The sequence below is a fragment of the Plecotus auritus genome (assembly GCF_963455305.1).
Source record: "Plecotus auritus genome assembly, chromosome: 3".
Lineage (NCBI taxonomy): Eukaryota > Metazoa > Chordata > Mammalia > Chiroptera > Vespertilionidae > Plecotus > Plecotus auritus.
In genome coordinates this window covers 162,831,949-162,902,921 of record NC_137772.1, presented here as the reverse complement: position 1 = coordinate 162,902,921, position 70,973 = coordinate 162,831,949, and the positions used below count along the sequence as shown (strand labels likewise).

The 70,973-nt window shown below is 42.6% G+C and overlaps 1 pseudogene across 1 annotated transcript; it reads right to left on the bottom strand.

Annotated features, from left to right (window-relative positions):
• Positions 1 to 48,923: 48,923 nt before the first annotated feature.
• LOC308244391 (small ribosomal subunit protein uS2-like) lies at positions 48,924 to 49,790 on the bottom strand (annotated as a pseudogene). The gene has a single exon. The product of its transcript is annotated as a small ribosomal subunit protein uS2-like (transcript).
• Between the last annotated feature and the right edge of the window lie 21,183 nt (positions 49,791 to 70,973).

Sequence of the window (70,973 nt, the reverse complement as noted above, 5' to 3'; positions counted from 1 at the left end):
AAAAGGACTAAGGGAATTTATTACCACCAAACCAGCAATGCAAGAAATGCTAAAGGGTCTGCTGTAAAAAAAAAAAAAGAAATAGGAAGTGAAGAAGGAACACAGGTGTAAAGAATAGGAATGGCGACAAGTACCTATCAATAATAACTTTAAATGTAAATGGATTAAATGCCCCAATCAAAAGACATAGGGTAACGGATTGGATAAGAAAACACGACCCATATATCTGCTGTCTACAAGAAACCCACCTCAGAAAAAAAGACGCAAACAGACTGAGGGTAAAGGGATGGAAAAAGGTTTTCCAGACAAATGGAACTGAAAAAAAAGCTGGGGTAGCAATACTTATATCTGACAAATTAGATCTCAAAGTGAAGGACATAACAAGAGATAAGGAAGGCTACTTCATAATACTAAAGGGAGCAATCCAACAAGAAGAAATAACTCTGGTAAACATATACGCACCCAATACAGGAGCACCCAAATACATAAAAAAACTCCTGGAGGATATCAAGGGAGAGATTGACAGCAATACAATCATAGTGGGAGACTTTAATACCCCACTATCACCACTGGACAAATCCTCTAAACAAAAAATCAGCAAAGAAACATCAATCCCAAATGACTCACTAGACCAGATGGAATTAATTGACATCTTCAGAACATTTCATCCCAAAACCACAGAATATACATTCTTCTCAAGTGCACATGGGTCATTTTCAAAGATAGACCATATGCTGGGACATAGGCAAAGTCTCTTCAAATTCAAGAAGATAGGAATCACACCAAGTATCTTCTCAGATCACAGTGGCATAAAACTGGAAATTAACTACAATAAAAACAATCCAAAAAAAATCTAACACATGGAGACTAAACAGCATGCTATTAAACAATGACTGGGTTACCAGAGAGATCAAGGAAGAAATAAAAAATATCATGGCAACAAATTACAATGAAAACACAGCAATCCAAAATCTATGGGACACAGCGAAAGCAGTCTTGAGAGGGAAGTTCATAGCTCTACAAGCCTACTGCAAAAAACAAGAAACAATGGTAATAAATTACCTAACCCTACAACTCAAAGAGTTAGAAAGAGAGCAACAAGAAAAGCCCAGTGTAAGCAGAAGGAAGGAAATAATAAAGATCAGAGCGGAGATAAACGACATAGAGACCAAAGGAACAATACAAAAGATCAACAAAACCAAGAGCTGGTTCTTTGAAAGGATAAACAAGATTGATGAACCTCTAGCCAGGCTCACCAAGAAGCAAAGAGAGAGGACCCAAATAAACAAAATCAGAAATGAAAGAGGTGAAATAACAACAGACCACACAGAAATACAAAGGATTGTTAAAAAATACTACGAACAACTTTATTCCAACAAACTGGACAACCTGGAGGAAATGGACATATTCCTAGAAAAATATAACCTTCCAAAACTCAATCAGGAAGAATCTAAACAGCTCAATATGCCAGTAACTATGGAAGAAATTGAAGCAGTCAACAAAAAGCTTCCGGCAAACAAAAGCCCGGGGCCAGATGGCTTCACAGGGGAGTTTTACCAAACATTCAAGGAAGAACTAAAACCTATCCTCCTCAGACTATTCCAAAAAATTCAAGAGGAAGGAACACTTCCAAGCTCCTTCTATGAAGCCAGCATCACCCTAATACCAAAACCAGATAAAGACAACACAATGAAAGAGAATTAAAGGCCAATATCCCTCATAAACATAGATGCCAAAATCCTCAACAAAATTCTAGCAAATCGGATCCAGCAGTACATCAGAAAGATCATACACCATGACCAAGTAGGATTTATCCCAGGGATGCAAGGATGATACAATATTCACAAATCAACATACGTGATACATCACATAAACAAATTGAGAGATAAAAATCACATAGTCATATCAATTGATGCAGAAAAAGCATTTGACAAGATCCAACACCCCTTTTTTTTTAATTGTTTGAAGTATTTACAAATAGTATTACATATGTCTCCTTTTTTTTTTCCCCATTGACCTCCCCCTGGCCTCCTCTTCCCCCCAGTACATGCCTTTACCTGCCTCCCCTCCCCCCAGTGTCTTTTATCCATTGGTTATGCTTATATGCATGCGTACAAGTCCTCCGGTTGATCTCTCACAGCCCCCCCTCCCCCAACCTCCTCTGCCTTCCCGCTGTAGTTTGACAGTCTGTTCAATGCTTCTTTGCCTCTGTATCTATTCCCCCCCCCCCACTTCTTTCCTTTAAAAAATCTTGCCTCTGCAGACTATAAATCCTATCTAATAAAAGAGTAATATGCAGATTAACCATCACTCCAACACACAAGATGGCTGCCCCCATGTTGGCAAAGATCCTGCCCCCATGTGGACACAAGATGGCCACCACAAGATGGCCAGCAGGGGAGGGTAGTTGGGAGGGTCCAGGCCTGCAAGGGAGGGCAGTTGTGGGTGATCAGGCCAGCGGGGGAGGGCAGTTGGGAGGGAACAGGCCTGCAAGGGAGGGCAGTTAGGGGTGACCAAGCTGGCAGAGGAGGGAAGTTGGGGGCAACCAGGCCTGCAGGGAAAGGCAGTTGGGAGGGACCCAGGCCTGCAGGGGAGAGCAGTTGGGGGTGACCAGGCCTGCAGGGGAGGGCAGTTAGGGGAAAACAGGCTGGCAGGGGAGCAGTTAGGCATCAATAAAGCTGACAGGGGAGTGGTTAGAGGGTGATCAGGCTGGCAGGCAGGCGAGCAGTTGGGATCCAGCAGTCCTGGATTGTAAGAGGGATCCCAGATTGGAGAGGGTGCAGGCTTGGCTGAGGGACACCCCCGCCCCCCCCCCCCCCCCCCCCCGTGCATGAATTTCGTGCACCGGGCCTCTAGTAAACATATAATAACAAAAAATGTTTGAGTCCCAATTTCAATGTCCAACAGTTCTGAGTCCCCGTTACAATGTCAAACAGTTCCTTAAGTGTACATGTCAGCAATGATATCTGGATGGTGGACACATGGTGGCAATGCAGGTCCGACCCTCTCTGGTTTGGTCCTAGGCAACCTGCTGCGTCACACAGCTGCTGACTGCTAGCGTGACAAGGCGTCGTCAGCGTCTTCCATCTCTGGACTGTTTCTCCTCTTGTCTTCGTGGTTGGAGCAGACCTGTCAATTCCTCTCTGTTGCAGGAATCCACATGGTCTTGGAGTTTTTTTCTGAAAATATACAAACATATTCTTGACCAAAAGTTAATAAAGGAATCTTTTCTATATAATTGATTTGGGGTCCTTTTTATTTTTGTCCAAACGATTTTCCTTTGTCTTATTTAGACACCACGTGTGTTTTTCATGGGTGTCTTGCTGTTAGCATTACAAATGAAAACTAATTTTGTAAAGTAAAAGTTTTCTAGATGTAATTTACTTATAGGATATTTTTCCTTACATTATATTACCCTACTATCCCCCATTTTTTGATTAATGGAGGCTTTTGTAAATTTTATAATGCAGTCTTGATAACTTCATATTTTAATTTTTTGCACAAAAATATGACTGCTTTAGTTTCATTGCATGTTCAGGAATTTTACCATGAGATGAACTACCAATAGAAATTTTAGTTACCACATTAGGAACAGCTTTTTGTCCAGTACAATTAAATTTTCTTGAATATTCACTTATTTCAATTAGCCTATTTAAATTAATCTGAAAACTTGATTATTATTTTACTGTCAAATTTAATACTCTACCAACAATCTTAATTTACCCTGTAAATATTAGTGGAAAGGATTATTTGCATTTTTGAGTAGGCCCTGAGCATTCCTGGTGCTAGGCTGGATTTAGATATAGGGCAGCTGCTGTCGGCCAAGTCTCTGTCTGTTAACCTGGGTCCCAATCTGAGCTGGGCCAAGTCACTGTCTGTCACCTGTGTCCCAATCTGAGCTTGGCGTGGGAAGCAAAGCAGCCATGGGGGCAGGAGACCTCCCTCAGACGGGGTGAGGGTTCAGGCCACTGCAAGGTTGGGGGGGTGAGGGTTTGTGCCCCACCTCTGTTGATCCTGATGGCCCCTCTGCGACTGTGCCTGTCTTAGGTTGTTCCTTCCCTGAGGAATCATACCCGTCTCTGGCTAACCAGTCATCCTCCGGGGCCAAGCAGGGTGATGTGAGGTTCAGTTCTGTCTCCTCGGTAGCCTATGCCCCCGTGGCCTCCACGCCCAGCACCTGCCTTGGGATCCCCTGGCCTGCTGGCGGGGCCCCAGCACTGATCACATATCTCGGGGAACTCAGGTTTCTTCTCCAGGGAGGGCCCGGCTCACACGATTGGGCGAGAGACAGATCTATGGTACCAGCCACCATGAACGAGGCTTCAAGCTCAGCATGAACAGAAAGCTCAGGCAACAGCTGAGGGCAATTGGATTGTGAGAAGAGAGTCCCTCTTCGCACAAAAGGCAAGAGGGGCCAATATAGAATGCTCAAGTGCCTTCCCAGCGCCTTAATTCCTTCTGAAAGGGATTATATCCTTTCATGTCCTTTTTTTTTTTTTTAAATTGCTGCCCAACATTCCAAGAATTAGTTTGTAAGTTTGTTTGGGATAATTGTACAACATGCTGTTCTAAAATATCTAAAATTATAATGACATTGTAGAATAATATCATGTAAGGATACTCTTTGCTCTAGGCCATGGCAATTCAATTTCAAACTGGCTGTCAATTTCTTTTTGTAAGTTTATATAAACTTTGTCAGGGAGGCAAAAACACAAATTATTCCCCCATAACCCCCCACCCCCCACTTATGCCTTACCCCCTTGTTGTCTAAATCCAACACCCTTTCTTGATAAAAACTCTCAACAAGGTGGGAATAGAAGGATCATACCTCAACATAATAAAAGCTATATATGATAAACCCACAGCTAACATCATACTCAATGGGCAAAAACAAACCATTTCCCCTAAGAACAGGAATAAGACAGGGATGCCCACTCTCACCACTCCTGTTTGACATAGTACTGGAAGTATTAGCCATTGTGATCAGACAAGAAGAAGAAATAAAAGGCATCCAAATTGGAAAAGAAGAAGTAAAGCTGTCCTTATTTGCAGATGACATGATATTGTACATAAAAAACCCGAAAGACTCCATCAAAAAACTAACAGACTTAATAAATGAATTCGGCAGTGTAGCAGGATACAAAATTAACGCCAAGAAATCTATGGCATTTCTATACACCAATAGTGAACTTAACAGAAATAGAGACTAAAAAAGCAATCCCATTTACCATCACACCAAAAAAATTAAGATACCTAGGAATAAACTTAACCAAGGAAGTAAAAGACCTATATGCAAAAAAACTACAGGACACTGAAAAAAGAGATAGAGGAAGATGTAAACAGATGGAAGAACATACCATGTTCATGGATTGGTGGAATCAACATCATTAAAATGTCCATACTACCCAAAGCAATCTATAGATTCAGTGCACTCCCCATTAAAATACCAACGGCATATTTCACAGACCTAGAAAGAACTCTCCAAAAATTCATCTGGAATAAAAAAAGACCCCGAATAGCCACAGGAATCCTGAGAAAGAAGAATAAAGTAGGAGGGATCTCAATACCAGATTTCAAGCTGTATTACAAAGCAACTGTTCTCAAAACAGCCTGGTACTGGCACAAGAACAGACATATAGACCAATGGAATAGAATAGAGAATCCAGGTATCGACCCAAACCACTATGCTCAATTAATATTTGACAAAGGAGGCATGAATGTACAATGGAGTCAAGACAGTCTCTTCAATAAATGGTGTTGGGAAAATTGGACAGATACATGCAAAAAAAATGAAACTAGATCTCCAACTTACACCATACACAGAAATAAACTCAAAATGGATACAGGACTTAAACATAAGATGGGAAACCATAAAAATACTAGAGGAATCCACAGGCAGAGAAATCTCAGACATATGCTGAAAGAACTTCTTCACTGATACTGCTCCTAGGGCAATGGAAGCTAAAGAGAAAATAAACAAATGGGACTACATCAAAATAAAAAGCTTTTTCACAGCAAAAGAAACCATCAACAAAACAACAACAAAGCCCACTGTATGGGAGAACATATTTGCAAATGTTATCACTGATAAAGGTTTAATCTTCAACATCTACAGGCAACTTACACAATTTAATAAAAGGAAGATAAATGATCCAATAAAAAAATGGGCAACGGACCTAAATAGAAACTTTTCGAAAGAAGACAGAAGGAAGGCCAAGAGAGACATGAAAACATGCTCAAAGTCACTAATTATCTGAGAGATGCAAATCAAAACGACAATGCGGTACCATCTCACACCTGTCAGAATGGCTATTTTCAACAAATCAACAAACGACAAGTGTTGGTGAGGATGCGGAGAAAAAGAACCCTCGTGCACTGCTGGTGGGAATGCAGACTGGCGCAACCACTGTGGAGAACAGTATGGAGTTTCCTCAAAAAACTAAAAATGGAACTCCCATTTGACCCAGTAATCCCACTCCTAGGAATATATTCTAAGAAACTGGAAACACCAATCAGAAAGGATATATGCACCCCTATGTTCATAGCAGCACAATTTACAATAGCTAAGATTTGGAAACAGCCTAGGTGCCCGTCAGCAGATGACTGGATCAGAAAACTATGGTACATCTACACAATAGAATACTATGCTGCCATAAAAAAGAAGGAATTCTTACCATTTGCAGCAACCTGGATGGAACTGGAGAACATTATGCTAAGTGAAATAAGCCAGTCAATGAAAGAAAAATACCACATGATCTCACTCATTTGTGGATAATAAAGAACATTATAAACTGATGAACAAAAAGATAGATACAGAAACAGTAAAGCATCAAACAGACTGTCAAATTACAGCGGGAAGGCTAGGGAGAGGTGGGGGAGATAAGAGATCAACCGAAGGACTTGTATGCTTGCATATAAGCATAACGAATGGACGCAAAACACGGGGGGGTGAGAGCATGTATGGGAGTGGGGTGCGCAATGGGAAGATATGTACACATATAATACCTTAATAAAAAATGAAACAAACAAAACAAAACAAAAAAAACCTCCAGCAGATCAGAATAGAAAATTGCTCTGAGCAAGGAAGGCCACAGGGCTGGACTCTCAGGGCGATAAGGCAGCCAGCAGGAGGTGCAGGGCTGGGCTGTGGGTTGGGAATCATCCAAAGATGCACAGCAAGTTGCCTGCTCTGGCTCGTTGGCATTCCTGAGGGCAGTGGTGACATCCCTTGGGGATGGTTGCAAGTAGCAGGCAGGCATGTAGAAGGAGCAGGGAGGGGGGGTGTCTCAAAATATGGTGCCCCTTCTGCTATTTTTGCCACATGCACTCGAGGTCACAGCTCCTTCCCTTGCAGCAGACTCAATTTCACTATTTTGTCAACACAAGGATAACTTAGTCGTACCACAAATATTTGGGGAAATAATGAAAAAAAATTCTAAAAAATAACAATTTCCAATAAGCAACATTTAGTTAGTATGTACCAGTTAATCACTGCAGGTGTCTGTTCTGAAAGGTTAGCAACTGAAAGGTACCAGTTGTTAAAGATTTTGAATATCACCCCAGATAACTGTAGTAGAAACCACAAAAGCAATTTTATTTTACAGTTTGCAAGAACATTGGGCTGACGACATGGCATGATTTCCTAAAATTATGCCAACACTATATTGTTTGATACTGGGCAGGAGAGAATGGGTTAGATGGTGATTATACTTCAGCTACTGGACTTGGAAAATATCTAATGGTGTGACACAGGCTGTGAGGAAAAACAGGTTTTAGCTCAGACTTGGAGTCAGAAAACGGCTCTCCTGCCATGCACACTTCCCCTGTTCTTCTCTCCCACTTCCAGGGTACAGAAGCAGAGTAGAAGGCAGACCGGACACCCTGGTTACGGAGATAACCCACTCCCTGGCAGGCAGACAGCGTTTCATGGGGAATATTGGAAGAAATCCTTTTTTATAGAAATCTGTCCGCAAAGTTGCTTCTTACATCGAACTTCAATTAATTGCATTGCATTTGAAGGGACTAAGAATATTTGAAAACAATTGAAAGAGCCTGATTCAAGGTCATACTCATCTCAGCATGGACTGGCTCAGGATAAACACGTTGTGTGGCACATGTCTTGTGGGCAGAACCTGAGAGAGGAGGGCTCCAGTCCAGGCCCACCCACGCATCATCTCTTGGATCCATATACTGCTTTTTCTGACCATGGCAACAAAGCTAGTTCCATGCCCAGCACACTGGGTTGGTCTGGCGGCAATTACAACAGAGACAATTTATTGGACAAGGTATTTACACTCGCTGGAGCAAGCAGAGTTCAATAGTTTTTCTGTTTTTAATAGAAATGAATGAAAAGTAGAAGTTAGAACCACTGACATATAAATAAAAAAGAAATACATTCACATCTTTAAAAATACAAGAAAAGAAAATGTCATTTCAAAATGTATGCCTCCATTCCTAATGTTTGGAGTCGCATATATAAGGCAAATAATTGCTCATGAATTATTTACCTGGAGGTTCTGTTGAACTGCATCATAGTTTCAATTCTTAATAGATATTGGAAGCAAAACACAACATCATAGTATGTGAAAAACTTTTCTTAAGAGAATTAAACAGGTTAAAATTTCTCTTTGCTCTGTCACTCTTTTTAGTAGCATACACAGATGGAATTTTTAAAAGTTATTCAACAGGCATTTATTGGACTGTTGCTATATACTTTGAATCATGTTAACTACTAAAGTATAAAGATGATTGACAAAGAGCCACATATCAGAACCCTTTGCATCACCACAGTGTCTTATTAAGATGTATGTGTGTGTATACCTTAATTCTGGCATTGGGTTTGTGTGTGTGGATGGGCACAGAGGTAGAGAGAAAGTTTTTTGCTTTGTTTTTAAAGAAAGTATCAATGAAGTTCTTTGATTTTAAAAAGGTTGAGAAACAAACTTCTGCATGACACTAGTGGGATTTTCTAAGTGGAAGTGGAAAGCACAAATGACTTCCCAAAATTATCCCACTCCTGCACTGTGCCTTCTCATGTGCCCCAGAAGCCTCCTGGTGACTACATCCCTCCCTCTGGCCTGACACAGGTGCATTTGGGACTGGAGTTTATCCACTCCCACACCCCACTCAGCCAGTCCCCGCAGGAGCCACTTAGCCTCAAGTGAAATTGGGCTCAGTATTCTCAGAGGCTGTGTTTTCCCTCGTCCTTTCTCTTACCCACCAACCAAAGGAACCCCAAAGTTATTTTAAAGGAAAAGAGAATGAAATTTATCAAATGTTAGAAAAGAAACTATTTATGTATGTATGTATGTATGTATGTATGTATTTTTTTAATATATTCCATTGATTTTTTACAGAGAGGAAGAGAGAGGGACAGAGAGCTAGAAACATCGATGAGAGAGAGACATCGATCAGCTGCCTCCTGCACGCCCCCTACTGGGGATGTGCCCACAACCCAGGTACATGCCCTTGACCGGAATCGAACCTGGGACCCTTCAGTCCGCAGGCCGACACTCTATCCACTGAGCCAAACCGGTTAGGGCTGTATGTATTTTTATTGGTTTCCAAGAGGGGTGGGGGGGAGAGGTGGAGAGAGAGAGATAGAAACATCAGTGATGATAATCATTGATCGGCTGCCTCCTGCACACCCCCTACTAGGGATCGAGCCTGCAACCTTGCCATGTGCCCTCGACCAGAATTGAACCCAGGACTCTTTAGTCCACAGGCCAACGCTCTTTCCACTGAGCCAAACCAGCCAGAGCTAGAAACAATTTTAAAAGGGAGAGAAAAGAAGTAAACATTGGAAACCATCTCTCTCTGACAAGTGAGACTAAACAGTAAGTAGATGGGAACACTGAGGCATTCCCTGATTTGGTGAGGAATAGCCATGACTGGCAAGGGCAAACCTACAATATGATGGTTGTTTTCTCTGTCAATTCAATGCTGTAGTTTAAAAAAAAATCTGAGTTATTTGGGGATGAACAGAGTTAGTAGAAGACATCCTTTCAGTCTACCAGTTGCTTTATATCCAAGTCCCTATCGACCATCTGGGGCCAGGTCAGGAATCTGAGGCTTTAAATTCAAGCATCAACTGGTTTCCTTGTCTTCACAATGTTTGAGAGGCCAGCCAGTCCTGGATGGGGAAAAAGAGAGAGAGAAAGAGAGAGAGAGAGAGAGAGAGAGAGAGAGAGAGAGAGAGAGGGAGAGAGAGAGGGGGAGGGAGATCGATCTTGCTTTTCTGCCACCACAATGACTACAAGTTCTTTAGGGTTTCTCTGTGAGCATTTGGGTGTTACTCTCATGCACATTTACCAGTAACTCTGGTCTCATAGCTCCTGTTGAATATTGGGCATCATGACATGATCTCGTTTACAGCCTGTGGTGGTCATACTATGAATCATAACTCCTCAAAAAACATTTTTGAGGGTAGAGTACTGAGCTCGTTGAGAATTACTAAGAACTATGAGGAGCTCTGAGTTCTGTTCCTATTTTTTCCAAAGCCCCACCCAATGACTAGACCAAGAGATTTATGTGTTCCTAATCAAACAATTTGTTGGCTTGGAGATTTAAAAAAAAATTTCTATGGAGTGAAAAGGAGTGGCAACATACACATTGTTACCATCACCACCACCACTACCACCAAAGAACTCCAAGGCCCCGGGCTCCATGGTGTTGTCATCCTAATCTAAACCTCATCAGAGGACCTCTGGAAACCCAGGTATCCTAAAGGTTCTTAAAGTTTTAAGTATGAACAAAATGAATTGATCAACAAAGTAAGAACCGAAGCATGGAGGCATGGAACAGACTGACATACCTCAATGTGGGGTGGGGATACGAGAAGAGATAAGCCAAAGAATTTATGTAGTCATATGTGTAGCCCATGGACATGGACAATAGTGGTAGTAAAGACCTGGGGGGGGAGGGCGGGTGGGTAGGGACTGGAACGAGGGGGGAGGAAATGGGAAACTTCTGTAATACTATCAACAATAAAACATAGACTGAGGAGCATTGGTCAGATGCTCAAACCTCAGAGGGAAGGTAGGGGAAAGTGGGGGTAAGGAGGAGAGATCAACCAAAGGACTTGTATGCATGCATATAAGCATAACCAATGGACACAGACACCAGGGGGTGAGGGCATGAGCGGGGAGGTGGGGTCTGGGGGGATAAGGACACATATGTAATAACTTAATCAATTAAAAATACAAACAATGCGGTACCATCTCACACCTGTCAGAATGGCTATTTTCAACAAATCAACGAACGACAAGTGCTGGCGAGGATGCGGAGAAAAAGGAACCCTCGTGCACTGCTGGTGGGAATGAAGACTGGTGCAGCCACTGTGGAGAACAGTATGGAGTTTCCTCAAAAAACTAAAAATGGAACTCCCATTTGACCCAGTAATCCCACTTCTAGGAATATATCCCAAGAAACTAGAAACACCCATCAGAAAGGATATATGCACCCCTATGTTCATAGCAGCACAATTCACCATAGCTAAGACTTGGAAACAGCCTAAATGCCCATCAGCAGATGAGTGGATTAGAAAACTATGGTACATCTACACAATGGAATACTATGCTGCTATAAAAAAGAAGGAATTCTTACCATTTGCAGCAGCATGGATGGATCTGGAGAGCATTATGTTAAGTGAAATAAACCAGGCAATGAAAGAAAAATACCACATGATCTCATTTATGGAAAATAAAGAACATTATAACCTGATGAACAAAAAGATAGATACAGAGGCAGTAAAGCATTGAACAGACTGTCAAATTAAAGCGGGAAGGCTGGGGAGTGTTGGGGAGGGGGGAAAAGAGATCAACCAAAGGACTTGTATGCATGCATATAAGCACAACCAATGGACACAAGACACTGAGGGGGGTGGGATGAGGACATGTGACAGGGAGTAGGGGAGGCTGGGGGAAGGTCAATGGGGAAAAAAAGGAGATATATGTACTACTATATGTAATACTTAAAACAATAAAAAATACAAAAATATATAAAAATTTTTCAACAAGTATTACTGAATGCCTGCAGGGTGCTTGTTCCTATGTGGGCTCCAAAGCTGCTAGGTAGGGGTAGGAATTAAAAGGGAAAAATGTACTACCTGATCTCTTATAGGAAGAAAAGACATAAATCCTGAAAAGCTTTCAATCTACAAATGTTCTCAGCACATACTAGTAGAGCAAGCTTGATCCACAGTCAGTGATCAATGAATGTTAAATTGAATGAGGATGTGACTCTTAAGTTTGACAGCTTTCTTTAAACATCACTGGTAATCCCTAGAGTGCATAGGTTTTTGTTTGTTTGTTTGTTTTAATCCTGGAATTCTTAGAATTCCTGAAATTCTAGGGAACAAAAAGAATATTGTCAGGCTGGGGAGATTGTGCTCCATGGCTCTCCGTAGACAGTTTACAACGTGGTTGGCTCTGTGGTTAACCAAACCACAGATGAGTTCCTTAGGGATCAATGTGGAATGCATAGCTAACGTTTGCTGATGATTAGGCCCATTCCAAAGTAATTCATAGTGTTACTATGCCAAAAGCATAGTATTCCAGAAGTCTATCTTGGAGCCTACAGTTACTACAGAAAAAAAGCTTCTCTTTATATAATAGACTCTAAATTGCTTTGCAATGGAAAAGGGAACATTTTTAATATATATACAGTATATACTGTATTTTTATTGTTTTCAGAGAAGAAGGGAGAGGGAGAGAGAGAAACACCAATGATGAGAGAGAATTATTGATTGGCTGCCTCCTGCACACCCTCTACTGGGATTTGAGCCCGAAACCTGGGTATGTGCCCTGACCAGGAATCGAACTGTGACCTCCTGGTTCATAGGTCGACGTTCAACCACTGAGCCACACTGGCCGGGCGAGAAGGGAATAATCTTAATAAAGAGTCCATGTGAGAAGGTGCCCCTGGAACAACCCTCAAGGCTGCTAGGTGCCTTGTTGCCTCTTCTTAAAGTCCGTGTTCCTGTCCTCTAGAGCAGCGGTTGCCAAGTGGTGGTCTGCAGACCACTGGTGGTCCATGAGGTCCAAAAGGTTGGCAACTGCTGCTCTAGAGGACAGGCCTTGGCTGTAACTGTCACTCACATGGCCATTTGATTCCTGTCTACCATCTTCTCATAGCTCTATGAGTGCAGAGTTTAGGTGTGCTCTTATCACCCCTGAGCTCTAGCAGCTAGTGTAGTATCTGGCACAAAGTTGCCACCAGACAAATAAACCAGAACTTCTGTGAATGAACTTATATTCTATTTAAGAGTCATAACATCACTGGATCAGTAAGCACACCTCATGCTGTGAGCTCTGTCCACTTGCAATTCTGCTCACATCTTGACACTAGTAGGAAAAAATGTATATGATACATGCACACATATATACATATATTGTACACATATGTACATACACATATATACATATGTGTGGGTATGTATGTGTGCATACATACCTATGTACGTGTGTTTGTAAGTGTATGTATGTATCTGGAAAAATCATAAAGATGACAAATTGTGACAAATATTTGCATACTAGTACATATGATAATACTAGAGGCCCAGTGCACGAAATTCGTGCACCGGGGGGTGTGTGTCCCTCAGCCTAGCCTGCATCCTCTCCAATCTGGGATCCCTCTCACAATTCAGGACTGCTGGCTCCCAACCACTCACCTGCCTGATTGCCCCTACCCGCTTCTGCCTGCCAACCTGATAACCCCCTAACCACTCCCCTGCCAGCCTGATCGATGCCTAACTGCTCCCCTGCAGGCCTGATTGCCCCTAACTGCCCTCCCCTGCCGGCCTGGTCTCTCCTAACTGCCTCCCCTGCCAGCCTGGTCGCCCCTAACTGTCCTCCCCTGCAGGCCTGGTTACCCCTAACTGCCCTCCCCTTCTGGCCTGGTCGCCCCCAACTGCCCTCCCCTGCAGGCCTGGGTCGCCCCCCCCCCCCCACTGCCTTCCCCTGCAGGCCTGGTCACCCCCAACTGCCCTCCCCTGCAGGCCTGGTTACCCCTAACTGCCCTCCCCTTCTGGCCTGGTCACCCCCAACTGCCCTCCCCTGCAGGCCTGGGTCCCCCCCCCCCCAACCGTCTTCCCCTGCAGGCCATCTTGTGGTGGCCATCTTGTGTCCACATGGGGGCGGCCATCTTTGACCATATGGGGGTGGCCATCTTGTGTGTTGGAATGATGGTCAATTTGCATATTACTCTTTTATTAGATAAGATGTTAATAGTCTTATTGTACAGTTGCAAGCATCTGTTAAAATTAAAGGAGAGAGAGAATCTGGCTGTTTTAAAGTAGCCAGTAGCTTCTTCGTGTACAGTATGGCACATTGGGATACTTTTGGGAGGGAGAACAAACCTTGATGCCTGGCTCTCCCCCCAAGAGATTCTGATTAATTGGTGGGGTGTGGCCTGGACACTAGGAGGTTCCAAGAGTAACCCGAGTGATGTCAGTGTGGCAGTGTGGAGCTAAGGTTGGGAAGCACTGGTCAAGGAACAGAGCTAGTCATATGGAGCAGATTTTGCTACTTCTGGAATCACTCTAATTCTAAAACAGGTTGTTACCCTTTGCTCCAGAGGAAGTGCTTCAGGGAAGGGAACCTTTCCTTGTGGTTTGAACCTTCTAGTGGATCAAGATGATTCGAATGAAGGTCCCCCAGCAGGAAAAGATCCCAAAGGATCCCAAGAAGAGTCCTTCATGAGAGAAGGGGGAGTCTGAAAATCTGGGCCCAACATAAGGCAACATCTACAGCAGTAACAATAAAAATAGTGTCAATGCCCTGTATGTATGTGGCTCAGTGGATAGAGCGTCAGCCTGTGGACTGAGGGGTCCCAGGTTCGATTCCAGTCAAGGGCACATGCCCTGGTTGTGGGCTTGATCCCCAGTGGGGAACCTCAGGAGGCAGCTGATCAATGATGCTCTCTCATCATTGATGTTTCTATCTCTCTCTCCCTCTCCCTTCCTCTCTGAAATCAATAAAAATATGTAATAAAAAACAAAACAGCAGCAGATTGTTCTAGGACTCTTTCACCCAAAGTGATTTGATTGGCCTGTTTCAGTGTGTTTGGCCTAAAGTAGGTGGCATACAATGATTGACAGTCCCATCTGGGTAGCATGGGCTGAGAGAGTGTCAGTTCTGCACTGAAAAATTGGATAGTAGGTTGGCAAAACCCTAGCAAATATGCATCTTTTTTGCAGCTAGTTTGAAAACTCCTTGAGGGCAATGACTCTGTTGGGCTCCACAGCTTCAACCTTCTTTGAAGATATTAAGAATGTGATTCATTATAAGCTTGCCCCACTGTTTTTTGTTTTGTTTTGTTTTCCAGCTGAGGCTTAGCTTTGAATGCTGTTTTTGGGCCTCCAAATAATTTTCTTGGACTTGTGAGAGATACCTCATTGGAATGAGGGGAAAGTCTTTATACATGAGTACCTTCTATGTGCTGAATGTGAAAGTTTAAGAGGTGCCTCAGCGATGGCATTCAGCCTCTGGAACATTTTGAGCAATGGGGGCACCGCTGGAAGATGGAACTCAATCCAAGTCTCAACAATCCTTGAAGTCCGTTGCATGTTCTTAGTCTGAATGAGCATCACTTCAGATGTGGTGAGAAGTTGAAATGGAAACTATTACATCAAAACATTTCATTTGGTGGTGGGCGTGAGGGAGTGTTTGGAAAAATCCTAATTTTTTTTTAAAGAACAAAGAGAAGTTGATGAAAGCATTTGAGGTTATAATGACCAAAGTCTCCATTGCCTCCCTTCCCTCCCCAACCGTCTTCCAAAATGGAGAAAATAAATGAAGCCAGAGAAATGTCTTAACTATTGATTCTGGCAGGCCAAGCTTTTTAGCTAGGATAATGTGTAGTAGTCCAGTAATACCTTTTAATTACAGTTGTATAATTATAAATAGGAAAGAAATTAAAAGATGAAGATGAGGTTTGTAATGAAATTACCATAAATACCATTGCAGTCTTTAAAGTCGTCATGAAAATTCATAACACAAAAACATGAATGTAGAGATTAACTTCTACCAAGACTAGAAATTAAAGTTTTGTGGATTTGTGGTCTTCCTTGTTAGCTTGGTATTTCCTCCTTAGTACACATAGCACTATTAGTCATGCAGGCACAAACAGACTTTTAAAGAGTCCAAGTCCCGGTTGGCAACTCTTATGCTCTCCCAGTCACTTGGGCGAGCTGAGATGGAAATGACTTGGGTTCCAGAAACAAAGGTGCAAACATCCAAAGCAATCTAGTCCAACTGCCTGGACATTTTGATTATTTCTCCTTTTGGAAGGAGGCATGCATTTTATTTGTGATGCATGACTTTATTGCAGTTTTATTTTTACACCTATCTTCTTATTGAAGTGACACATTTTCATGATTGAGGATAGGGGATGATATTTGCAAACTGCTGCATTGGTCCTAGGGCCAGGAACCTAAGCTATTAGATTGGATTATTTAGACAGGTTACATCATCACAGGTTAGTTCCTGTTAGTTAAAATACTGCTGAGATCAACATCACCAGGTTACTTTCATAAGCCTGTGCCATAGCTGCACACTACTACAACATCTTGAAAACATGACACCTTGATCTGAAGAGAGATCCAATAAGTGAGTTTGGCTCACTTTATTGTAAACTGTCTTCCAACATTGTGAAAATGCTTATCATATATCCCAGTGATGGTAGATTGTGTCCTCTGTTTGCATATGACAAGATACTTGTTTTATTTTTCTAAACCAAGAACAATTATTTTGCCACTTCTTTACTACCATTAGCTTATGGGCTAGTGCAATCAATTAAGTGGTGTATTTTTGTGCCTCTGCTATGAATAAGAAATCATGCTGTGGGCTATCTAAGACTAGGGATAGGACAGAGAAGTAAATATAGGAAAGTATTGAGAAAAAAAGGCAAATTAGAGAAGACCTTATATTCTGGCCTTTTCCCCTTTAATCCAGTGGATAAGGGAGAACCATTGAAGGTGGTTGATCATGGAAGTGACATAATGAAACTGGTATTTGGGGATAAATTCAAAGGGGAATGAATTGGAAGCTGGTCACTGCCTGCCTTAAAGACACTGTGGAACAGGAACACAGTGATGACCACCTTTCCTTAGCTTGAGGCTGTGGGAAAGCTAATGCCCAGCTTCTGATGCCCACCAAAAGTGGTGGGAGTTCTGGCTCCCAAGAATTGTCTCTCTCTTCCTCCCATCCCCCCCTCCCCCCCAATTTGCCTAGGTGATTTCAAATGAGGGATGCAGCTCTCCCAAGTGCTGCAGTACTCCAGGTAGAAGTAGAGGGAGGTTCCTGGAGGGCAGGGCCACCTGGTTAGGGATGTGTGTATGTAGTTGTGTGTAGTGGTAGTGGAGTTTGAAATGGCCAAGAAGAAGTGGTCTCATTCTTCCATTCCCCTTTCTAAACTCTCAGGAAAGGATTGACTTAAGACCTGGGTGACTTTAATTAGCCTTTCCATCGGGTGCCATATTGTTAACCAAGATAGCTGATATTCATGGGAGGTGGGGGCGGGGGCGTGGTAAGAGAAGGGATTAGAGGAGTTCAACTGCTATAAAAGAAAGATAACAAGCTGAACAACCTATAATAAAGGAAGTTAGAATTAGTGGATCAGAGAGACAGTGATATAAAATAAGCATAATATCCTCCAAAAAAAGTATCAGAAATGGAAAAATATAATAAGCAGCCCTAGAGCAGATCCAACCCAATATATTTGGTAAGAAGAAGGCAATAGGTGAAATGAGAACTTAGTAGTGTTGGCCAGGGCTGTATTCATCTCCAGGTTCAGCTGGGATAGGACCCGTTTTTAAGTTTACTTATGTGGCTGTTGGCAGGCCCCAGGTCCTCACTGGCCAGAGACATCAGTTCCTTGACCTATGGTCTCAGTAGGGCTGCTAATGGCATAGTAGCTTGTTTCCAGCGTGAGAGATGAGAGAGAGAGATAGAGATGCAGACAGAGGCCATGATCTTCTAAACCTTAATCTTGGAAGTGACTCCCATCACTTCTGTCTCTTTTCTAGAAGCAATTCACTAAACCCAGCTCATGCTCAAGGAGGCAGTGGGGCATTATACAAGGAGTGGGTAGGGATCCCTGGAGGCCATCATAGAAGCTGCCTAAAACACCCTAGAGGAAGTTAGAGACACAGACTACAACCTCCTAGCAGGGAATAGGGTGCATATGAGTTGAGAGGGGCCACAGGAGTTCTTAAGAGAAAATGTGTGGTAAGCAGAGCACACATGTACTCATACTACAAATTAGATGACTCCCTTCCTCTCTGGCCTCCTCTGGCTTCTACTTTATTAACCAAACCAATCCAGCAGAACCCAAGAAACTCACTCCCAGGCTGAACACTTCTCCAAATCTCAAATCCATTCTCCCTCCACAACCCATCTGCTATTGTTTACTTTCTAAAATCTGCATTAGTTATGTTTTATATTTTGCCCAGAGTTTATAGGAGTTACCAGTGGGACAGTTGCTCTATAAGCAGCTTATACTACCATACTGCACGTGGAACTCTGCATTATTTAAAATGCATTGGGTTAATATTTGAAAATATGTTACCCTGGTTACAGTGGGAAGGAAAAGGATTAAAAAGCCTAGGCATCACTGGGTCAAAACAACTTGTTTGGACTTCCATAAAGGACTATAAGGATTCAGAAATTCATATATTTTCCCTAGAATAGAAAGAACATAAACTTCAGAGCTTGACATTCTAGCTCTACATTTACTAGCAGAGGGACTTAATGAAAATGAATTAACCTGTGCTTCAGTTTCCTCATCTATAAAAATCGAGCAATGGATTGTACAGGGTTAACTGAAACAATATATGTGAAATACATATAGTGCATTGTGTGGTACACAGGCGGCCTTCCACAGAGCTCTGTACCCTTCCCTTCCCTTTATTGTCCAGTTATCTGGTAAGTGAATAGTGCCAGCATATTTTGGCATTTGCTGAACCATTATTCAGAACATCCCAGTGTGAACAGAAAGCAAACAGCTCAGCAAGAATGGCCATCTTTGTAGGGAGAGTGTTGGTGTGTGCATAGGGCTGGCTCTTTGCCTGGGATGCAGGGGTCAGCAGGGCTGCCGCCAGCAGTCTGCAGTGTTAGCCAGGGAAATCAACTCACAGTCCTGCTGGCACCTACTGCTCCACTTGGGTAAACATAATTACAGCCTTTCAAGAGAGAAGAGGGAAAGCAACCAAGATCCCCACTCACCATGTAAACAGGATGTCCACTGAATGGCAGCCATGGAGATGTTTATGTTTGGTTCAGGGGACAATTGACAGAGGCCTCTGGGAGCCGTTAGTGTTGCCTGTGGCAGTAGTCTGCCAGCAGTGCTGGTGGCTGGGTTCTTCCCAGCAGCCTTGTCTGCAGTGTGAATGTTGAGCTTCAGAGAGTTTGGGGCGGTGCTGTCTGGAGCCTGGATGCAGTCCTTTGAGGTGTGGGGTCTGCTTATCTGCTCCAGGCCCTTTATACATAGACTAGAGGCCTGGTGCATGGGGCGGGCGGAGGGGGGTGGTGGTCCCTCAGCCTGGCCTGCACCCTCTTGCAATCTGGGACCCCTTGGGGGATGTCTGACTCCTGGCTCCTAACCACTCACCTGCCTGCCTGATCATCCCTAACTACTCTGCCTGCCTGCCTGATCGCCCCTAACCACTCTTCCTGCCTGTCTGATTGCCCTTAACCACTCTGCCTGCCTGCCTGATCACTCCTAACCACTCCCTGCCTGCCTGATTGCCCCTAACCACTCTGCCTGCCTTCCTGATTGCCCCTAAGTGCTCGCCTGCCTGCCTGACCACTCCTAACCACCTCTGCCTTTGACCCCGCCATGGCAGCTTCATCCAGAAGGACGTCGGCAAGGTCGTTCAGCTGTCTGGTTTAATCAGCATATTATGCTTTTATTATCTGATCTAATAAAAGAGTAATATGCAAATTGACCATCACTCCAACACACAAGATGGCCACCCCCATGTGGACACAAGATGGCCGCCACAAGATGGATGGCAGGGGAGGGCAGTTGGGGGGAACCAGGCCTGCAGGAGAGAGCAGTTGGGGGAGACCAGGCCTGCAGGGAAGGGCAGTTAGGGGTGACCAGGCCGGCAGGGGAGGGCAGTTGGGGGTGACCAGGCCTGCAGGGGAGGACAGTTAGGGGCGACCAGGCCTGCAGGGAAGGGCAGTTAGGGGCAATCAGGCTGGCAGGGGAGCAGTTAGGTGTTGATCAGGCTGGCAGGGGAGTGGTTAGGGGGTGATCAGGCTTGCAGGCAGAAGCGGTTAGGGGCAATCAAGCAGGCAGGCAGGCAAGCGGTTGGGAGCCAGCAGTCCTGGATTGTGAGAGGGCAGTTGGACATGCCTCGAGGGGTCCCAGATTGGAGAGGGCGCAGGCTGGGCTGAGGGACACCCCAACTCCCCCATGCACGAATTTTGTGCACCGGGCCTCTACTTATGGATAAAGGCCTTCTGGTGTCCATTGCTCCATTTTCAGCAGCCTCCAGTGACTTGGGGGCTGCCTGGTTGAGGCCTCTATGAAATAATAATCTTTTTAAAAAATATATATTTTTATTGATTTCAGAGAGGAAGGGCGAGGGAGAGAGAGATAGAAACATCAATGATGAGGAAGAATCATTGATCAGCTGCTTCCTGGTCATCCCCCACTGGGAATTGAGCCCACAACCTGGGCTGTGCCCTGACCAGGAATTGAACCGTGACCTCTTGGTTCACAGATTGATGCTCAACCCCTGAGCCATACCGGCTGGGCTATGAAATAATAATCTTAACAATAACTACTGTTTACTCAGTGAAGGCAGAGGGCCAAATACTACACGTGGGTTATTTCATTTGACCTTCACCATAAGCCTTTGTGGGTAGTTGTTATTGTCCTCATTTTACACTTGAGGAGGTTCTGCAAAGATAAGCAACTAGATTTGAAGTCAGATCAGTTAGATTCTCAAATCTGTGGTTAAATAGTAAGCTAGGTGAAGGCACTGTCTAAGTGTAGCAGTCTATTCCTATGGCCCAGCATAGCATCTGAGAAACCATTTGTTAAATGAATAATTTTAAAAATTCTACCAAAATGCTACTCTCCACTGATTTTTCTGGGGAGCACATTTTCCCCAATGAGAAAAATTGTGTGAGCATGTTGCATGGTTTATTCCAGACAGATGCTTCTGCTCCCGTGACTCAGGTCAGTGCTGGTGGCAGTTGGGTCTTGAGTGTAGGCTGAGGCACCAAGGAAGTGACTGATTAACCAAGTGTCTAACCAAGATGGCAAGTCCTGCTTTAGTCCAGGCTTCTCTGGCATTCTGGGCAAGGAAAGCATCTCTTAAGGCCATCCAATCCAGCCCACTCCCAAAGCAGTAGACACACCCAGTCTCAGAATAGAGAATAACCTTTCTCCAAAGTCCGAATCTTTAGATTAGAGGGAGATACAACCTTCTCCCTCTCTATTCCGGTCTCCTTCTGGGGAGGCACATGGCTGGTGGCAGGGACTCTGGCTGAGGCCAGAATTACCTCAGTACTGTTAGCACGTTATTGTTAGCAAAAATGGGTTCTTTTCTTTGGGGCAACACTTGTTAATTTAATCAACACAGGACATGAAGATAATGGTCCAAGTTTAGAGCACTCCTCTTTCTCACTCTCCACCTTTCTCCTTTCAGTTGCTGTTGGATACGTGTATTCCATCACATTTCAGAGCTGGCTCCCACTTTCCAGGTGCAGGTTTGACTGAGTGTCACGTTGGTCAGGCAGCAGGGATCACAGAAGCTCCAGTTGAAGGGATAGGATTTAAACCATGGGCTTGGACTTAGGGATGTGGGAATATCAGTACCTCTCTCTGGTGCAGGTGGCCTTCATGCTCTGAAATAGTTTTATTAACAGCAAAGTGATTTAGAATAATTTTCTTTCAAGTTACCCTTTTTTGCCCAGATCATATCAGTCACTGTCACACATGGAAACCAACCTCCCCCAACTTCATTTTATTATTATGACTGGGAACTGCGACCCCATTCACTCCACCAGCCCCCTCTGTCTGCCCAATTAGCCTGTTGCAGCCTGCTCAGGTCTGTGGCCAAGAAGGCCTGTGCCCCTTCCCTCTGGCTCCAATTCCCATAGTTTCCATAGTTTCCATATGGCCAATGCTGCTGCCACTCCCACCGAGCTCTGTTGGGCTCTACCACCTTGCTTTGCCTGGGGCCTGGTTCCTGCCCTGTTGGATGGCTCCTGAAAGCCCCATGCTCCTCCCACCAATCTTGGCTAACAGTTACAGTTCTTCCCAAATCAAATTGCAAGGACATTTTTGTGTTTTTTTTTTTGTCTACCAAGGTGACAGGTCTTTCAGCCAACTTTAGAGCAGAAATAGCTTGATAATTCAGTTTTATAACTAGTGTAGGAACACTCCAAACACAGAGTAAGTTCAGGTTTAGGAAGTGAAGCAAGATCATTCAAATGTCTAGGGGCTGGGGCTCTGATTGTCAGCCTCAAAGTTTCCTTTCCTTCCCTCTCAGGGACTCTGGAGCCCTTGTGCAACCAAAACTTTCTTTGGTGGTCTCCCTGGACACTCCAAGTGCCCACACATATACACAAAACTCTCATTTTCATTCATGTGGACATCTGTTGGGGCCCATACAAATTTTTTCTAGGCTAGACTCAGAAATACTGTTACGTTTGAGATGCAGAAAACATTTTAAAAATGTTTTTCTGTGCTTTCTACACTTAAAATAAAAGGTCAAAATAGGATTCAAAGAACCCAGTAGATGTTTACTGTTAAACCTGAAAACATCTCTCAATTCAATTTATTGTTAGTCCTCTCATTTAAGAATCTGTATAGTGAGAGTCACATTTTCCAAGGCTCTGAAGTGTCTTAAAATTTTTCCTGTTGGTTATTGTTTAAATAAACACCCAGAGGTGCTATTTTACAGATCATAAGGCACATCAAATGAGCCCTTTTACTCTCTGTATTCCACATGGCTCATTGGCGCTGGCTTTTGGAGCTGAGCTCAAGTTCTTTGTCAACCTGAGCTATGGCAGACAGCTCCAGTTCCTCTCAGCTCGAGGGAGTAAGTGACAGTTGTAGGTCACCTATGGGAGATTTTGCCAGCAGAGCTGGACCTGGGCCTGCTGGGCAATGAGGTAGGAGGGGAAGTAAGTGCAGCCACACAGCTGGGAAGACTATAGGTTCTTCAGTTGGCTCATCAATAGAACAAACATGATAATCAAATGGATGCTTTCAGTTGATATGTATTGATAAAGAATGTTGGTGGAAGCTATGGGAATCAAAGGAAAATGGGATAAGATCTGAATAGAAAGAGCTTGAAAATAGATTCAAATTCATAGGGTTGCTGCTGGAGACTTAATGAGTCAATGTATTTCTTTGGATCAGAGAGTCACGGGGCTCTTTTAAATTGAGTGTTTCTTTATAAAAAATGAGCTAGCAGATTCTTAAAATATATATAAATTGGGTTTTGGCAGGAAACCTGTTTCTTCTTGCCATCAGAGAGTCATGCAAGTCTCAAGAATGGTAAACATCTGTTCGAAGGACATCCTGAATTTGGCTTGGCAGAAAACTTAGAAGAAACAGCATCAGGATTTGATGTGTAGTTTTCATTCAAGATAGCAAGTGTGGTGGCTGGCAGTGTGGCCAAGAATTAAGAACAGAGCAACTATTCAATAGGTATTTACTGATTGCTCACTGTGTGCCAGTTTCTATCCTATGTGCTTGGGATACAACAGTTACTAGAACACACCTAGGACCCAAATAGTTTATCACTTCACACAGATGCTAAGATAGAAGTTTAGAGTGTGTTGTCATAAACATGTCATAAATGTGGTTCTTTCTTGTGCAGCTTAGAATTCAGTGGGCAAAGCCTAGTTTGCTAGCAGGCATGTGAACTGGATAGCTAGTTATTTTATTTTTCTCTTGTCCCATTTACTCATTAAAATATTGGAAGTTTGGGTTAAGATTAAAATTATGAAAACAGCCTGAGATTCACAGTGCAACTTTTCAAACTTAATGCCAGATATTTTTCAGAATTCATCATTTTTCTTACTGTAGGTAAGTGGTAGATATATCATGTAATACTGCCAATGGATGCAAAAGAAATGTCTTTTAAATTTTTTTCTTTTTTCTTTATTGATTAAGGTATTACATATATGTCCTTATCCCCCCATTGCTCCTCCCACCCCCCATTCGTGCCCTCACCTCCCTGGTGTCTGTGTCCATTGGTTAGGCTTATATGCATGCATACAAGTCCTTTGGTTGAACTCTCCCCCTTACGCCCACCCTCCCCTACCTTCCCTCTGGGGTTTGACAGTCTGATCAATGCTTCTCTGTCTCTGGATCTGTTTTTGTTCATCAGTTTATGTTGTTCATTATATTCCACAAATGAGTGAGATCATGTGATATTTATCTTATCTTTCTCTGACTGGCTTATTTCGCTTAGCATAATGCTCTCCAGTTCTATCCATGTTGTTGCAAATGGTAAGAATTCCTTCTTCTTCTTCTCCTACTTCTTCTTCTTCTTCTTCTTTTTTTTTTTTTTTTTTACCACAGCGTAGTATTTCATCATGTAGATGTGCCTCAGTTTTTTAACCCACTCATCTGCTGATGGGCACTTAGGCTGTTTCTAAATCTTAGCTATTATAAATTGTGCTGCTATGAAAATATATCCTTTCTGTTTGGTGTTTCTCATTTCTTGGGATATATTCCTAGAAGTGGGATCACTGGGTCAAATGGGAGTTCCATTTTTAGTTTTTTGAGGAAACTCCATACAGTGGCTGCACCAGTCTGCATTCCCATCAGCAATGCACAAGGGTTCCTTTTTCTCTGCATCCTTGCCAGCACTTGTCGTTTGTTGATTTGTTGATAATAGCCATTCTGACAGGTGTGAGATGATACTGTATTGTCATTTTGATTTGCATCTCTTGGATGATTAGTGACTTTGAGCATGTTTTCATATGTTTCTTGGCCTTCCTTATGTCCTCTTTCAAAAAGTATCTATTTAGGTTCGTTGCCCATTTTTTGATTGGGTTGTTTATCTTCCTTTTAAGTTGTATAAGTTCCCTGTAAATATTGGATATTAAACCTTTATCAGTGATAATATTGGCAAATATGTTCTCCCATGCAGTGGGCTTTCTTGTTGTTTTGTTGATGGTTTCTTTTGCTGTACAGAAGCTTTTTATTTTGATGTAGTCCCATTTGTTTATTTTCTCTTCAGTTTACATTGCCCTAGGAGCTGTATCAGTTAAGATATTGCTTCGGCATATGTCTGAGATTTTGCTGCCTATGGATTCCTCTAATATTTTTTATGGTTTCCTGTCTTACATTTAAGTCCTTTATCCATTTTGAGTTTATTTTTGTGTATGGTGTAAATTGGTGGTCTAGTTTCATTTTTTTGCATGTATCTGTCCAATTTTCCCAGCACCATTTATTGAAGAGAGACTATCTTGACTCCATTGTATGTTCTTGCCTCCTTTGTTAAATATTAATTGAGCATAGTGGTTTGGGTCGATTTCTGGGTTCCCTATTCTATTCCATTGGTCTATATGTCTGTTCTTGTGCCAGTACCAGGCTGTTTTGAGAACAGTGGCTTTGTAATATAGCTTGATATCTGATAATTGAGATCCCTCCTAGTTTGTTCTTCTTTCTCAGGATTGCTGCAGCTATTCGGGCCTTTTTTTCCAGATGAATTTTTGGAGAGTTCGTTCTAGGTCTGTGAAATATGCCATTGGTATTTTATTTTATTTTTTTAAGTATATTTTATTGAGTTTTTACAGAGAGGAAGGGAGAGGGATAGAGAGTTAGAAACATCGTTGAGAGAGAAACATCGATGAGAGAGAAACATTGATCAGCTGCCTCCTGCACACCTCCTACTGGGGATGTGCCCGCAACCAAGGTACATGCCCTTGACCGGAATCAAACCTGGGACCTTTCAGTCTACAGGCTGACGCTCTATCCATTGAGCCAAACCGGTTAGGGCAGTGGTCGGCAAACTCATTAGTCAACAGAGCCAAATATCAACAGTACAACAATTGAAATTTCTTTTGAGAGCCCAATTTTTTAAACTTAAACTTCTTCTAATGCCACTTCTTCAAAATAGACTCATCCAGGCCGTGGTATTTTGTGGAAGAGCTACACTCAAGGGGCCAAAGAGCTGCATGTGGCTTGCGAGCCGCAGTTTGCCGACCACGGGGTTAGGGCATGCCATTGGTATTTTAATGGGAAGTGCATTGAATCTATAGATTTCTTTGGGTAGTGTGGACATTTTAATGATGTTGACTCTACCAGTCCATGAACACGGTATGTTCTTCCATCTGTTTATGTCTTCCTCTATCTCTTTTTTCAGTGTCCTGTAGTTTTCTGAGTACAGGTCTTTTACCTCCTTAGTTAAGTTTATTCCTAGGTATCTTAATTTTTTGGTGCGGTGGTAAATGGGATTTTTTTTAAAATCTCTCTTTCTGTATCTTCACTATTGGTGTATAAAAATGCCATAGATTTCTTGGCATTCATTTCGTATCCTACTACATTGCCGAATTCATTTATTAAGTTTAATAATTTTTTGATGGAGTCTTTAGGGTTTTCTATGTACAGTATCATGTCATCTGTGAATAATGATAGTTTTACGTCTTCTTTTCCAATTTGGATTTCTTTTATTTCTTCTTCTTGTCTAATTGCTATGGCTAGCACTTCCAGTACTATGTTGAAAAGGTGAAATGGTTTTAGTTTTTGTGCATTGAGTATGATGTTGGCTGTAGGTTTGTCATATAAGGCTTTTATTATGATCCCTCTTCCCATTTTACTGAGGGTTTTTATCAAGAAAGGGTGTTGGATTTTGTCAAATGATATGACTATGTGATTTTTATCTCTCAATTTGTTTATATGATGTATCATGTTTATTGGTTTGCGGATATTGTACCATCCTTGCATCCCTGGGATAAATCCTACTTGGGCATCGTGTATGATCTTTGTGATGTAATGCTGGATCTGATTTGCTAGAATTTTGTTGAGGATTTTGGCATCTATGTTCATGAGGGATATTGGCCTGTAATTCTCTTTCATTGTATTGTCTTTATCTGGTTTTGGTATTAGGGTAATGCTGGCTTCATAGAATGAGCTTGGAAGTGTTCCTTCCTCTTGAATTTTTTGGAATAGTCTGAGGAGGATATGTTTTAGTTCTTCTTTGAATGTTTGGTAAAACTCCCATGTGAAGCCTGTCTGGCCCCAGGCTTTTGTTTGCTGGAAGCTTTTTGATGACTGATTCAATTTCCTCCATAGTTATGTCTTTTAATGAAGCATTTTAATATCCTTGCCATTAGATGGATATGTATGAATATTGATACTGATGTGGTAAAGACCATAAGTCATCTCCTATCACTTCAGGTCAGGCATTGTTGCCAGATGACTCATGAAAAAGATACAGTTTTAAAATATTTTAAAAACAATTTCACAATTGTAGATAAGGAATGATGGACTTATAGTATTGATGAAGCTCATTCAATATGACCCAAGTAGTGCATTGCTTCATGCAGACCCTGGAATAGAAGTTCATAAAATGTGATGCCACGAATATACTGAACCTCAGCTGTGATTATTTCATCAGATTTACCCGAAAAACAATTTTGACGTCTCCCTACAAACAAGTTCAATGAGAGGAAAAACGACACTACCACCCACTGAAGATTTGTGTTTGGGTTCCTTCCCCAGGCTTCAGGCGGGCGTCCTATTAGAATCAGTCTGCTAGCTGACTTCCCATCAACCGTAACGTGAAGTGGAAAATGGAATTCCACCAGAGCCACACTAGAGCCTTTGAATTGGAGCCAGGAAGTATTTTATTTGATGCACTAAATAACATAAAGCCAATATCCTGGCTTATGGCCCCAGTGGCATCAGCTTTCACGGCTGGATGGAAAGCAGGGCTGAGCAGGATAGAAGGGTGGGTTGGTAAATGTAACCACACTGGCCTCCAAACTTCTTCCAAACCTTTATGCTTTCTGTTCCCTCTTCTTAGAACACACTTTCTCATGACGTTTGAACAACTAGACCCTTCTCATCACTTAGGCATCCCCTTCAGTGGCACTCTTGAGGGGGGACATTCTTTGACCACTCTATTTAATGTTGTCTACCTCCAGTCACTCTTAATGACATTACCCTATTTTATTTTCTTCAAAGCACTTCTTATAAATTAACTTGCTATTTGTTTACCTATTTACTTGTTCATTATTTTTCTCCTTCACGGAGCAAAGACCTGTTGACAGACCCTTGGTCCCAGGAGCAGTGCTTGTCAATGTTAGGGGGCTCAATGAATGCCCCTGGATACATGAAAGCCCCTGCCTTACCACTAGTTCCCTTACTTTATAATGCCTCCCATTTCTCCCATCCCCGAATCCCACTGTTCCTTTTGTGACAAATGTCCCAGAGGAAAAAATATTGCAAATGTGGGAAACATGATAGAGCATGAAGTGTGGTAGAATATTAAATTAGCCTCATAAACTGTGAATCATAAATCATGGTTCCATCTGTTCTATGACAGTGAAAACAGCAAAATTTTCCACAAGATAGAAACTAAAAACAAAGAGAAGCCGTGAGTTGCAGCTCATGGACAGCCTGTTGCTAGTGTTTTGGATAATCTTCTCTCTCCCCCTGCTCCTCAGCAACCATGTTAGTCAGGCAGTGCCTTTCCAGAACAGACCTAGAAACTATTCATAATAGACATTGGTTTCCTCTAATCTAAAAGTTTCTGCCTGGCACACAGAAGCCACTCAACCAATATTTGTTGACTATGAAAGGTAAATTCCATCATTGCAGATTCATTTTGAGTCAACTATGTTGTTGTTCTTTTCCTAAAATGAAAATATCCTTTAGGAGAGGGAACCTGTGAAAGGAAGCCCTTTCATTCACAATCTAGGGGTAATTCATGTGTCTCATTGAAAGACTGGATGAGGTACAGAGTTTTTGAGGATGGGTCGTTACTTGGGCAGGAGAGGTATGGTAACAGGAAGCACAAGGGCACTGCTTGTCCAGAGAAGGGTAGGACATGAGGAGGGGCCACAGGAGCAAGGAGGAGTTTCCAGGCCAGTGTAAGGCCGACATGGTGGAGAATGCTGTTCTGGGAGAAGTGGTGCCTCAGATTGTGCCTGTTGGCAAAGGTGGGAGGTCACCAGGACATCCCAGGACCAAGCCAGTTTTATTTAGGGAAATTAAGTTAAACATCAGTATACAGATGACATTCCTAGACAGGCTTCCTGAGAAACCCATAGCAGAATGACGGGGCCTCTGGGGAAGGGAAATGAGAGGCTTTCATTTTCTAGAGGTAATTTTTTTTCAATGACAATGTATTGATTTCACAGTTAAAAATTTTAAAACATCTAAATCTTTTAAATATTTTTATCATATTAAAATGCTAGCTGAATAAAAATGAATATAACAGCAATGAATATTACAATAAAATAATAGGAGGCTGTGACAACAAGGTTCAAATTAATATCTATATAATAAAAGCCCAGCGACTGTTATGGTGGAACGACCAGAACGACTGGTTGCTATGACATGCACTGACCACCAGGGGACAGACGCTCAATGTAGGAGCTACCCCTTGGTGGTCAGTGTGCTCCCACAGGGGGAGCACTGCTCAGCCAGAAGCTGGGCTCATGGCTGGCGAGTGCAGCAGCAGTGGTGGGAGCTTCTCCCGCCACCGTGGCAGCACGAAGGAGTGGTGAGCCAAGTGGTAAGGAGTGAGCAGGTGGGTGTTTAGGAGCTAGGGGTCCTGGATTGCGAGAGGGATGTCCGACTGCCAGTTTAGGTCCTATCCGGACATCCCCTGTGGGGTCCTAGATTGCGAGAGGGTACAGGCCGGGCTGAGGGGCCCCCTCCCCTGTATGAATTTCGTGCTTTGGGCCTGTAGTATTTACATAAGAAAAAAACTTTGGATTTGTAAAATATTGTTACTCATGTATATTTTTTGTTCTTCTTTGTAAAAAGTTGTTCATCCCTCTCATGACGTAAAACCAGCTCCAGAAGCAAACCCAGTAACAGTTCCAGAACACAGACCCTTAGACTTACTTCTCTGACATCCTGCCCCCTGTGCTACTCACACTACTCTCCTGAACCCAGACCCCCCCCCCCCCGCCCCATTACCAATGTAGATGGCTGCCTATAAGTGTTTTGAATTCAAACTCTGCAAGAGAAGAATTGACTGTCACCATGAAGTACTCAGGGTGGGAGTAGTTTCCTAGGCTTCTTTTCTTCTCTTGCATCTTTACTATAAAATGCAGCTACCTGAGGGCATGTGCAAATGCATCTGATCTTTTCAACATGAAAGTTTGTAACACATACCTTCTGCACTTAAAATCCCAGTGCTGCCCTGAATGGTGTGGCTCAGTTGGTTGGAGCTTCATCCCATGCACCAAGAGGTTGCAGGTTTGATTCCCGGTCAGGGCACATACCCAGGTTGTGGGTTCGATCCCCAGATGGGATGCATAAGAAAGGCAACCCATTGATGATCTCTCTCACACTGATGTTTCTCTCTTCCTCTCCCTTCCTCTCTCTCTAAAATAAATGAAAACATGTTCTCAGATGCGGATTAACAAAAACAATCATTTAAAAAATCCCAATGCTGCTTTCTTACATTGATAGCACACTGAGTAGATTTTAAGCTCTCATCTGCAGTCCTAGTTCATTTGTAGTTGAGAGAGGGACTCTTTTTTTGTGATCCCCTCCTAGAACGAAGGGGCTGTTTAAATCATGATTACACATAGGGAGAGAGGGCTTGCACCATGTGTATGGAGGTACTATGATTTATTGCTTGGAGAATAAAGGTTTTCTTACTATCGTCTGCTTCTGGAACAGTGTATCTTGTTTAGTCTAAAAAGCACTGAACAAGCAGGGCACTGTCCTTTACCCAAGCATTAGTCAAGCACTTTTGATAACTGTGGTGTGTGTAGAAGAATTGTGCAGAGCTGCAGTGATATTGGAGTTGCATCAAACAGTTTTGGAGATTCTCCTTTTCATTGTCAGAGTGCTCTGTTCTTTTACCCCCCACCCCCGCAGTCTAGACCCTTCATGCCGCCTCAAATCTTTCTCCAGTGACCACTGAGGGGCATGGCTGTGACTATCTCCACATAGGTCCTCATCCTGTTTGTGCACATGTATGCACATACACAGGTGCTTCCTACAACATCTGTTGGCACTCTGCTAGGCATATGGTTGGGCATAGCATTCATTCATTCAGCCAGTTAGCAAATTGTCCTGTACTCTGTGTGGGGCATAACTGTAGGTGCCTGGGTACATGAGAAACCAGATATATCTACAATGTCTGCTCTGCCTTAGGCTCTACAGCAGCGGTTCTCAACCTGTGGGCCACAGGTTGAGAACCACTAGCAGGGTCGCCTAAGACCATCGGAAAACACAGATATTTACATTACGATTCATAACAGTAGCAAAATTACAGTTATGAAGTAGCAACGAAAATAATTTTTATGGTTGGGGGTCACCACAACATGAGGAACTGTATTAAAGGGTTGCAGCATTAGAAAGGTTGAGAACCACTGCTTTAGATTGGTCAGAGAAGGCTTCTCTGTGGAAGCTCCATTTTAGCAGAGATTTTGGTGAAGTGAGGGAAAGAGCTAGGTGAAGTGTGGGGGCAAGTGTTCTGGCTGAGGGAACAGTAAGTGCAAAGGTCCTGAGTCAGGAACTAGCTTGACTCCTGCCCTCAAGTTGCTCCCATTCTAGTGAAAGGGACAGATAAGTAAACAAGCAATTACAATGTAGTCATTTATCACTTAGCATTTATAACTGTCTAACCTTTATGGCATTTAAAAATGTATGGTACTATCTGTGTCCCCCAATCCTATATAAAATAAAGAGGTAATATGCAAATTGACCATCATTCCAACACACAAGATGGCCACCCCCATGTGGTCAAAGATGGCTGCCCCAAGATGGCTGGCAGGGAAGGGCAGTTGGGAGGGACCAGGCCAGCAGGGGAGAGCAGTTGGGGGCAACCAGGCCAGCAGTGGAGAGCAGTTAGGGGCAATTGGGCTGGCAGGGGAGCAGTTAGGTGTTGATCAGGCTGGCAGGGGAATGGTTAGGGGGTGATCAGGCAGGCAGGCAGGCAGGCGAGCAGTGGGAGCCAGCAATCCTGGATTGTGAGAGGGATCCAAGATTGGAGAGGGTGCAGGCTGGGCTGAGTGACCACCCCCCTCCCCCATGCACGAATTTCATGCACTGGGCCTCTAGTAGAAAATAAGCTCCGTAAGGGCAGAGATTTGGGAATTTTTTTTGGTTTGCTACAGTATCTCCCAGACCTAAAACAGTTGTGGGCACATAGTAGGTGCTCAGTATTATTGAAATGGATGAAAAAATTCCACATCTGTCCCTCGGCTCCCAGTTGCTCTCCCCAGAGGCAACCATTGTTATTAGGCCCTAGGAAAAGTGTGTTATTTAAACAGGCTACCATACTCCCCACCCAGCTTTCACTTGGGGGCAGCAGGTGAGCCTCCAACTCTGCCAGGAGGTGGACCATGATGTCCCCCAACTGTCAAGTGGGCTGCAATGGACACTGGTCCTCAGAGGCTCATAAGGACCTGGTGCCCTCCTGGGGAGCAAAGGAAGAATCAGGAAATTTTGGCTAAACCTTGGATTCCACATTCAGACTTTCATGGGGACTTGGCACTTAGGAAAGTGTATGCTGCTGCCCCACACAAGGCCCACTCCTGCTCATGACACATGGAATCTGGCCGCAAATACCACTTTTGTATGTGAATTTGTAAAGCCAGAGCTACGTACAGTTCTCATAGCAGTCACAAATGTTGGGAGCCGTTACTTTTGTACTGGACTTGACATATAACCCTTAAGCAGGACCCTGTCCTGGGACCAAGTTGGGGAGCCCAGACTTAGTTCCCATATCAGAAGCGACTTCTCAGAAATGCTGACGAATGAAATCATCCACACAGATTATCTGGGAATTAAAAATGAGTTTCTCATCATTTTCTTCCTACATAAATAAGGCCAAACTATCTCTGAATTTTATATTTGGGCTAATTTACAATTTCCAAGTATTAGGGAAGAAATGAATAATTACCTAAATATCATTTTTTCTTGATAGATTAATTAGAAAACTATGGTCCAGAAAATGTAAATGTGCCCAGGACCACACAACTAGTGAGAGGGTGGTTACTTTTTATTAGTTTTAGAAAATTAGAGCAAGATTCCTTGCCTCAAAGCCAATCTCTGGAAAGGCAGTTTCATTCTGCTGCTACAAGTCCCCATTCAGGTTTCACTCTCTTTCTTTGAATCTCTTGGGTCAAGTCACCACATCTTTGGATTTTGAAATACTGACCACAAAGTCTAGCACATCATAGATGCAATAAACGTTTGTTACGAAACTTACAAAAAACTTAGTCACTAACACTTTGTGTGAATTAGAATCAATCTATTATTTCTCCTTCACATGGAAATAGTATATTCACTAATTATAACATTACAATGGCTTCCCCAATTTCAGTTATAGGCCACTGAGTTCTTCCATTTGCTCAGTTCAGAATCCTTAGTGTCATCTTTGACTCTTCCCTCACACCTCACCTCCAATGTGCCATCAATCCTGTTGTTTCTCCCTTCAAGAGATGTCTCGCTCTGACTAATTCTTACTATCGCCCCTGCCACCACACTCGTGCAAACCACCATCAGCCCCTCTGGATCACTGCTTTCACTTCCTAAATGGGCTCTGGTCTTCTGCCCTTGCCCCCTCTGGTGTATGCCCAAAACAGTGGCCTGAGTGACTTCTGTACAAACATGTCAGATCACATGACTCCTACATGACCTCATATGACTCCACTCCTCACCTCTATTCTCCAAGTTTTAATGAGGTGTAATTGACATGCAACATAGTATGTTTACTAGTAAGGTCTACAACATAATGATTTGATATATGTATATATTATTGTGAAACAATTACCCCAGTTACGTTTAGTTAATATCCATTACCTCGTGTAGTTACAATTTTTCTTGTGATGAGAACTTTTAAGATCTACTTTCTTAGCAACTTTCAAATATACAATCCAGTATCTTAACTACAATCATCATACTGTACATTCATTCCCTGAAACTTCTTTATCTTTTAACTGAAGTTTATACATTATAACTACCTTTACTCATTTACCCTACCCTAGTCCCTTCATTTCTGGAAACCACCAATCTATTCTCAGATTCGATGAGTTCATTTATTTGTTTTTAGATTCCACAGTATTTGTCTTTCTCTGTCTGGCTTACTTTACTTAGCATAATGCCCTCAAAGTCCATTCACATTCTTCCAAATGGCAGGATTCTCTTTTTTTTAAAATGGCTGAATAACATTTCATTATTTATAAGCCACATTTTTAATCCATTCATCCACTGATGGGCACCTAGGTTATTTCCATGTCTTGGCTGTTGTAAATAATATTGCAATGACCATGGAGGTGTAGATATCTCTTTGTGAAAATAATAGATACTAGAGATAGTATTCTAGGGATATTTGGGGAAGCCATATTTTTTCAGGAGCAGAAGGAATTACATTGAAGGAGAGGGCTAGTAATTTTTCCCCTTGATTAAGTTAACCCATAATGTTTTTCCCCCGGAATACATTGACTTATAGGATATTTTAGAGAAAAAACACAAAAACCTTTCTGTTAAAATCCTGTTTTATAGTAATTGAACCATAAGTGATTTCTAAAACAGTATAAATCTATGTTTCCTGAGATGAAAGCATATGCCACAAAACAGAACTTGACAATTCATCTATACTAATAAAAGGGCAATATGCTAATTAGACCGGATAGACTGGACATCTTCTGGATGTCCTTCATGACAAAACCACAGTGGCGGGGGCCAAGGCAGAGGTAGTTAGGGCCGATCAGGCTGGCAGGGGAGAGCAGTTGGGGGCATCAGGCAGGCATGGGAGAGCAGTTAGGGGCTATCAGGCAGGCAGGCAGAGGTGGTTAGGGGTGATCAGGCAGGCAGGCAGAGGTGGTTAGGGGTGATCAGGCAGGTAGGCAGAGATGGTTATGGGTGATCAGGCAGCTGGCAGGCAGAGGGGTTAGCAGCAATAAGGCAGGCAGGCAGAGTGGTTGGGGGCAATCAGGCAGGCAGGCAAGTGAGCGGTTAGAAGCCAGCGGTCCTGGATTGTGAGAGGGATATCCAATTGCCTATTTAGGCAGAGTGAGAATGTGGTCATCTGTAAGCCAGGAAGAGAGTTCTTACCAGAAACTGTGTTGGCTGGAATTTTGATCTTGAACTGCGAGTTTCTAGAACTGAGAGAAAATAAATTTCTGTTGCTTAAACTACACCTTCGGTATTTAATTATGGCAGCCCTAGCAGGCTAAAATATACCTTTGGAAGAGTGGAGGAGCCTGTAAAGACATGAAGATGTCACTTCTGTGTTAAAATTACCTGTCCCTAATACTATGCCAAAGCCTTTTATTGAAGCTCATTATCAGAATTTTAACTGGAGAAACAGTTTAGAGAACAGGGTGGAATTTATATGAAACAATATTTTCTGGATAAAAAAGCAAACTAGCCCTAGCTGGTTTGGCTCAGTGGATAGAGCGTCGACTGTGGACTGAAGGGTCCTGGGTTTGATTTCAATCAAGGGCACATGCCTCATTGCGGGCTTGATCCCCAGTAAGAGGCATGCAGGAGGCAGCTGATAAATGATTCTCTCTCATCATTGATGTTTCTATCTCTCTCTCCTCCTCCCTTCCTCTCTGAAATCAATAAAAATATATATTTTTTTAAAAAAGCAAACTAGTGCCATCCACTTGTTAACCTATTAAGCTGGATATAATATTGCAGGAAGAAAATAGGCTACACAGACATATGGAAAGCTGCAGGTAGAATTCCTTCCCATGGCAGAACAGATGTGTGTTTGGTAGGCCAAGAGGACTTTTTGAATAGTAATAAAATTAAAATAATGAATATAGTACTTTTTTTAATGCTTAAAGTAATAGCACCTATCAAACTTCTTTATTTATTTTAAGTTTGCTGGTCCTTCAACCTTTTTTTGTGAGTATATTGTATTTCTTTTGCTATCCTTTACAAATCTTTATTTTTCAATCTTTATTTTGTTCATGTTTGGTAAGCAGTTTAAAATAATGGTTAAGAATTCAGGCTTTGTGGGGGTTTCTGCATCTGATTTTGGGGAGAATAGAGGACATGAACGACATCTCCCACTGAAACAACAAGAAAAACCTAGAAAGTAATTGTTTTTCATGGGGCTGTGGAGTGGTATTCACCCAAGGAAGCCTTGATTAACTGAATTCCAGAGAAAAAGAATCCTATCTAATAAAGAGGGAATATGCTAATTGACCATCATGCCCTCACAAAATGGCGGCACCCACAGCCAATAAAAGAGGGATATGCTAATTGACTGTCACACCCTCACAAGATGGCGGCACCCACAGCCACAAGATGGCGGTGCCCAATCCCCTTATCTCTGCCTCATTCAGCCAGAGCCCCCAGTCCCCTCAGCCCTGCCTCATCCAGTCAGAGCCCCCAGTCCCCTCAGCCCTGCCTCATCCAGCCAGAGCCCCCAGACCCCTCAACCCCGCCTCATCCAGCTGGAATCCCCCAGTCCCCTCAGCCCCCCAGGGGAAGGCAGTTGGGGGCGATCGGGCCAGCAGGGGAGGGCAGTTGGGGACTATCATGCCAGCAGGGGAGCAGTTAGGGGGCTATCAGGCTGGCAGGCAGAGTGGTTAGGGGCAATCAGGCAGGCAGGCAGGCAAGTGGTTAGGAGCCAGCAATCCCGGATTGTGAGAGGGATGTCTGACTGTCAGCAGTCGAACATCCCTCGAGGGGTCCCAGATTGGAGAGGGTGCAGGTTGGGCTGAGGGATACCACACTCCATGAACGAATTTCATGCACCGGGCCTCTACTGTGTTTTAAGTGAGCAGAGAGCCAAGCCAGCTTCTATATCTTGGGTAGCTCTAGCCTCACCTGGCTATGGGTAGGTCTGATAAAGAGATAGAGAAACTTTACAAGGTCAAGGGAAAATAAGCTAGGCTTTGGATCAAGTGGGGCTGTCTGGATAAATTAGAGTCTGAAAAGCCCCAAATCCTGGGACAGACTACTAAAATCAGCAGTTCTTCCCTTTTTGCTGACCCTCCCCACCATGAGTTCACTAAGAAAGAAACAGTGAGGGAATGGCTGGTAAGAGGAAATTGCTTAGTCCTATGAATATCTGAAGTGTTTGGATTCCAAATCTATGACTGGCGATGAATCCAAAGATTCCAAATATTCCCAAAATATTCAAAATTGCAGCCCATCTGCTCACAGATCAGCTACTGAAAACACAAAAAAGGCTGTGATTCAAGAGTTGGGCTAATCACAAGTGATTTCAATGTAATTAAAGCTGTAACTCAGATCCAGTTCAACTTGATACTAAAAGAAATATAAATGATAGCCTCCAAATGTTACCTGACAGAGAAAAGGGCTTGTATTCACTGGAAAACAAAAACAAAGTAAAACAAACTAAATATTATACTTTAGTCATTACTCTTTTTATACACAATGTCTAAAATATAAGAATTATGAAGCTGGCAAAGAAACAGGAAAATAGGATCTATAATCAAAAGAAAAGATGATCAATAGAAACAGATCCATAGATTACTCAGTTATTAGAATTAATAGAACTTTAAAAATCTACATATATGTTTTTAAAATTTGCAAAAAAAGGTAGATGTAATGGGTGAAAATAATGGGTACTTTAGAACAGACATGGAAAACTGAAAAAGAACCAAATAGAAACTCTAGAACTGAAAAATACAATGTCTGAATCACTCATTATATGGGCTTAACAGCAGATTGAACACTGCAGAAGTGAGGATCAGTGCACTTGAAGACAGATATCTAATGTTAATACCAGATAAAATAAACTTTAAGGCAAGAAGCATTAGGAAATGAAAGACGGACATTTCATAATGATAAAAGGAAAAGTCATCAAGAGCATAATAATGCTAAATGTGTGTGAACCTCAAAACATGTGAAGCAAAAATGGAAAGGAGAAATAGTCAAAGCCATAATTATAGTTGGAGATTTTAATACACTCCTCTCTCAGTAATTGATAGAATAAGTAGACAAAAAAAATGAGAAAGGATATAGAAAGTCTGAACCACCCTATCAACCATGTTAACTTAATTCACATTTATATAATGCTACATCAAACAACTGCATAGTACTTAATCTTTTCAACTGCCCTTAGAATATTTACCAAGCTAGAACTCATGCTGAACCATAACGAGAAGTCTCAATAGAATTCAAAAGACAGAACTTGAACAGAATATGTTCTTGGAACACATTAGAAAACAATAGCAAAAAGATATCAAGAAAAATTCCCAAGTATTCAGAAATTAAACAACATGCTTCAAAGAAGAAGTTACAAAGGGAAGAAGAAAATATTTTAAACAGAATTATAGCAAAAACATCAGATTTTTAGAAGGCAGTGAAGTAGTGCGTAAAGATAAATTTATAGCTTTTAAAAACTACATTAAAAAATAAAAAAGGGCCAAAACCGGTTTGGCTCAGTGGATAGAGCATCAGCTTGCGGACTGAAAGGTCCCGGGTTCGATTCCGGTCAAGGGCATGTAACTTGGTTGCGGGCACATCCCCAGTGGGAGGTGTGCAGGAGGCAGCTGAATCAATGTTTCTTTCTCATCGATGTTTCTGACTATCTATTCCTCTTCCTTCCTCTCTGTAAAAAATCAATAAAATATATTTTAAAAAAAAATTAAAAAGGTTTACATATCAATACTCTTATTTTCTACCTTAAGGAGCTACTAAAAGAAAAGTCAAGTTAAATACAAAGTAAGTAGCAAGAGTGAAATAATAAAGAGCAGAAATAAATGAACTAGAAAAATTAAGAGAGTCAATAAAGCCAAAAGTTGGTTCATTGAAACAACTGATAAACCTTTTAAACCTTGAACAATATTGATGAAAACAAGAGAGAAATACAAATCACCAATGTTAGGAGTAAAAGAGGGGCATTATTAGATATCCTGCAGACATTAAAATGATAACAAGGGATAATATGGTCAATGTATGGCAATAAGTTCATTGACTTAGAGGAGGTGTACAAAGACTCCTTGAAAAAGGTGAATTAACAAATCTGACAAAAGAAATAGAAAATTTTCAAGGCCTATATTTGCTAAAGAAATTATATTCAAAATGAAAGACCTTCCCATAAAGAAAATCCCAGGCCCAGATGGCTTCACTGTGATTTCTCCCAAAAATTTAAGAAAGAAATAATGCCAACTTTACACAAACTTGATCAACATTAGAAGTGGTTATTATTAACAGTATGGTTTTTATAAGTCTCCTCCATCAATTTTCATAGTCTACTTTGAAACAAAGAGTACAGAACTTTTTATGGTCTTTTAGAAAAAGTCTGAATTCAGTGCAGGGTTACTTTGTAAAGTAAATCTTATCTTTTCTATGTTCCCTTGACTTAGAATGGCTTGTAGTGTTTGCAAAACACTCTACATTGCTGTCGCCTCTGACTTTAATCTTTTCTAACCTTTTGACACAAAACCAGTTGTTCTCTGAAACTTCAGAAGAAGGCCTGCCAAACAGTGCGATCAAAAATGTTTCAGGATCCTATCATGCCTGGGTTTCTGGTGATCTTTTAATAACAACTAAAATTTGGTTTCCTTGTTTCTTCAGTTCTTTTGTGTAAGACCTTTCTGGAGAATGACAAAGAATTGTTCAGATCAAGTGTTTCCTGCCTTCATTTGGTTTCATATAATGGGCTGAGATTAAAATTTGTATAGTAGATGGAAAATTTGTGAGCAATCACAATAATGGCTGGAAGAAACTTTCCCTTTTTTCCCTATCCTTCCTCAGAAATACTGAGAGCCAGCTAGACTAAAGCCTTCAGAGGCATTCTTTATCACTGTTGTTTGATGTAGTTCCAGCCACTTAAAACACAGGAGGCATCCAAAATTCTCTGAGTTGAAATGGCCGAGGCTGCATTTTTCAGACATCCCAGGAAACTAGTAGTATTGACTAAGGAGTAGTCACAGTAAGAATGTCTGAGTGACTAAGCATTTATGACAGACTCAGTGAGGAAGACCTGCTCCTCTGAATACCTCTTCTTCCTCCCCTACTGGTTTCTTTATCATTTTCCCCAGCAGCAGAAAATGCAATTATGTTGGATTTCCGGATATCTGGACTCAGCAAAGGACAGTTTTCTGACAGACTATGATATTCCATTATATTAAAGTACAGACTAAGCTGCTATCACAGACAGATTCTAAAATACAGTAGTTTTAGTAAGATAGAAGTTAGTTTTTTCTCTTATGTAACAGTCAAGAGGTAGGTTGGAAATCCATGGCAAGTGCTTTGCTCCACAAGATCATCCTTTATATTATTTATCCATCATTCCAAGAGCATGGTCTTAACCTTACATCCCTGGCCCATGGGAGGCTGTGGACAGAATTTAGGGATTCTGTTGAACTTGGATGGAAAATGTCAAATCTTTACTTTCACTCTGCTCTAAATAAGATTTAGTATTTCTTTCACTTTTGAATATGGGTAGCAAACAACAGTGATTTTATCAGTACCTATGACTTTGCCATCAATAGAAATTATAGAGAATTTTATATATTTGTCACAGTATCTTAAAATATTATACTACATCAGTATTAACAGTAGACCTGCCTCTAGAGCTTGCTATTCAATAGGTTAATAAACACATATTTATTATATTAAAACTTTTAAAAATAATTTTGAGACGTGTATTTTAATATATTTTTATATATGTTGATTTCAGAGAGAGGAAAGGAGAGGGAGAAAGAGATAAAAATATCAATGATAAGAGAGAATCATTGATTGATTGCCTCCTTGCATGTCCCACACTGGGGATCGAGCCTGCAACCTGGGCATGTGCCCTGACTGGGAATAGAACCTCGCCCTCCTGGTTCACAGGCCAATGCTTAACCACAGAGCCACACCAGCTGGGCAATATATTTTCCTTTTTAACCTATGCTTTTTATTTTATGCATTTATAAATATTATTCTAACAAAGGCTCCATAGATTTTACCACAGCACAAAATAGGATAAAATTTCTGCTCTGAGATGTTTCCCTTGTCCTCACTGTATAATCTCGCTTCTCTGCCCCTTATCATTCCATTCTAGTCAGAAGAAAAGGAGAAAGAGGAAGTGGGGTCAAGCATTTTCCTTATAAGGAAAGTTGCACACATTCCTTCTGCTCATATTATGCTAGTGATAATATAGTCAAATGGCCACATCTAGCTGCAAGGGATGCAGGGCCTATAGTATCTAACAAGAGGCCATGTGCCTGCTAAGTAGGATGGTGGCGCTGGTGTGCTTGAGCACTAAAATAAAGACAATATGTATGGGTGAAAACTAACAGTCTTTACTACTCCCACATAATTCTATTTGGATTCTGAAATCTGTTTCATTGATGCTTTAGCAAAACATATGATTCCTCCTTATCTGGAGAGTAAAAAAAAAAATTTGTATTCATATTTGGGGTATCTCTATACTGTCTCTCTCCAAAAAGTTCAGTTCACGTTACAGATGCTTTTATAAGGAATTGGTCTGCAAGATTTTCAGACTCATTGTTGCATCTGTAGGTTGGAAAAGCATTGTGAACATAGAAGGTGCTTTTCTTGCTCCAGAATGGTTAAATGGGAAGATCATATAAATGCAGATAATTACATTCAATAGCAGTAACAAAAGCATATTCTCAAGCATCCATCTAGTTGTGAAAGTCCTTTGTATAGAGTTAAAAGCTTTATTCAAATTCTGTTTGTTTTGTATTGTTTTTGTATTTTTGAGTAAACATACTTTGAATGTTTATTCTCTGCCAGACAGGACACTGGGGATTCAGCACACCAAAATTAATAAGACAGTTTTCTTATCCTTGAGAAGCTCAGAATCATGTTTGAGTGTGGGAAGAGGATGGCACATGTAAATAAATAAATTGTAAGTGTTATTGTTGCTAAAAGAAAGAGAGAACAAAGATGTAGTGGAGATAGAAGATAGAAAGAAATGAATGTCAAAAAAGGAGTGGAAGATTAATCTTCAAAGAGATGGAAGTTACTACTTTTATTATTACACATGTAACCAATAAGTTGTCTGTCCCTGAGATGTATCTGTTTCCACCCTCTCTGACTTGCAATATTTTTTATAATCATCTTAAAGAATTTTCTACTATCAAAATACAAGCTGGCAATATTACTTTTACTGAATATTTTATAAGGGATGAGGGTAATTGATATTGCACAGTTCATTGTTATTTCACTCCAAATTAGTATTTCAGTTCAATATTACTTCACTTCAGAAAGTCCCTGTAGACCTTCCTCCTTTTCATTCCCTCCAACTCTGAAGTCAAATAGGGGTTTATCTCTGCTCTATCTCCAGGCATCATCTAATTTTTCTGTTCCAGTTTCCCTCATACCCCCCCCCTGCTCCACACCAGCCTTTCTTCTTCAGAGCAACTCACTTCTACCCAGCAACTACAGACATGTTCACCTATATATCCATACGTCAGTAGTGTCTTTTAAGTATAGAAAAAGCCAGTTTTTTTTCACATAGTGTTGAAATGATTAATTTTTAAAAATGTATTGCTACACCCAGAACTGTTTAGAGCATTGCTTGCTTTAGTTTTAAGGGAGTGAAGCAAGATGCAGTAGCATAGTGTTGAGGGAGTAAGACTGGGTAATAAGGTGGCTCATTGTAATGATTTTGTTCCTTGTGGTTGCCTGTAATTGCATACATCAGTGACTCAGATTGGTATAAGCCTCCAAAGGGGCTCCTGAAGTTCTGTTTCTTCCCTGCGCCTTAATGCAGTACACTATTTAGGTTCATCTTTCAAGTTTCCTGGAGAAATTAAGTATTGTGAACAGTTTGGAAGTAAAGGAAGGGCATGAATAGGGAGGAGATGGGAAAACATTCTAAGCTGGAAAAAATGGCAGAAATAATACCAGGACACACGGGTGGTGGTGGAGATGGGAAAAATCCAGAATCTCTCATCCAATACCATGATCCTAGTTCCCTAAAATTAATATAACCAAATATCACCTCTGCTCATTTCTAGTTCAGAAGGGTAGGATGAGTGTGCCTTTCTAGGCATTGCTTGTAAAGTGAGCTCCTGAGGTGATCCTGCAGTCGCCTCAGAGGCTTCATCCCCTCCAGGTTGCGTGCTAAGAGAGGATGGTCAGACCAAAGGGTTCATCAGATGTGAAGTAAGCTTGGAGCAGGAGCTGTTGGGTCAAAGTGGACAGTGCCTGGGGGAGAGGGTTGTTTGTGTTGTAAAAATGGTGAATTGAACTAGAGTCAAAGAAAGAGAAGGGAGGTTGTGATAGCATGTTATGACAGGGGTGATAGATACTAAATATTTTTTCAGGTGTGGAGAGCAGAGGGGGAAAGAGAGGTTGGGTGTACCTTAATTAGATCTTCATCAGTTAGTTCACTTTATGTTGCAAGTATTAACTAACCTAACTCAAGCTTTCTTAAACAATAGAGGTTTTTTTTAATCCTTACCTGAGGATATTTTTTTTAAACTGATTTTAAAAAACATTTTAAAAAATATTTTTTTTATTTCAGAGAGGAAGGGAGAGGGAGGGAGAGATAGAAACATCAATGATGAGAGTCATTGATTGGCTGCCTCCTACATGCCCCCTGCAGGGGATTGAGCCCACAGCCCAAGCATGTGCCCCTACCAGGAATGAAACCATGACCTCCTGGTTCATAGGTCAACACTTAACCACAGAGCCACAATGGCTGGACTTAAAATTGATTTTGAGAGAGAGAGGAAGGTAGAGAGGGAGAGACATCACTAGGTTGCCTCCGCTACATGCTCTGACCGGGAATCGAACACTCAGTCTTTTGGTGTACAGGAAGATGCTCCAACTTACTGAGCCACCCCCGCCCCCCAGGACTTAAACAATAGAGTTTTTTTCAGAATACTAGGGGCCCAGTGCACGAATTTGTGCACCTTGAAACAGTGGGTCGCGAGGCAGCAGTGGGCGCAGGGGCGGGTCTTGGCCCATCCCGCCGTGGTCCCCTCTCCCCCCTCCCCTGTCTGCCAGTAGCCCCACTCCCACCACCTCTCCCACACACTGACAGCGCTGGCCCTGCTCACATCAGCTGATGGTGCAGAGCAATTGGGGCCAGCGCCGTCAGTGGGTGCAAGCAGTGGCTGCTGCCCCAATTGCCTCTCAGAAGCAGGGGGAAGTGGAGAAGCCCTGAGGGGCAATCAGGGCTGGTGCCAGGCACTGGCAGCGGGTGCGAGAGGCAGCCCTGGTGCTGGCAGCAGGTGCGAGCACCAGGCGGGACTGTGGCGCAGGGGAGCAAAGAATTTTCAGTAATCACCAGAGGCTTGCTCCAATGACAGCGCCCAGTGCCCCACCTTGTTCTGGTGCCCCTGCTCACCTACTCCACCATCCCATCACAGTCAACACACACCATGTTCGCACGCGCCCCCTAGTGGTCAGTGCACGTCACAGCGACCGGTTGTTTGGTTGTTCTGCCATTCGGTCTATTTGCATATTAGCCTTTTATTATATAGGATTATTATGTAGGATGGTTAAGATAGTAGGCTTTGGACTAAGACTGCTTGGCTTTGAATTCTGGCTTTCACCCATAAATAAAGTCATTTAAATTAAATTTAATTAATTGGTAAATGTATATAGAAGAGTGCTTGCCTTCTGGCAAGATTTCAATAAAGATAGCTATTATTTAGTAAAACCAATCTCCCAAACCTATGAAATCAGTTTACGGAAGTCCACCAGGCAAAAAGAAATAATAAGATTCTTACTTTGGTATACTTAGTATTTTATTATTTTTAAAAAATATGTTTTTATGAATTTTAGAGAGAGGGATAGAGAGATAGAAACATCAATGAGTGAGAAACATCGATTGGCTGCCTCCTACTGGGGATCAAGCTCATAACCCAGGTCTGTGCCCTGACCAGAAATTACTCTTGGTTCGTGGGTCAATGCTCAACCACTGGGCAACTCTGGCTGGGTAGTATTTTAAATCATTATATTCATTGTCAACTATGCCATTTTTTTCCGTGAATTAGGGTCCTAATATGAAAATGAACTAACTGCATGTGTAGTCACTTCAGTCATACAACAAACCTACCAAATACTTAAGTGTAAATTATGATGATGACTAAATGAAGAAAAGCTTCAGTTACCAAAACCTCCACCCAGTTGACTGTGCAGGATGAATAATTGGGTGGCTGTGTAAAGAATGCTCATGAGGACCAGGCTGCTGCCAATTAGATCTTCTATGCTAATTAAATGTTCTCCCAGTTGGAATGCACAGAAGACAGTTGGACATTAGCCTAAAGGCTTTTGGGGATAACCTACAGTTTGTCAGTAAGGAGTGTGGTGAGCACCATGGGACTTTTCTCAGACTGCTGGTTAACATACTGTCATTTTAATCCCTTAAATCAATAAATGGGGAGAGAAAAAGAAGCTCAAACTGTAATTGGAGGAAAAGAGAGAAATAAAGAGAAAATGGAAGGAAGAATCCTATATAATAAAGAGGTAATATGCAAATTGACCCTCACACCCTCATGTCACAATATGGCTGCCCCCACGCCATCACAAGATGGCCCCCCACGTCATCACAAGATGGCCACCACAAGATGACTTCCCCCCACGTCATCACAAGATGGCTGCCCCCACATTGTCACAAGATGGCCTCCCCACGTCATCACAAGATGGCCACCCCCACATTGTCACAAGATGGCTGGCAGGTGAGGGCAGTTGGGGAGACCAGGCCTGCAGGGGAGGGCAGTTTGGGATGATTGGGCTGGCAGGGGAGCAGTTAGGTGTCAATCATGCGGGCAGGGGAGTAGTTAGGTGTCAATCACACTGGAGGGGAGCGGTTCGGGGGCTATCAGGCTGGCAGGCAGAGTGGTTAGGGGCAATCAGGCAGGCAGGCAGGTGAGTGGTTAGGATCCAGCAGTCCTGGATTGTGAGAGGGATGTCCGACTGCCGGTTTAGGCCCAATCCTGCAGGGATCCTTGAAGGATCGGGCCTAAACTGGCAGTTGGACATCCCCCGAGGGGTCCCAGATTGGAGAGGGTGCAGGGTGAGCTGAGGGACACCCCCCCAGTGCACGAATTTTGTGCATTGGGCCTCTAGTAATATTTATAAAATGCCTTCTTTGGGCCAGACACTTTCTAGGGACTTTTAAATATTATTCTCATACTAGTGGCCCGGTGCTCAAAATATTTCCTCTAATTAATCCTCATACTAGAGGATTAATTAGAGGAAATATTTTAATATTGCCCTTTGCCCTTTCTCTATAATAGAAGTGTCAGAGATAAGAGAAAATTAGTAAAATGTATATGAAACTCTTCCTCCTGTCAGAGTCTGGGGAGTGCTGCAGGACCCAAAATCAAGTCCCCGCCCACCCATGGCACCTCAAAATTGTGCGAGACCCAGACCCAGTCAGCCCCACCCCCATTGGTCAAGAGCCATACCCAGCCAGCCCCACCCCTGTCAAGCCCTGCTGGGTAGGGGGCTCAGACTGAGGTCCCGCAGCCCAATGCCGGGGTTGGGGGCGTGGCCTGAGGTCCCTGTCAGTCAGGGGACACGGCCTGAGATCCCCCATCAAGTCCTGCTGGGCGGGGGGTTTGGTCTGAGTTCCCCCATCAAGCCCTGCCGGGCAGGGGGCGCAGCCTCAGGACCCCCGTCAAGCCCCACCTTGTGGGGGGTGCAGCCTCAGGTTCCCCGTCAAGCCCTGCTGGGCAGGGAGGCGCAGCCTCAGGTCCCCTGATGCCAGGGTGGGGGGCATGGCCTGAGGTCCCCTGACCTGATGACAGGGTGGGGGGCGCGGCCTGAGGTCCCCTGTCAAGCCCCACCAGGCAGGGGATGCAAGCTCAGGTCCCCTGCCCTGGCCTAGCGCCACACAGCCTCAGGTCCCTGCTGATTGCTCCTTAAGGCTCGTTACGGGAACTCGGCCTCCATTGTGGGGGCCGCCATCTTTGTGACAGTGTGACCATCAATTTGCATATTCCCTCTTTATTATATAGGATCAGCCCTATGGGAAAGATATTATTATCCCCATTTGTAACAAACATCATTGGTTGCCTATATAACAACTATAGGGTGTCTCCCAAAAATGCATACACACACTTTGAATAATTATAAAGGCAGTGTTTATTAAAATACTTTTCATTTTCAAAATTGAGCTATCAGCTGTTAAAGTGTATATACATTTTTTGGGACACCCTATATTTCTTTCTTGCTGATAGAGCTTCATGTTTTTTTAGTGGTTGCCTCCCTCATATGATTTAGGTCTTTCACTTTTCCCATTCCTCAGCAACAGGGATAATCCTGATAGGTCATTGTTTTCCCATCATCTTAGACAGGGATTATCTAACCATGATTAAGAGATACAATTCTAGTCAATAAAAGGTGATGAGAAGGCTTCTGGGAAAATTCTGAGAAAGATTTATATATTCTTTAAAAGAGATCCCAGAAGGAGAGGAGCTCCTTTTGCAGCTGTACAAACATGGCTGTGTCTACATAGGCTGCATGAAAGTGTGGGGAGTTATCTTGAGGGCAGCTACCGTGAGGGCAAAGCAGACATACTGAAGTGCCTCCTAGCTTTGGACTTCTGTGCATTATTTAATCCTCTTTGGGGATGGGTTTCTATTACTTGTGAAGAAAGGCATCCTAACTAATGACCATTTTCTATATGAGAAAACTGAGGTAGGGAAAGATGAAGAGAACTGCCTACATTACATGCATGATAAGGAGTAGAGAGAGCAGATTATGCTTTCTAGTGTGGAGATTTGTTTTTTGTAAATGCGTGCGCACGCACACACGCACACACATTCCACTGACAATTTCTATATTTGAACTGTCAGTTTAGTCCATTTACACTTACTGTAATTACTGACATATGGATCTGTTTCTACTGCTCTGGTTATTTTTAAAAATTTGCTCCACTTTTTTTGTTGTTGTTAATCCTCATCCGAGGATATTTTTCCATTGATTTTTAGAGAGAGTGGGAGGAAGAGGGAGAGACGCAGAGAAAGAAACATTGATGTGAGAGACACAGGAAGAGGGAGAAACACAGAGAGAGACATATTGATTGTTTGCTTCCACACACACTCCCCAACCAGGGCCGGGGATGGAGCCTGCCACCAAGGTAAGTGCCCTTTACAGGAATCGAACCAGGGACCCTTCAATCCATGGGCCGACACTGTATCCACTGAATCAAATTGGCTGGGTTTGCTCCACGTTTTCTATATTTCTTTTAAATCTTTTTTTTTTTTTTTTTTTTTACTTAAGAAAATTTTCTCCCAACAAGATGAGAAGTCTACATATGCATATGCTCTTAAAATTTCCTACCTTGATCTCACTATTTCTACATTATCTAGCAATTTAAAAAGGGGGCTATTATGTGTAGATTTTTACTTTCTTCAAATTTAACTCTTAAATAAAAAAAACTCTATCATAAAGATATTTATTCACCTGTCTATCTTGCTATAAATTTATCTTATATAAAATTTCATGATATTTACTTATTCTAAACTCAATCAGTGGCCTGATGAGTGGCCTAATGTTGGTTTCCAGTATGTTAAAATTTGGAATATCATACTTTACAATGTGTATGATGGCTGTTTCATTGCAAATTTTAAATACCTTTTAAAATTTGTGAAATTTGAATGAAGCATTTGTGTACCCTTTGAAGTCCTCAGTAGAATATCTTGGTTTTTTCTTAACTAAGATTTAAGAATACCTTTATTTCATATATGTCATACTGTATTTCTTAGATTTTTTCTCTTTTTTAAGTATTTCATCCAAAACACTTCTTCAGTGTGTTGTTGTTTTACGACTTTTAGAAACTGTTTATTTTCTGTCAACCTTATTTCTGTTCTGTTAAGAATTTGTGGAAGAACAGCTCAGGACCACTCAGTGGTTGTTCCTACCCATTCAGTGTCCTGAGCAGTGGGGGCTGCAGACCAGTCTTCAGTGGCAGGCTGAGTGCTCATCTTCAGTAGGAAACTGCTGAATGGGCACAGAGGGCACCTGCACACCTTCAGACTAGTCTGCGACCTCAGGCTGAGCAGCAGAGAACTCAGGAGCAGGAGCAGTCCATTCACCCTGAAATTCGTCCTTTTCAGCAGCGGCCTGCTCTTCCTTTTCAATCTCTTCAGGATCTCTGTAGAGATCAGACATGACCTCCAACGGGTGTTCACGGGCGATTGTACCACGCATGCGCAATACGTCCTGGGCCAGCATCCTCCATATCAGACCCACTGAGTGAGCCCCCTTGTTGTTGCAAGGGATCACAATGTCCACATAGTGCAGAGGAGAGTCTGTGTTACACAGAGCGATGGTGGGCAGGTTAACGTAAGATGCCTCTGTGAGAGGCTGGTTCTCAGTCCTGGGATCAGTAACCACCAGAAGTCTCGGCTCCCAGAAGGCTGCCTGGATCTGGTTGGTGAAGGTTCCAGGAGTGAAGTGGCAGTAATAGGAGTGGCTCCAGTGGCAGCAGCAAACTTTAGCACAGCTTGCTGGCTGGTATTCCTGGACAATCTGACACTAACATCAGCAGGGTTTTCAATGGCAACAATGACACGAGCTGCCAGCTGAAGCTTCCCCCAGGTTCTCTTCAGATTGATGATATAGATGCCATCACTTTTCATTTTGTAGATGTGCTGTTCCATTTGGAAGTCAAATGTGGTACCACCTAAATGGGTTCCTGCTGCAAGGAATTTGAGGACATCCTCCTCCTTCATTTGCAGTACATTGAGGGCTCCAGACATTGTGAAAAGTTTCCCTTTAAGTTATGTGGGAACTGAGAGCAATGCTGTATGGAGCTCTCCCTGGGTAGCGTGAAGAGTCCAGTGTGTCTTAATGTGACAATTCTTCTGAGACCCTGAAAGGCTGAGAAGTTTTTTTGTTGCCCACATATCTGAGTAACAGGCAGTGCTAGGGTCTTTCCTTTTAATATTTCTCATTCTATCTTCTATGTACCTCAATCTGTATTTAGTCTTTTTTTTCTCTTTAGGGTGAATTTTAGATAATTTCTTCAGTTTTGTTTTCCAATTCCTCAATTCTTTCTGTGGCTATGTCTTATGCTGTTGAAACCATTTCTTGATTTTTTAATTTCAGTTACTATATTTTTCACCTCCAGAAGTTCTGTTTTGTTCTTTTAAAAATATGCTCACGACTTAATCACATAATCCAGACTATATTCTATTTATTGAAATATATTAAACATACTTATTCATATTGTGACTCTTACGATTCTAGTACCTGAAGTCACTGAGAATCTGATTCTGTGGTTTGTGGTTTCTTTTAGCTTTTATTCATAGAGGGGTTTTTTTTTTGTTTTTGTTTTTTTACTGAGAGCTACCCATTTTTCTAGGATGAAATTCTTTGAGGCTCTTTCAATGTGAGTTTGCATTTGTTTCTGTAACATACTTGAGGGCACTAAGAGTCTGGTCCCTGTCTAGTAAATTTTTTAAAATTAATTCTCAATGGAGGATATTTCCCCCAATTAATTTTTAGAGGGAGTGGAAGGGAGAGGGTGATGGAGAGAGGGAGAGGGAAAGGGAGAGGAAGAGAGAGTGGGAGAGGGAGAGGAAGAGAGAGAGAGAGAGAGAGAGAGAGAGAGAGAGAGAGAGCGACATTGATTGATTGCCTCCCACAAGCTCCCTGACTGGGGGCCAGGCATCAAACCTACAACCCAGGTATGTGCCCTTGACTAGGAACCTGGGACCCTTCGGTGCGCAGGCTGATGCTCTAGCCATTGAGACATGTCAGCCAGGGCCTAGTAAATTCTTATTTTGGGGATCTTTACACCATTTAGTTGGTATAAATTTGGGCTCAATTATATATGAGAATTGGCTTATGAGGGTGATTCCTCAAGGGCAGCTGTGGGCAAACTACGGCCCGCGGGCCGGATCCGGCCCGTTCGGCTGTTCTATCCGGCCCGCGGAGCCGAAAGAGCGGAGGGTTCTCTTGCTCTCCCCTCGCTCCTTTACTTTAAACTTATATTAGTTCACACAAACACTCCATCCATGCTTTTGTTCCGGCCCTCTGGTCCAGTTTAAGAACCCATTGTGGCCCTCGAGTCAAAAAGTTTGCCCACCCCTGCTCAAGGGGAATTTCATTATCCTCCCCACCCCCTCTCTATTCAGCATCAAAGTTTGAAGGCAATTTTCCCTTTAGTGCTTTCAAGTGGGGCTTATTGATTATACTAGTATTTTATCTTTACACTGAGAGTGCAGGCCTTGGGATCCTCACTTTGTGAATAAAGTCTCCCATTATACAATCCACTTACGAATTCTCCAGTACTTGTTAACTATTCTAAGACAACTAATGTTTAAGATCAGCTGATTTGGTAATGTTTTCAGGGTGAAAGATGTCTACCTTGCTCTCCTTAACTTTCTGGGTTGCCACTTTCACTTTGCTTTTGGCTTGAATATGACTTAGTTTCTTGCTAGTTCATGGATACTTTAAAGATGGTTCTACGTCCCGCCCCCCCCCCCCCCCGCCCCGTGATTTTATTTGAGTAAGAGCAATGGAAGTTTGGCCAAGACATTAAATTTCTGTTGGTAATATTATTTAAATACTAGAGGACCGGTGCATGAAATTCAGGCATGGGGGTGTGTGTCCCTCAGCCCAGCTTGCACCCTCTCCAATCTGGGACATCCCTCTCACAATCCAGGACTGCTGGCTCCCAACTGCTCGCCTGCCTGCCTTCCTGATTGCCCCTAACTGCTTCTGCCTGCCAGCCTGATCACCTCCTAACCACTTTCTGCCAGCCTGATTGATGCCTAACTGCTTTCCTGCCAGCCTGTTTGCCCCTAACTGCCCTCCCCTGCAGGCCTGGTCCCCCCCAACTGCCCTCCCCTGCAGGCCTGGTCCCCCCCCCAACTGCTCTCCCCTGCAGGCCTGGGTTCCCCTCAACTGCCCTTTCCTGCAGGCCCGGTCGCCCCCAACTTCCTTCCTCTGCCGGCCTGGTCACCCCTAACTACCCTCCCCTGCAAGCTTGATCGCCCCCAACTGCCCTTCCTTGCAGGTCTGGTCCCTCCCAACTTCCCTCCCCTGCTGGCCATCTTGTGGTGGCCATCTTGTGTCCACATGGGGGCAGCCATCTTTGACCACATGGGGGCAGCCATCTTGTGTGTTGGAGTGATGGTCAATTTGCATATTACTCTTTTATTAGATAGGATAGAGGCCTGGTGCACAGGTGGGGGCCAGCTGGTTTGCCCTGAAGGGTGCCCCGGATCAGGGTTGGGATTCCCTTGGGGCATGGGGCCGCCTGGGTGAGGGGCCTGTGTGGTTTGGAGATCGGCCATGCCCCCCAGCAACCCAAGCGGAGGCCCTGGTATCTGGGATTTATTTATCTTCTATAATTGAAAATTTGTAGCCTTGAGCAGAGCCAAGCCTCCTGCTCGCTCCGTGGCGGCAGCCATTTCTGTTGGGATATATTTATCTTCTATAATTGAAACTTTGTAGCCTTAAGCAGAGGCCAAGGCAGGACAGGGCTTCAGAAGCTTGGCTTTCTCCATCGCTGGGGGCAACCCTAGCCTCCTGCTCTCTCCAGCTCCGTGGCTGCCTCCATTTTTGTTGGGATTTATTTATCTTCTATAATTGGAACTTCGTAGCCTTGAGCGGAGGCCAGGGCCGGCCAGGGCAGGCGGGAAGCTTGGCTTCCTCCATCGCTGGGGGCAACCCAAGCCTCCTGCTTGCTCCAGCTCCCATATTTGTTGGGTTAATTTGCATACTCACTCCTGATTGGCTAGTGGGCGTGGCTTGTGGGCATAGCAGAGGTATGGTCAATTTACATGTTTCTCTTTTATTAGATAGGACTAGAGACCCGGTGCACGAAATTCACGCACTGGTGGGAGCGGGGTACCTCAGCCCGGCCTGTGCCCTCTCATTGTCCGGGAGCCCCGCAATTGATCACCCCAAAGAAGTAGGCCCTGCCCACCTGGCTGGGGATCCATGATGGATCGCCCCTGCAGAGGGAGACCCCACCCACCCACCGCAGCACCCCTGTGGGGTAGCCTGGGCCTCACTGTTTGGGGCAATTGATCGCGCCCCTGCAGAGGGAGGCCCTGCCCACCGCCACAGCCCACCTGTTGGTGGCCTGGTCCTCCTTCGCAGGGTGATCATGGGGCGATGGCCAGGCCCCGGACCAATCGCATTGCACCTGCCTTGGCTGGCCTGGCACCAGTGGGTGTCATAGCGTGGTCATCCAAAAGGTCGTCCAGGAGGATGTACAGAAGGTCGTTCAGCTGTCCGGTCTAATTAACATATTATGCTTTTATTATTATAGATGCTTGTAGAGGGGCCCTGAAGAGTTGGATAATCCCCCCTTTTCTTTAAGACAGTTTTATTTATATTGATAGGATGGTATGGGGCAACCTCTTATTTCTTTTCAACTACCATTATGTTATAGGCAGAAGTCTGTCCAACAGAATCGGTTTTAAAGTTAGAAAAGGAGCAGACTATCAGTTATCTGCTGTGCTGTCTACAAAATCTCAAACCAGCAGCTGAGTTTTTTCCCCTTAACTCTTTTGGGTATTGGAAAGCAGAGGAAATACTTGCTGCCCAGCAACTTGAAGATGGAAAACACATCTTTTGATTAATTAAAAGCAAACTGTTGGAACTACTTACCTTTCCATTCTTTAATTAACAAAGCCCACAGGCCACATGAGGAAGTAATAACACTCATTATGTTGTGATGAAGGACTGTGATGATGAGTTAAGTCAGACGGGACTCCAGGCACATTCCCTTCAAGGCTTCCCCAAGATGTTACCCCAGTGTGGACAGATCCTTACTTGCAGAAGAATTCTATCTCACCAGCCCCAGCACATGCTTCTCGGGGAGTGTGTTTCATTTTTAAGGGGACGAAGAGCCCTTGAAACAAAGGGTTATATTTTAATTAAGCCTAGGCATCCTTTCTGGAATTTCCTTTATTGAAAGAACACCTCCTTTGATTTGTATCTGTTTGTGTTAGGGTTTGGACAAAAAAAAAGATTGATCCCTTCCAGGCAGAACTGTCCCATCCGAATGATCAAAAGCCACATCAGCTGACATACAAACCAACAAATTACTTTCTTATTGTCCTTTAAGTCTCCCAGGAAGCCCTTTTTGAAGATTGTCTCTATTCCTCAAGCTTTGCTCATCATCCTTCATGCCTGTGGGTGGTCTCAAGGAATTTGAGGAAATGACAAACACCCATTCTACTGGTAGGTGGAAACCCCCGCCCCACCCTCCAACTTCCTGTGGAGTCCTTGGCTCCAGCGCTCAGAGTCTGAGAGGTTTCCCTTGCTGTGTCACCAAGGCGACACTGAAATTTTTAGTCAAATGGATCCCCTTTCGTGGGGAGATTGTTCTTTAAAATATACTTGCAGCTCATTCACAACTGCAGTAATGTCAGTTAAGATGCTGCTTCCACATGATTATGAAGGTGAATGAAAGAGACTCACTTTCTTAAGTATACTTTTTTTAGTGACTCTCTGATGGGATATCTCTGGAAAATCCCTGCTTCTTCCAGGGAGATTTTTCATTACCAGTTTGATTATAAAATAGAAGTCACCCTCTTAAGTTAAATTAATTCTAAACTACCTTTTACTAACATTTCCATTTTTGCTTCTCAAGAACTGAGTGACAGAGTCTATGGGGGAAATTTGGAAACTTTTTTGTGGCTAACTTTGCATGCCCTATTTCAACAAGTTGTAATGCTGTACAAATAGCAATGCTGTAATCTTTCTGTCATTGAACAATCTCATAACGCTAAAACCTTGAACGTGATCTGAATTATAGAATATTTTAAAACTTAGCTGAAGGAAACCATCCCAAATTCCATGGTGTCAGTACTTGTTTTCACCACGTTGGTTTGGCTACAGGTACAGAAGTCCTCCAAATATACTTTCTCCTTCTTTTAGACCTTGAGGTACTCACAGGATATGAGGAGCTGATCTCTACAAATAGGCAGGTGGGATCTAAAACTTGAAATCCTCATTAAATCTGGTATCTGTCATGCTTACTGTGAATGTGGGTTGACACCATCCTGCTATAAGATACCACTAACTCTTGCTTGGCTTATTGATAATATCTCTTATCTGGTCTACCCAAGTCTACTCTGACACTCCTCCAATCCATTCTCACACAGCATCCAGAGTGAGCTTTCCAAAATGGCAATCTGATTTTGTCTTTGAGTTTTGTTAGTTTGGGTCCCCTGAAAAGCATATGCCAAGACATGATTAGATGTGCAAGGATTTATTGGGGAAAAGTGAGGAAGTCAAAGGAGATGGGCCGGTCTCAGCCTATCGATAGTGATGTTGTTGGCTTGAAATGCTTGGGGTCCCTCAACTGGACCTGTGCTACTTGTGGTGAGGCCCATAGACATTTCCCTGATGGCAGCCAATGTTGTGGCTGGACTGGCCCTTGTGATTCTTATTATGATGATGCACCTCAGCAACAACCATCAGGAACTTGGAAAACACAAGGTTTATAACTCATAGATCCTGGAGGGTACATGGCAAAATCAAGCATTCAGTCAAATGGTCAGTTATCTAAGCCAACTAGAGCTTTCTAAAAAGGGGAACTTCATGGGTGGGGAGGCCTGGTTTTTTATCTATTTGTGTAGCTGGCAATGTGTTTATTTAAGATGGTGTCTTTGAAGTGTATGCCTGGGCAATCAAACACTTAATGTTAGATACTTACATTACTGTCAGGAAAGCTGTCAGCAGCCTATACTGAGAGATGCTGGCCTGATCCCTCTAAAATAGAGAGGGAAGGAAGAAAGGTTGGGTAGGAAGAGTTTCAGACTACAGTGCAGTTCTAAAAAAGTTTCTCCCTGGCTCATGAGGAGTCTGTGTCAAAATTGCCATCTCATCCCATGTCTCACAGAAATGGGCCTGCATTGGTATCCCTGCCATATTCTGTCGTTGGCTGGGAGCACCTGTGGGAAGTGTAGCCTCGGTGTGGACACAGTAACAGGTTCAGAGCACAGCATGTGGGCCACCTGTTACTTACTCTCCCCAATGCAGGCAATCTGAGAGTTGCATTTTCATGACAGCCAACACAGGGATATCCTGGAAACCTCTAGCTCCTTCCTCATACCACCCTCAGATCTGTATTAAAGAAGCAGTCTTAATAAACAGAGTGCTTGCTCTGCAAATTGAACTCAAACGTGGGCCCTCCTTGTGAATCAGATTGTCACCACCAAGTATTTCCAAAGAGGAATTCTGAAGCCATCTCTGGCATCTCTCTCACTGTGATGGTTAGTTTTATGTGTCCGCTTGACAGGGCTGTGGGGTGTGCAGATACTAGGTTAAACATGATTTCTGGGTGTGTCTGTATGGGTGATTCCAGGTGAGATTAGCATTTGAATTGATAGACTAAGGCAGATTGCTCTCGCTAAAGTGGCTGAGCCTCACCCAGTCCAATGGTTGTTGCTGAGTGCTTGAATAGAATAAAAAGGCAAAGAGAGAACTGGCTCTCTCTGCCTGACTGATGAGTTGCAACATCAGTCTTCTCCTACCCTTGAACTAGGATATACACCATTGGTGCTCCAGTTCTTGGGCCTTTGGCTACACACTGGCTTTCCTGGGTCTTCAGATTGAAGTTGGTAGATCAGCAGATTGCGGGCTTTTTAGTGTCCTTAATTGCATGAACCAAATCCTTATAATAAATCTCTTCATATACATAAAATGTAATAATATTATATATGTAATTATATATAATTATTTATATAAATTACATACATATATATCCATCTACCTACCTATATCCTATTGGTTCTGTTTCCCTGGAGAATCCTATTCAGTACACTCACACTCATACTTACAACAGTGGTTTTCTGTTGTTCTTAAAATAAAGCTTAGCATTCTTTTAAAAACCTATAAGGACTTCATATTCCTTTATCTAGTTTCATCTTAGGTTTTCCCCTCACCCTCTGTGCTCCAGGGACAGTGGGGATCTTTCAGTCCTTGGAACTTCCTAAATTTCCTCTCACCTCGGGGTCTTTGCACATCTTGTTTTCTTTGACTCAAATACTTCTCTCTTAATTCTCCAAAGACAAATAACAACTAGTCTCTGCTTTCGGTAACCTTTCAGTCTATACTATTGATCTCAACATTGGCTGCATGTTAGAATCATATGGAGAGCTTAAAAAAATTCTGATGTCTAGACAACACCGCAAATAAGTTGAATCAGATACACTGGGGGTGTCAGGATTTAGTAGTTTTTAAAGCTCAACAGGGACATTGCAAGGAAAAAGTATGATTAGGAGTTAAATGAATTACACACCCATTAGTTGAGAATAGAAAGATTACTTGATGCAAATTATGACTGGAATGTTTTCCTGAGGCCCTGACATTTAAAGTAAGGTAAAAGGATTGATAAGTTTAGAATAAGTGAATGAATGACTAGCCCATATCCTGGATGGAAACACTTTCTCTCTTGATTCTGTGACAAATAATTTAACTAAATGTGATGAATAGCAATAATAGCCAGAATAGATTCATTGTTTACCAGGCACCGTTCTGTGCTCTTAATTGGTATTATCTCATTTAACCCTCACGTCCAAGGTGAGAAAACTGATGCACAAAGTCGTTAGGTAACTTGCCCAGGTCATCACAGCTGGTGAGAAGATAATGAGCCCAGCATAATCTTCTGATGATGAAGGTCAGTGCATTGTATTGTCAAGTACATAGTAAGTACTAAAAAAATGCTTCCTCCTCCTCCACCGCCTCGTCCTTCTCCTTTTTTACTTTGTTCCTCTCCTCTTTTCTCTTCATTTTCTCAGTTTTATTCTAACAAGGGCTATACTCTGCACCTCATTTCAGGATTGAGTGTTCCTGTGGTGTAATCTTACTTCCTGTAATTCTGTCAGGAATGGTGTGTGAGATCAGATATTCTTCCCCCCATTCTCTTTGGCTGTGTCATAAGCATATGTCAAGTGACTGTGTTGAAGAGTCCATAAAAGGAGGTATATTTCAGAGTCCACATTTTAGATCAGACTAAACTAAACATTTATTACCCCTATCCTAAGTTGAAGTGAAGCATATTGGTCTGTCCATTATTCATTGGTCTCCTCCTATTTTCAAGCATTCCCTGTGAATGTTAAAGGGACTCTCACCATTGGAGAGCCACCAACTTTAGCTTGCCAGATGTAAATTCAGGAAGAAGAAAGAGTGGAAATTGAGGGGTGGAAACAGTATAGAAAAGAAATAAAAAGTTAAAATAGTTCTCAAAAATTTGATCTAGGAAATTTACAAATCCTAAACAAGTTATGGAAATCAAAAGAAAGGAAACATTGTTTTAGTACATAATGGATTGATTGAGTGTCAAGACATTTTATAAAACTTGTCTTCACTGAGGCCACTCTAAAGAGAAGGTGTGTGGCTCCCTCATTCCCCAGATAGCAAAGCTCTGCCAACAGACAGTCACTCTGTCCAAAGCCCTAAGCCCAGTTCAGCTTCCTGTCATCTAACAACCATTTGATTTCGCACTCTTTTGAAAGGAATCTAGAAAGGAGAAACCATAAGGTTCTGTATTCTCCAGGATAATGGCAGTGTTTGAGTCAATAACAATGAAATCATTGCGGTGGGTTATCTGTTAATTCCCCTGGCTAAACATTAAGCCTGGAAAGTCATCAATTACAAAAGAGAAGGGGCTTGAGTAAGACATAAAAATAAACAGAAAAGCTGGACAGGCATGAGGCAAAGCTCTCCAGAGCTTAGGACGCTTGCTTCTCTGTAGTAGCCAACTCTGGTCTGTAAAACGCAGTAATCAATTGTATGAGACTTGGAGGAAACGACAGGCCAAGGATTCATCAATGCCATGTGTATATTGCCACGCCAGACTCAATGGTTTGGGAATTGTGTTAGGCTCCTTTCTAGCTGAACTGGTTTATGGATTTAAAAACTCTTTTTTTTCCCTTTGGAATATCCAAGGAGGAAGAGACTACCTTTTAGTCTTCTTTGTGTGATGATGGACTGCGAAAGCCTGTGAAGTTGATAGACTTGGTCCATGTGACTCTCACTCTTCATACCTCTCCAGCATCTACCCTCAGGATAAAGCACTCCATAGTCTGAGCAATAGAACCAGGGAGACACAAGCACTTCCTGGCAGGAACAACTCCTAAGCTTTTTCAAAGTTGCCAAAGCTCATAGGAAGAAGAGAACATAAGAGAGTAGTAGAGCCATCCAAGAATGTGTTAAAGATGTCACAAAGTCCAGCATGAAAGAAAATAAATGTTAGAGATGACAGTTAACTAAGGGGAAATGAGTTGCAGAATCCCTGCACTACTCATTGAGTTGAAACTAGCTTGCTGTCTTGGAACTGACGAATAGAGGGTGATCTAGGAAGTCAGGCCACATTATGATTTTAGATCTACTGCTGATAGAGATTATTATATAGAAGTTGAGTTTGAATTCTCTTCAATCCCATTGCTTTCTATGTTGTGAGCTGATGCAGCTGTGATAGGGACCAATGAGGTAACTGCAACTGTCTTCTCTAGAAGATGCTTTGTTTATTGGAGCCATGGAACATGTGTGCTGGAAGGGATGTTAGAGATTTTCTGGCATACTGTTCATCTGAGTGAGATCCAGAGAGAATAAATGGCTTGCCTGAAGTCACAGAGGTAAAGATTAATGAAATGGGACTTATGGAGTCTGTGCACAATGTAGGAAGCTGGAAAGAGCACCATTCTCACGCTAACAATCATAAAAAGTTCCAATATGCAAATTCACAAGTTTCTTGAACCCATCAAAGCACTGAAGTCACAGGGAAATCAATTAACCTGAAATCTAAAGAGAGACAGGTACCTCCAAGGAGCAATGAGACTCAAGCACTTGTTTACAGGGGCAGACCCAATGGTTAATAGAACTTGGCTAAGATTTTTAACAAATTGCTAGAACCTGAATGAAGGCTATTTAGAGAATATATAACCTCAGGGGGCCACAGACACAAGCGGAATTCACAGCTACTTTGGAGATCTTCTGCATGGACTCACAAAAAAGATTGGGGTCAGGATGAAAAAGCTTCCATTATGGTGCAGACCTGGGGGTGAGGAACAGCTGCCACTGTGGGGATGCCCCCAGTCCTCCCCTGTCTCTCATGTGGAACATGTACTTAAACCACTACACACATAAATAATAACTAGTAGCCTGAGTATCTACTGACATACATAAGATGTCTGGCTTTCAACAAAAAGTTACAAGGCAGACAAAGATGCAAGAACACACACACACACACACACACACACACACACACACACACACACACACTCTCAGGAGGCAAAGCATTTAATAGCACCAGACTCATATATATTACAGATATTGGGACTATCAGACAGGGAATTTAAAATAGTGATGACTAATATGCTAAGAGCTCTTATGAAAAAGGTGGACAACATGCATGGAAAGATGGTTAAATTCAGCATAGAGATGGAAACAATAGGAAAAGAACTGGTGGAAATACATAAATGGAAAACAGTAACAGAGGTGAGGAATTCTTTCTACAGGCTCATCCATAAACTCTAAACAGCTGAGGAAAAAAGTGATCTTGCTTATGATCTGAACATTGACTTTTAGTAGCATTTGACACAAACTTTCTTTTACTTGACTAGTGGCCCGGTGCTCAGATTTGTGCACATGAAAGGAAAATAATTAGAAGAAATATTTTAATATTGCTATTTGCCCTTTCTTCCTCAGTGCATGAGAGCTGGGCGGCAGCCTCGCCCACCTGCCACCGCTGCTGGTTGCTGCCTGTGGGGCGATGGATAGGGCAAGGGGGGTCCTCACACCCACCTTGGCCTGGCGCCACCTGCTCACCTGCTCCACCATCCCGCCACGGTCCCGCTCTCGTCAGTGCCCTTTGGGGCCGGCAGCACCTCCACTGCCACCAGCTGCCAGCACTCGCCATATTCTGCGCCGCCCCCGGTGATCAACGCACATTATAGTGAGTGGTCAAACTCCTGGTCTCCTGGTCGAATGACCGCCGGAGGGGACAGTTTGCATATTATGCTTTTATTATATAGGATGAACATTCTTCACTTGGTTTCAGGGAGCCAAAACTCCCTTCATTTCCTTTGTACTTCACTTGCTGCTGCTTCTCAGTTTCCTTTGCAGGTCCCTCTTTTCTTCTAATCCTTAATATTGGAGTGACATAGGGCTCAACCCTTGGTCTCTCCTCCCTTCTACAGTTACTCCATTGTTGATCCTCTAATCTCATGGCTTTATTTTATTTTGTTAAATGTGTTTTTTTCTTGATTTCAGAGAGGAAGAGAGAGATAGAAACAACAATGATGAGAGAGAATCATTGGTCAACTACCTCCTCTAGGCCCCACACTGGGGATCAAGCCTGCAACCTGGGCATGTGCCCTGATCAGAAATTGAACCATAACCTCCTGGATCATAGGTCCACGCACAACCACTGAACCATGCTGGCTGGACTTAGTCTCATGGCTTTAAATACCACTTATGTTCTGCCCTAGCTGGCTTGGCTCAGTGGATAGAGCATGGGCCTGTGGACTGAAGGGTCACAGGTTTGATTCTGGTCAAGGGCCATGTGCCTGGGTTGCTGGCTCGATCCCCAGTAGGGGGCGTGCAGGAGGCAGCCAATCAATGATTCTCTCTCATCATTGATGTTTCTGGCTCTCTCTCTTTCTCCCTTCCTCTCTGAAATCAATAAAAATATTTTTTAAAAAACAAACCACTTGTGTTCTGATGACTCTCAAGTTTATACCTCTAATTCAGGCCTCCTTCCTGATCTCCACACCTATTGGTGTATCCTCTGAATGTCTAGTAGGCATCTCAAATGCCTCACCTTGAGCTCTTACCTCTTTTCTCACAAGGTTATTTCCCTTTAGCCTTCCCAAAGTCAGCTGTAGCAGTTCCATTCTTCAAATTGCTCAAGCCAAAAGCTGTCTCTTACATTATACATCCTAATTATCAGGAAATCCCATGGACTACCTTAGAGATATATCCCGAATATGACTCTTTTTATCACCTGTACTGCTACCACTCTGGATCTAGTCACCATCACTTTCCACTTGAATTATTGATATTTCATCTTAAAATATCTTCCTAATCAGTCTCTTTGCTTCCAGTCTTATCCTCACTCCACTTTAACCTAAGCTCTGAACAGCACCCAGATTGGACATTTATAACATAAATAAAATTATGCCAGTCATCTCTTCAAAACCATCCAGTAGCTCCCTATACTCAGAGTAAAAACCTGTCATGGGCTGAATGATATGCCCCCAAATTAATATTTTGAAGTCCAAACCCCCAGTACCTCAGACTATGTCTGTGTTTGGAGATAGGGCCTTTAAAGAGGTATTTAAAATAAAACGAGATCATATGGGTAGGCCCTCATCCAATATGACTGATGTCCTTAAAAGAATTCAGACGGCCAAAACCGGTTTGGCTCAGTGGATAGAGCATCAGCCTGCGGACTGAAAGGTCCCAGGTTTGATTCCGGTCAAGGGCATGTAACTTGGTTGCGGGCACATCCCCAGCAGGAGGTGTGCAAGAGGCAGCTGATCGATGTTTCTCTCTCATCGATGTTTCTGACTATCTATCCCTCTTCCTTCCTCTCTGTAAAAAATTAATAAAATATATTTAAAAAAAAAAAAAGAATTCAGACAGCACACAGATCAAGGGATGACCATGTGAACATTCAGTGAGAAGGCAGCCATCTGCAAGTCAAAAAGAGAGGCCTGATAAGAAAACAACCCTGTTGACACATTCATCTTTGGACATCCAGCCTCCAGAACTGTGAGAAAATAACTTTCTCTGGTTTAAGCCAACCAGTGTGTGGTACTTTGTTATGGAAGCCTTAGCAAACTAATACAAAGCCCATATCCTTTCAATGGCCTATGAGGACCTACTCCTTTCCCCCTTGCCCATGCTATTCCAGCCACACTGTTTTTGAACATGCCAGGCCAGTGGTTCTCAACCTTTTTAATGCCGCAACCCTTTAATACAGTTCCTCATGTTGTGGTGACCCCCAACCATAAAATTATTTTCGTTGCTACTTCATAACTGTAATTTTGCTACAGTTATGAATTGTAATGTAAATATCTGTGTTTTCCGATGGTCTTAGGTGACCCTGCTAGCGGTTCTCAACCTGTGGGTCGCGACCCACAGGTTGAGAACCACTGCTGTAGAGCCTAAGACCATCGGAAAACAGATATTTACATTACAATTCATTAACAGTAGCAAAATTACAGTTATGAAGTACAACGAAAATAATTTTATGGTTTGGGGTCACCACAACATGAGGAACTGTATTAAAGGGTTGCGGCATTAGAAAGGTTGAGAACCACTGTGCCAGGCAATCTCTTGCTTGGCCTTTGGCCAAGTTGTTCCTGCTGCCTGGACTATTCTCCCCTCAAATATAAATAGCTAATTTCTTCTCCTCTCTCAAATCTTTGCTCAAATGTGACTTTCGTAATGAAACTTACCCTGAAAACCCCAGATAATACTTCAATCTTTTCCCCTCTCTTCCCTAATACTCACAACTCTACTTTCTCTGTTTTTTAACCTTCTAATTTATTACATTATTTATTTATGTGGTATGTTTGTTATTCTAGATATTTCCTTTGCTTCTTCAGATCCACTCTTCACCCTTACCCATCCTGTTCTGTGCCCTGGGAAGCTGACTTCTGTGGGTGGGATCAACATATCTTCTTTGTTCTTTGGCTTCTAGTTGAGTTCAGCCACAGAAGGCAGTCAAAAGGTTGCATGTGGGGAAGAGAGACAGTTCAGGGTATGTGTTTCCCCAAATTCCTCTATCCAAGGAGACTATGCTAGTCAGCAGAGTGTCCCCAGACAGAGCAAACTACTGGTCTCACATAGAGTTTTGGAGAAGCAAGGAGGTGAGGGATTGGCAGGCTTTCAGAGGCTCTAGTGGGTTGGCTTCATCTGCAAAGTATTGTTACTCAGAAAGACTCTTCTTGATTAGTTGACTTTCAGAAGCCTGTTTATTGGAGTGTGTCTATCCCTATTTGGTTAACTTTCAGAACAAGGGCCTGACAGTGGTTGGTTTGCAAAAGCATGTTCACTGAAGTGAGTTTTTGTTGATCATTTGAACTGGTTTAAAACTGGTTTTGATGGTTACTTATTTTTGTGGCTCTAATAATCAGTCTTTTCCTAAGATTGTGGGAACTTTTGAATTCTCACTTCTCTGTCATGCTGTGCTTTGCTCTTTTCAAGCCTCAGGTAGTGACTTCCTCATGTTCTAGCCTTGGAGTGCTTTATCACACCCAAGAGCCATTTAACTATAGGGTCATCTTTTGAGTGTGCCATCTTTTTCCTGAGAGGATCCTGATTTGTCTTTCTCCCCCATCTAGAATGCAAACTCTACGAGGGCAGGGATTTTCCTCTCCTTTTGTTCACTGATATGTCCCAGTGCCTGGAAAAGTGTCTGGAATATAATAGGTGCTCAATAAATATTTTTTTGTTTGCTTGATGGATTGATACTAGAATCTTATTGGCCATAAGTTGATACCTCTCAATCCATACTCTGTATCTCTTCATCGCTCTTTAATATTTATTTTTCTTTTTGTTGTTCTCTGTGTGAATTTCTTAGTGTGTGTATGATATGCCATTGAGTTGGCTCCAACTCCTGGTGACCCCAAGAATGAGTGATGTCCACTATGTCCTGTCATCAACAGCCCTGCTCAGCTGCTGTAGACTCAGGCCTATGCCTTCTTTTATGGAGTCAACCCATCTTATATTTGATCTTCCTCTTTTCCTGCTGCCTTCTTTTTGTCTCAGCATTGTTGTCTTTTTCAAAGAACTCTACAATTCATGATGTTCCTGAAGTAGGATAGCTTTAGTTTTGTCACTTTTGTTTCCAGCAATGTTTCAGGCTTAATTTACTCTAGGACGTACTTGTTTATCTTTCTGGCCGCCCATGGTATCCGTGGAGCTCTCCTCCAACACCATTTTTCAAGTGAATCATTTTTTTCCTTTCAGCCTTCTTCACTATCCAACTTTTAGACTTGTACATAGCATTTGGGAATGTGGGGGTGTGGATGATCATAACTTTGGTCTCTAATGACACATCTTTGCGCTTGATGATCTTTCCTAATTCTTTCATTGCTGCCCTTCGGAGTCTCAGCCTTATCTTGATTTTTGGCTACAGTCTCCATTTAAATTGATGTCTGAACCAAGCTAAGCAAAATCTTTCACAATTTCAGTGTTTTTATTGTCTGTGTTAAATTTGTACACATCTTCTGTAGTCATGATTTTTGTCTTCTTGATGTTCAAATGCAGTCCTGCTTTGGCACTTTCTTCTTCAACTTTCATCAGAAGTCGATTCAAATCATTGCTACTTTCTGCCAGTAAGATGGTGTCATCTGCATATCTTAATTTCTCAGTACTATCTCCCAATTTATATTTCGCTCTTCATCTCTGTCCAGCCCAGAATTTATGTCATCTATTGGATTATCTTGTTTCAATGACTATATATTTCATTTATTTCTAATTGTTCTTTTTCTGATCCATCTGTTCTGATTTAATTTCTGGCTGTTTTTTGCTACATGATTTTTTGTTCTTTTTGTAGTTATTATATAAGTTCTTTTATCTCTTTGAGGACCATAAACATACTTATATTAAAGTTGTTTTATATAGTTCAGTTTTATTTTACTTGGATAGATTTTATCTCTTGATTGTAGATTTTATTGACTATTTTCTTAGTTTTGCTCATATGTTTAAAAATGTTAGGTTATAGGCTCATCTTGAAATGGAGTTGTATTTTTTTTTCCTTTTCTTACTTGGTTTTGCTTTCTCTCTCTTTGCTCACCCCATCCTTGGTAGGCCTCTGTCCAATTCTCCAGGGATCCTTATTGTAGAACCAGGTCTTAAGTTAGTGACTGGGGCCACAACCCTGTGGTGATACTAAAGAGAGAGAAAATCTTTTCAATAAGCACATGAGCAACTCAGTCCTGGACTTGGGGCTATACATATGTGCATATTCCTACTGTCATAGATAAGTGGGCATATGTATGGTGTAGCCTTAGGAAGTGGTTAATTAAAGCATTTTCAGACTTTTTAAGGGCAGGAAACCACACTTCAGTCCCTGCATTTGAGCAGTGAATCTGGCTCAGGTCCTAGACTATCTACAGCTTCATCTTACTTTCTGGTTTGTGTTTACCAGTATGTTCTGTCTGTGGTTCACAAAATTATGGTCTTCTAATTTAATCTGGCTAGGCTGTCTCTATTTTCTCTTTTTGCATTTTATTTATCTTTTCTGTGTGTTTAGCATAGGAGGGTACCTTAAAACATACATTTCTAAAAGTCAAATAGTGTTCCATAACTTAATTGTTATTTTTTAATTTTTATTTTTTTAAAATAAATCTTTATTGTTCAGATTATTACAGATGTTCCTCTTTTTTCCCCCATAGCTCCCCTCCACCTGATTCCCCCCCAATCCCATGCCCTTACCCTCCGCCACTGTCCTCATCCATAGGTGTAAGATTTTTGTCCAATCTCTTCCCGCACCCCTCACACCCCCTTCCCCCTGAGAATTGTCAGTCCATTTTCTTTCTATGCCCCTGATTTTATTATATTCACCAGTTTATTCTATTCATCAGATTTTTTATTCACTTGATTTTTAGATTCACTTGTTGATAGATATGTATTTGTTGTCACTTTGTTGTTCATAATTTTTATCTTTACCTTTTTCTACTTCTTCTTCAGCATTTCATATAATCCTGGTTTGGTGGTGATGAACTCCTTTAGCTTTTTCTTGCCTGTGAAACTCTTTATCTGACCTTCAATTCTAAATGATAGTTTTGCTGGATAGAGTAATCTTGGTTGTAGGTTCTTGCTGTTCATCACTTTGAATATTTCTTGCCACTCCCTTCTGGCCTGCATAGTTTCTGTTGGGAAATCAGCTGACAGTTGTATGGGTACTACCTTGTAGGTAACTAACTGATTTTCTCTGCTGCTTTCAAGATTCTCTCTTTGTCTTTTGCCCTTGGCATTTTAATTATGATGTGTCTTGGTGTGGTTGTCTTTGGATTCCTTTTGTTTGAGGTTCTCTGTGCTTCCTGGATTTGTAAGTCTATTTCTTTCATCAGGTAGGGAAAGTTTTCTATCATTATTTCTTCTAATAGGTTTTCAATATTTTGCCCTCTCTCTTCTTCTGGCACCCCCATAATTCGGATGTTGGTATGCTTGAAGTTGTCCCAGAGGCTCCTTACACTATCTTCATATTTTTAGATTTTTTCTTTTTGTTTTTCTGGTTCAGTGTTTTTTGCTTCCTCATATTTCAAATCTTTGGTTTGATTCTTGGGGTCCTCTAGTCTACTGTTGGATTTCTGTATATTATTCTTTATTTCAGACAGTGTATGCTTAATTTCTGGCTGGTCCTTTTCCATTTTTTTGGCATTCTCATTAAGATCCTTGAAGGTCTCACTAAGTTTCTTGGTGGTTTCTAGGAGATTCTTGAGTAACCTTATAACTGTGGTTTTGAACTCTATATCCAGTAGTTTGCTTTCCTCCATTTCTTTCATTCGTGACATGTTTCTTTGTCTCCGCATTTTGGCTGCTTCCCTGTGTTGATGGAGTGGCTTTGTGTGGTAGGTGACCTATAGGGGCCAGTGGCTCAGCCTCCCCAATCACCTGAGGTGGACGCCTTTGGTACACCCCTTTGTGGGCTGAGTGCAAAGTCTTGGTGTAGTTAAGCCTTGATTGCTGTTGGTACACTGGGAGGAATTGACCTCCAGGCCAGTTGGCTGTGAGGACCCGCTGTGTCTATAATGGAAGAACTGCTGTGCTGGAGACACCCTTATGGGGCAGGACTTGTTTCAGTGGGGCTTTGATGCTCACTGAGTCTGCCTCTTGAGTGTGTCACTTATGTATGTGAGGAGTTGAAATCTTGTGTCATCTCACACTGACCTCTAGGTACACTGGTTCCTGGATCTCCAAGGAGGTACAAGTCAGCTACTGTCTGAGGCCACCCAGCAGGAGCTACAGGGAGATCTGCAGATTTCTCCTCTTTCCTTGGGGTTTGGAAGTTTTGGAGCTGTCTGACCCAGTTGTAGCCAGAAATTGTTAGGTTAAGCTGCGAAAGGGCAGGCCATTCATATGCAAAAGCCGCTGGGCATAGCTCGGGCAGGTTTGTAAATTGGGTGGGGCAGGGTCTCAGGGAATCACTAGGGCATGGCAAACAGCGATGGCTGCCAGTCAGCTGTCTCTGCGTCTCCATGTTTCTGCGTCCCACATCCCGCGCCGCAGCTCAGTTAACAATGATTCCTGCGCGCACCTCTGTGAGAAAGCCACCCTCACTTTCCAACCCGATGCCAGACAGTCCAGTTTCTCCCCCTATGAGTCTGGGTCCCCAGAGTCTCACCGGAAACTGGAGTTCAGAGGAGTCGGGAGCTTGTATCTCCCTTCCAATTGGAAAAAACAGCACACCCAGTCGCCAGCCCAATTTGCGCGCGCCAATGTACCTCTGCTTTTCCAAGCCTCTGCATCTCCTACACAGTCTCAGTGAGCTTATTTCTTTCCTTCTAGTTGTAGAACTTCTACTCAGCCAGTTTTCCCATGGTTCTGGGTGGTAGTTGTTTTGTCTTTTAGTTGTAGTTTTGGTGTGGTTGTGAAAGGCAACACGTACAGGTGTATACCTTATGCCGCCATCTTGGTTTCTCCCCATAACTTAATTTTTAATGGATGCATGATATTTCTTGGGGCAATTGCAGATTAAACATAGCAGACTGAACATACACATTGACTTTTACTTCCTCCTCAAGTCTCACAGGATCACAATTATCCTACTTAAGAATTCATATGCTAAGCACTCCCTATTCCACCTCTCTGCTTTATTTTCTCCATAGGATTTATAGCTTTTGAGAAAACCATAAAATTTATTTATTTATTTTGTTTATTGTATGTGTCCTTCCACTACAATATACACCCCACAAGGGGAGGATGGGGATTTTGACTATGTTTTCCATGTCTGTATTCCCAGTACATAGGCTAGTGCCTGATATGCTAGTAGGTCTGTAAATGTTTGTTGTATGAATGGATGGCTGAATAAAGGAATAAAGAGGATGAACCACAGTGAAAATGGGAACAGAAATAACTTGGTTGCTAAAAAACTGATCCATAGAGGTCACTGTGATAGACGGATTGTAGTACAGTCCTTCTTTATTTCCTTCATTTATGTCCATTTCAATGTGACTTTGCAGATCCTTCCATCAAAAACTACATACAGCCCATTTCCCTGTTTCTTAAATGTGAACTGGCTTTGTCATTGGCTTTGTCATTGGCTTTGACCAATAGAAAGGGACAGAGAGAAAGTTTACCGGTTCCAGCCTAGACCTCAAAAGGCCTTTGTGTTTTCTGCTCTGAGTCTAGGAACCGCTGCCTCTGCCATGAACGATTCTGGACTAATCTGATGAAAGATGAGGGAATATGTGGGGCAGGCGGAGTCAGCCCAGTTGTCCCATTCAAAGCTGCAAGTATGTGAGTGAACTCAGCCAAGATCGGCAGAACTGCCTTCCAGGTGTGCACATGACTGCAGAGACCTAAGGAAGCTCAGCTGAAAGCAAAAGAATCATGCAGCTGATTAATAGACTCAGGTGTAATCATAAATGATTGTGTGTTAAGTCACTAAATTTGGGGGGGTAGATTTGGGGGGGTAGTTTGTAACCTAATAATAGCTAACTGATACAATAACTCACTTGGCAAATCAGAAAAGGCTGAAAACTAAGCCCACAGTGGGGAAGCTAACTAAAAGCAAGCCGGTCCTCCTTCCAAATTACCCTGTGATATCAGAGCTGTCACTCTCCCTGGAAGGTAGAGGTCCACGGTTTAAAGTCTTTAAAAAGAGTGTTTAGAACCCCCAGATCTTCTTCTCCACCCACACATCCAAACAACTAACTATTCCTCCCTCATTTTGGCCGAAGATGGGAAGTTTACTTTGGGGAGAGGTCTTTAGACTCAGGCACACTAGGCACATTGGGGGCCAGAGGTGGTGAAGAATCATACTCAAAATAGGGAACAATTAAAAGCCATCAAGGTTAATGGTAAAATTCTGAGCTTGCAACTTGGTTCCCAGGACAATAGTAACCAGGCTTGGAAGCCTGGCTGCTATTGACCTGGGAACCAAGTTGGGGGCTAAGCCCACAGTGGGGAAGCCAACTAAAAAGCAAGCTCATTCCTCCTGCCCAATTCTCCTATAGAATCAGAGCTATCACATCCCATTGAGGGCAGAGGTGCAGGGTTCAAAATCTCTAAAAAGAGTATTAAAACCCTAAAGGGTCCTGACCCTCCGCCCAGTTTTTTCCTCCCAGGATTTTTCAGCCCTGTGCAGAGCCAGGGCCCTCTGGTTTGACTTCTTTGCTTGCTCCCTTTCTTTTCCTTAAAAGTTTTCCCCAGCAAGGGAGGAGCTCATACTTTTTTTGGATGTGAGAGATATTCTTCTCTCCTCTGTGATCATCTTTGATGTGTTCTGCTTCCTTGGGCCATTGCTTATATATTTAAGGGACACTAAAATGTACTGGACACTAGCCTATACTCGTGGGATATACCAGTGATCAATACAAAGACTCCTGTCTTTGTGAAGTTTACATTCTAGTGGGAGGGGTGGGGAGGAAGAACCAGTAGACATAGAACATAAGTAAATTATATAGAATAATTGAAGATCATAAATGTTACTGAAAAGGAAGAAAAAGGAGGGGGGTAGGGGAGGTGAAGTGAGTGTGGGCCTAGAGGGCTGGTTTCAATTTTAAGTAGAGTGGTCAGGGTAGGCCCAATTCAGAAGGTGATATTGAGCAAAGGATTGGAGGAGGTGCCCGAGCTGGCCAATTGGACATCTGGGGGTGAGCGTTCTGGGCAGAGGGAGTAGCATTGCCCTAAGGAGGGAGTGTGACTGGCACACAGGAAGGAGACCAGCACGCCTGCAACAAGTGAGACGATATGGGGAGAAGGAACACTAGTGACTATAGTGAGAGGAC